This window comes from Oncorhynchus mykiss, unplaced genomic scaffold (genome assembly GCF_013265735.2).
Source record: "Oncorhynchus mykiss isolate Arlee unplaced genomic scaffold, USDA_OmykA_1.1 un_scaffold_621, whole genome shotgun sequence".
Taxonomy (NCBI): domain Eukaryota; kingdom Metazoa; phylum Chordata; class Actinopteri; order Salmoniformes; family Salmonidae; genus Oncorhynchus; species Oncorhynchus mykiss.
The window spans coordinates 1-66,265 of NW_023494068.1; the positions used below are offsets into that span (position 1 = coordinate 1).

The 66,265-nt window shown below is 42.9% G+C and overlaps 5 protein-coding genes across 6 annotated transcripts; all 5 read right to left on the reverse strand.

Annotated features, from left to right (window-relative positions):
• Positions 1-5,197: 5,197 nt before the first annotated feature.
• LOC118960380 lies at positions 5,198-6,493 on the reverse strand. The gene is made up of 4 exons (XM_036974513.1): positions 6,426-6,493; positions 6,296-6,332; positions 5,782-6,065; positions 5,198-5,534 (listed from the first exon to the last, which is right to left on the reverse strand). Exons 1-4 carry the CDS (start codon positions 6,476-6,478, stop codon positions 5,198-5,200), a joined length of 711 nt encoding a protein of 236 aa, XP_036830408.1. The 5' UTR covers positions 6,479-6,493.
• Positions 6,494-17,266: 10,773 nt separating this feature from the next.
• On the reverse strand, positions 17,267-34,001 carry LOC118936647. Of its 2 annotated transcripts, XM_036974509.1 has the most exons (8): positions 33,718-33,990; positions 33,313-33,370; positions 22,424-22,571; positions 22,292-22,328; positions 21,776-22,059; positions 17,984-21,527; positions 17,719-17,794; positions 17,267-17,455 (listed from the first exon to the last, which is right to left on the reverse strand). In XM_036974509.1, exons 1-8 carry the CDS (start codon positions 33,904-33,906, stop codon positions 17,304-17,306), a joined length of 4,488 nt encoding a protein of 1,495 aa, XP_036830404.1. In that variant the 5' UTR covers positions 33,907-33,990; the 3' UTR covers positions 17,267-17,303. The 2 variants fall into 2 exon arrangements, with proteins under 2 accessions (XP_036830404.1, XP_036830405.1); XM_036974510.1 differs by lacking the exons at positions 17,267-17,455; positions 17,719-17,794; positions 17,984-21,527 and having other exon boundaries at positions 21,541-22,059; positions 33,718-34,001.
• On the reverse strand, positions 27,745-30,155 carry LOC118960378. Its single transcript, XM_036974511.1, has 3 exons — positions 28,489-30,155; positions 28,224-28,299; positions 27,745-27,960 (listed from the first exon to the last, which is right to left on the reverse strand). Exons 1-3 carry the CDS (start codon positions 30,142-30,144, stop codon positions 27,809-27,811), a joined length of 1,884 nt encoding a protein of 627 aa, XP_036830406.1. The 5' UTR covers positions 30,145-30,155; the 3' UTR covers positions 27,745-27,808.
• A 16,934-nt stretch (positions 34,002-50,935) lies between the features above and the next one.
• On the reverse strand, positions 50,936-52,361 carry LOC118960379. The gene is made up of 3 exons (XM_036974512.1): positions 51,655-52,361; positions 51,390-51,465; positions 50,936-51,124 (listed from the first exon to the last, which is right to left on the reverse strand). The coding sequence occupies exons 1-3, from the start codon at positions 52,300-52,302 to the stop codon at positions 50,973-50,975; spliced, it is 876 nt and encodes a 291-aa protein (XP_036830407.1). The 5' UTR covers positions 52,303-52,361; the 3' UTR covers positions 50,936-50,972.
• A 3,003-nt stretch (positions 52,362-55,364) lies between these two features.
• Positions 55,365-57,859, reverse strand: LOC118960381. The gene is made up of 5 exons (XM_036974514.1): positions 56,890-57,859; positions 56,487-56,544; positions 56,095-56,242; positions 55,963-55,999; positions 55,365-55,730 (listed from the first exon to the last, which is right to left on the reverse strand). Exons 1-5 carry the CDS (start codon positions 57,076-57,078, stop codon positions 55,386-55,388), a joined length of 777 nt encoding a protein of 258 aa, XP_036830409.1. The 5' UTR covers positions 57,079-57,859; the 3' UTR covers positions 55,365-55,385.
• Positions 57,860-66,265: the final 8,406 nt, after the last annotated feature.

A 66,265-nucleotide genomic window follows, 5' to 3' on the forward strand; every position in this document is an offset into this window, starting at 1 on the left:
AGCTCTTGAGCACCGAGCCTGCCCAACCTTACCCGGTTGAATGGTCCCGGTCGCCCTGCCAGTGTGGCGATGGTGGAATAGCCCGCACTGGGCTATGCAGGCGAACCGGGGACACCTCGTGCGCAAGGCTGGTGCCATGTAAGCCGGCCCAAGGAGACGCACTGGAGACCAGATGCGTAGAGCCGGCTTCATGGCACTTGGCTCGATGCCCACTCTAGCCCGGCCGATACGCGGAGCTGGAATGTACCGCACCGGGCTATGCACCCGCACTTGGGGACACCGTGCGCTCACAGCATAACACGGTGCCTGCCCCTGGTCTCTCCCAGCCCAACCGGTAAACACAGGAAGTTGGCGCAGGTCTCCTACCTGGCTTCGCCACACTTCCTGTGTGCCCCCCCCCCCCCCCCCCAAGACATTTTTGGGGCTGACTCTCGGGCTTCCATCCACGCCGCCGTGCTGCCTCCTCATACCAGCGCCTCTCCGCCTTCGCCGCCTCCAGCTCTTCTTTGGGGCGGCGATATTCTCTAGGCTGTGCCCAGGGTCCTTTACCTTCCAATTCTTCCTCCCATGTCCATTCCTCTTTTCGCTGCTGTAGCTGTTGCCCGTTACCACGCCGCTTGGTCCTGTTGTGGTGGGTGATTCTGTAACGGTTCTCTTGCGGTGAAGGAGAGGCGGACAAAACGCAGCATGGTGATGATTCATGTTTGTTTAATAAGGAAAACTATACATGAATATACTACAAAACAATGAAATGTGAAAACCTAAACAGTCCTATCTGGTGCAAACACAGAGACAGGAACAATCACCCACAACACACACAGTGAAACCCAGGCTACCTAAATATGGTTCCCAATCAGAGACAATGACTAACACCTGCCTCTGATTGAGAACCATATCAGGCCAGACATAGAAATAGACAAACAAGACATCCAACATAGAATGCCCACTCAGATCACACCCTGACCAACCCAAAACATAGAAACATACAAAGCAAACTATGGTCAGGGTGTGACAGTGGGACATATCTGAAGTAGTATGTGTGTGTGCTCAATGAATCACAATGTGTGTGTGTGTGTGTGTGTGTGTGGGGTGGGGTGGGGGGGTGGGGGGGGCATGTTCTATACATTATTCAGGACAACATTACTTTGTTTAGCCTACACCGTGACTATGACTGCATAATAAACTAAACTAAATATACTATGTATTTTCTAATCAAATGTGTTAACAGGGCAACAATAAAGAAGACAAAGGCCATCAATTCAATGCAAATATTACTGTATTAAAGGAAAATGTTGTATTAAGCTTGCTTTGAAAACCGTTTGAATGGCTTGGATAGGCCTATGGAGATGGTGGAAAACATCCTGATTAGAAGGGGACGTTTTGCGAGGCTTCTCCTGTTGAGAGGTGGAGGGAAGACCCTCTGGGAGTCCAAACGTGGCAGGATGTGCCACTATGTTGGGCGACAGAAGAGAGAGAGTTGACATGCACTTTCATTTAGAAATGATGGTATATTGTATTCTTAGTTTCAACTCATTATTACTTTCACAAATAAATGAGAACCAGAATCTTGAGATTTGGAAACTATAAATCATTTTACATAAGAGATTACTATCGATAATATATAATGTACTGTATATAGGGTTTAATATTTTTGCAATAGCAGCTTTGTACACCAATATCTCAAACAGTAAATGTCCTGCTGTATGGACTTACACATGATCTCTTCAGCAGTAGTCTGGTCTTTGGATTCAGAATGGCGGGAATTCTTCTTGTTTCCCATCATGAATGGCTAAAACAAAAACATGTCAAAACAACTGTCACAGCAGAACAATCTCACGGTAATAACGATCACATCTTACACACCAGCACAACAAGATTTATAAATGGTTTTGGAATTAATGGATGGTTTTACATTTTCTCTAAATAACATTGTTTACTCACATTGACACAATTGTTAACTTAAATAAGTGTGATGTACCTTTAAGTTGAATTTCAGTCTGGCAAGCCTTTGTAGGAAAGACAGCTTCCCTCTGGTAGCCTTCACATCTTCAGCCATGAGAAGAGCTTCTGGCCTGGTGGCTTCGAAAGATGTTCTTGAGGCTGCTCTTGATGCCTCGTTACAACTGTGGAGAAGCTCCTTGCTCAATGACTTCACAAGAATCCTATTGAAAGTGGAGTCCTGAGTCGACACGGCCAGTTGGAGTATTTTCTCTGAGCCAAACTCCTTCAACAGATGTTTGTAGACGGTGCTGTATACTTTGTGACTCTTCAGGTTCTTGGGATAAGCTTGGGTCTCAGAGCAGCCTGACCATGCCACAGAAGGCAGCTATAACTTTTGGAATCAGGTCTTGTGACGTGCGTGTGACGTCAGTTGGGTACAGATCAGTTTGGGTTTGTATTTTTGACAGAAGTCTCACCACTAACATGCTGATGAGGCCGGTGAAGTCATCATCACCGACTAAGTTAACAGTGGATGGGTTGAAAGCGATGGCAACATCCGGGCTGGTTGAATTCTGATCACAAACAATGCTCTGAGGTACACCGAAACAACTGATGGTATCCCTTTCCTCAGCATCTATGTTGGCCTCAAAGCCTCTGTGCAGCATTGGAGGTCCACTTGTTGTCATGCTGATGGCGGAGAAAGATGGCAGATGGTAGGACTTACCACTCAGTAGACTGCCTATATCAGTTACAGTTCCGGTTGGAGATGACCCTCTGCCTTGTGCATCAGAAACCACAGAGTCCATGACCTGGCTTACCATTACTTTGGTAAACAGGCTGACTGTGTCACTAAATGCTGATGTAGAAAAAGAACATGAAATCCTATCTTCAGATACGCTAGCCGGCACACTAACTCCCTGAGCCAAACTCATTGAAGCTGTAGAGGGCACAAGGCTAGGAAGCAAGAGGCGCTTCACAGACTCCTCTGCAAAAAGCTGAACCAGCTTGTAAGCTGTGGGCTTCCCCACCGTCTTGTCATTCCTCTTCAGCTCAGTAAGGACTGTATCGGATGCACTCTTTCCAGCTGTCAGAACCAGAGGGGTCAAGTTGCTCTCAGAAATGATGCGGTTGACTTGAGTTGAGTAGATCACGTGAGAGAGCACCAATCCTACCCTGAGATATGAGCTCCTCCAGTCTTGCTATTGCAGCTGTTAGATCAGGGTGGAAAGCAACCTCCCCTTCTTCCTCTGGATGTACCTCCCTTTATGATGGTATCACTATTGCAGACATGCTTTCCCTGGCATCACACACCAATGTTTTTTGGCTTAGTAGATTTGCCCATTGTCGATGGACTGAGCATCTCACAATGGGCTGAGTAATACTCTCTGGTAAATCAGAAGAGATGGGAGTGCCAGGGAGTGAAAATTCCCACTCGACTTCTTTGATCTGGCAGATGAGGATGACAACGAGGAGGAAGAACGCCTGTGGCGCTTCGATAGATCAGTTCCTCCACCACATTCACTGCTTACCCTTTCAACATCCTTCAGCATCATTCCAACCACATTCTCTATTTGTGAAAGCGCAGTCACCGTTTGGTCAGATTTTGACAGCTCTTTCTGAATTAAAACCAGAATATGGCTGAGGGTCTTTTTGGCTTGAGCTGTTGTTGCTTTGACTTGATTTTGCCATGCAAAATAATTCCTCATCTTTGTCTTCACATTGTGGTAAATAGTATTTGCAGTTGTCCAGATCTTCTTCTCAGATACTTCCAAACCAGACTGTGAGCCTTTGGGTGTGGCCTCAGTGTACTCTGAGGTTTTCTCATCACTCTGTTGAAGCATAGAGTCTGCCTGCCATAGAGTAGTAGAAGACTCTGTGGGTGGGAAAAGGCTCTTCATGTCATTTGTAATTGATCCAACGATTTCCAAAAGCAGCTTATATCTGTATGCCTTAAGGAAATTGTTGATTTTGCTGGCAACATCTGAGAATCTGTCTGGCTGGAACTGACTTTGCTGGGAAAGCTACTGACTGATTTGATCAGTATTTTTCGCACTTCGTTTGGTAGCGTTCATCTGGAACTCCTCCACTGGAGAGTTCTCAATGACTGAGGCTGGAGTATCTCTTAATCCTTCCAACCATGAAGAACCAGACACAGGCATGTCTTCTAGATAAGACATGACACTGTCCAAAAAGCCACAGACTTCAAGGGAGTTGTAAGAGGAACCCTCTGCAACAGATGATGTGCATTCCAAATCTGCCACCTCTGACCTATACATGGTCACAATCTGGGACAAGACCTCTTTGGTGCAGGGCACCATGTTGGAATCACAGAGAGACAGTAATGGTGAGAGTTCTCACTTTGGCATTGACGGGATGAGAACCAAGTCCTTGTTGAGTTGACCACTTGCAGTATTGCCTCACTCTTACTGGTTTCAGGTTGCTTTGGTGTTTTCTCTCCTACAGAGTCAGTTGAATCACATCCATCAGATAAAGAAGATGAACTACGTTCTGATATAGGGGATTCACTCCGACATGGGGAAGGCAAGCTCAGGATTGAAACAGGCAGATCACTGGAGTCAGTATGCTCCAGAAGCACAGCACTGGAGTCAGCTTTTTCCATAAGTTCTTCCCCTTGGACTGGAGCTCCACCCATTCTGAGGAACAATGTCTCCAGCTTTGCCTGAAGTCTCTCGCAGAGTCTACGAGCTGCATGGAAGGGTTTTCCGCTTTGTCGTACAGTTGTCCCACTTGGGTATCTCTCTGGGTGCTTGTTGGCTGATCTAATTCAGCATACTGCACAATGTCCTTGACATCTTCAACAAAGTTATCAATTATTTGTGATGCCTCAGATTCTACTTTGGTCTGTATGAGCTCAGTGGCCGCAGAATCAAGGATCCTGTCAGATGGGCTAGATGCATTCATCAAGCTTGGAGTGGTACTAAACGAATGAGAAGGTTGAACCATACCAGAGATATCGCTCATTAACCTTCTCACAAGAATTTCACTCACAGCCTTTGAGGCTTTGGTCTTGAACTTCACACTAAACAGAGTGCCAAGATTTTGCATCATTGCTTTGCAAGATGTACATATTATGTTCAGCTCCTCTGGAACAGGAGAGTCTTCAACATCCAGGTGCTCCACTACAAGGTCACTGCCAGATGCCAACATTTTAACTTTCACAGCCACTTCTCGAAAACCTTAGCCAATTCCGGATCTTCTTTTTCCAATTCACCCACTATCTCTGCGATAACAGTCATCACTTCTTCTGTTGCAGTGGAATGCATGACTCTAATACAGAGGTAGAGCTCTGGTCCTCTGGGGTGGTGTGATCATCAAAACATTTCTGGACCATGTTGACCATTTGTTCAGCGGCCTGGGTACCAGAAGAAATAGGGGAGGACCGCCCTGAAATGGCTCTGCTGATGGTCGCAGAGAGGGCAGAGTTAAGCTGTTCGACCACCACCTTGATAAGACCAACAGTCAGCTCAGGTGGGCAAGAGGACAGGATATTATGATCAGACAGTTGCTCCTGGACACTTTTGATGATTCTGTCCTCTGTCATTCCCAGGAGGACTTTCACTGAGGTCTGGGAACTTTAAACGAACAAGCAAAGCATGATAATTCCTGTCTTAACTTGGCAAATCGGTCAAGCGTTGTAATTTTAGTATTCTAAATATCTACATGTCCTTTTGATCGCTTTACATGCTCATTCATTTGAATATGCTCAAAGGCTGATACATTACATTTTGTACTACATCAGATAGAGTAAATTGCATTGGCTAACACTGGGATAGATGATCTTGGTGAAATCCATACATGAAAACCTTGAGGGGAACATACCTCTTAGAAGAGGGTGTTAGGGACCTGAGATGTTGAGCCCCTGTGCCGCCCTTATACATTTTCTTCGCCAGATATCTAACTTCCTGGATGAGCTCCAGTCTTTCCTGATCAAAGGCAGCAAAGGATCTTGCACTGCCACCCCTCTTGGGTGAGTCAGTGTCGTCGTCAGCAAAGTCCTTTACCCCAAGTACGCGGGCCAGGGCTGGCAGCAGGATCTTCAGGGTGGTCTGTGCGATGAAGGTTACAATTGTCTTGCACAATTTGGCAAGCTGTTCCTTCGTCATCTGTTTTGAACAAACAGAACAAAAACAGTCTTTTCAATGGAACTGTGATGTAAAGTATTCTAGATCGAACAGAATGCATTTGATCAACATTGTTATTCTTGTCTGTGACTGAATTCAAGTTGATGAAGTCTGACAGAGAACATGAATAACAGAATATGACTTGATGGCTAATCTCTGAATTCAACAGATCATTGACACATCAAAGGTCAAAGGCAGGTAGGGAAACTTACAGGGTTTTTTAGTCCTTTGTAGATCACTTGCCACTGCCTAGACAATTAAAATAAGTGTTTTAGTTAGTGTTAGTTCCCACTGCACAATATTTCATAAATGTTGAACATTACAGAAAAACTTTTAACATACTCATCAGTAAGATTGCGCAGGAATGAGATGAGGATTGGGTAGGAGTATTCCATCTCATCCTTGTTGCCTGGGCCCGAATGTAGCCTGAACAGCTTTCTTCTCCAGGAGCTCAATTACAGATCCTCTATCCAGGTGTTTATTCCTGGAGACTAAAGATGTGATTGCCGTAGAGGAAGTAGAAACAAAATTAAAGAGAAATCAGAAGTTTTATCTCTTAATACTCTGATTTCATTGTTTAAGGGTTTTTAGAATAGGCCTATTTTAATAAAGCTATCTATGTGACCTTTCTTACTGATTACAGTAGACTACAGTTTCATTGAAAATGGATAGCACAACCTCACATCACAGACAGAATAGAGAAACAATGTAGTACTACAGAGGTAAATCTCTGACCTGCATCGTTGTCAGTGCCCAGCTTCCTTGACTTCTTGCCACTCCCTCTACTTTTTGCCTAGGATAGAACAGAACAGATTCCAGAGCTCAAATGATGGCAGACATGTAGCACAAGGGCCCGTATACATAAAGTTCATCAGAAAAGGTGTGGGCTCAACCTTGCCCAAATAATTGTATTCATTATGATCTCAAATGCAAAACTGATCCTAGATAAGCACTCCTACTCTGAGACAATTTATGAATAGGCTATGGGCCAGGTCAAAGCAGCTCTTAAAACACGTTTTGAAAACAGCTACTACGTATGTTGTTATCTGAGATATATAGATATCTATGGTATGACTGCTATCAGGTACAGAGTGTAACCCAGTAGGCCTATTATGTGCTCTGTCACTCCTGCCATCTTACCTTCCTTCCTTCTTGGCCTCCTCTTTGGGTGTGGCCACAGGTTCTTCCTCAACAACTTCCTTTCCTTCCCTCTGAGGATCACCATCCTCCCTCTGTGCTACCTGAAGGACAGACATTCCAATAAGTAATAATATGTCAATGTCAGAGTAGATCTGTGCAGAGGACATCATAAATAGAGCTACAGCCATATCAGCGCTAAGCTGGTGACTTTATAAAGAATGGTACATTTGCTTTACAATATGTTATAGCTTTTTACAAGAAATATCTGCTTATATTGCTTTACCCTTTTTTACTTTCCCCCAATATTGCATGAAGTAATTTAGCTTACCCTTTCTTCATCCATTCAAGCTATTTTATATCTCAAAAAGCATGTCCTTGTCTGTGTTGGTTACATTCAAGTTGAGTTCAGGTCGAGAGTGTGGACAATATTGCAGGCAGGGACTGTAATTTAGGGCTACATGATACGTCATGGAACGTTAGACCTTTATGACATCACAAATAGTATTTTTAGGAAGAGCGCGGGAAAGGTTACTTGCCCACTCAGTAGGACTAGCTAATATTGACAGAAATTTCCCCGTCAAACGTTTCGATTGCCTACCCCTACGCCTTCCATCGAACATGGTCCTGCCTTTGCAATATTGTCTCTCTTGTGGATTTACTTACGTATGACATGTAGGCTTACTGTGTCGGATCAAGTTGATTGATCTGTCCTAGTCAGCCTTAGGTTGAACCCAAAATCTTCTGGGAAATATTTGTTAATACTATTCATTTCAATATCGTTTTATTCTTTGATTTAGTCCCAATCCAATCCTATTGTTGGCTGCCAATCCCCACCAAATATGTCATTGTAGGACATACTGTAGCGGGAGAAAGTGAGATCTGCAACGCGGACGCGTTCGGTGGCTCCTTCAGTGCAGAGGCAAGCGCGTATGCCAGTGCCACTAAAGCCCGGGCTTGTGAGGCAGTAGTCTACAACGCTCACAGGCAACACCTTGTCATTTTATTAACTCACTAGAATTACCTTGTCTTCTTCATTCATTTCGATTGCACTTCCTTTCGTGGTGAAATTAGTTTTGATTACTATTAACTTTAATCTACAGAGTTTAAGTGTTTATGTTGCCCACGTCATCATGTGATGCTGTGAGCAAACAATTTATGCCCAGCCTTCCTAGATAGGCCTGGGCTGCATAACACTATGAATCTGGGAAAACATAACACTTAAAAAAAAGTTTTACAGTGCAAAAATAGCATAGGCCTACTTGTATACTATTCAAATCCACACTAAAGCCACACCTCTTCACACAGACGTACCCAGATTCTGTTGTTTTAGCTTTAACCTCTGTTAAATTCACTTCCCTGGTTAATCTGTCATCATGTTTCGTGTTCTCCATGGTTAATCTGTCTCTTTGTTTAGTGCACTTTAATATAGCCTGTTTTCTTATTTGAATGTTTGATTATATTGCTTTTTATCCTGCAGATTTTGTTGTGGATTTAAATTTACTTTGGGTGTCTTGAAAATCACTTAAAATAGCACTGTTGGGGATCACGTGACCCTTGGACGAGTTGGCCGCATGAACTAAGAGCTCCGCACAAGTAGTTTTCCAATTCCTAATCTTACCTCCACTCCAAGTTCAAACTCATTTAGCTTTAGTAAGAAAAGTCATGGCGGCGACACTACAGGTGACATTTTTACCCGGACTCGAGTATTAGCGACGGAAAAAGCCTCCAAGAAGAAGCTAGCTTCAGAAAAAACTAGCGCCATTAGCCAGGAGCAAGAGAACCCGCTCCCCCACGAGGCACAACGAATGCCAACCTCGCACTCTGTCGAAGACATCCTTTCTGAGTTGAGATCCCAACGTACAGAACTAAACACTAAACACGACATATAGCCGATATCCAGAGACCCACCCCCTAAAGGTCATTATAGCCGTCCAATTTATATTTATTTTCCTTTAACTGAGAGGGATGGGCTGTATAGCCTAACCTAGGCCTACTAATGTTTCAGCCTACTTTTAAGTTGCTATTATTACTTGGGGTTCCCTATGTCCCTCGGGGGAGGTATATGTAGGCTTGGCTATGATTTTATTTTTCTCCCCTCTTTTACTGTGGTCTGGACGAGGGCAACTATGTTATTTACTCAATGCGGGGTGGAGAGGATGAGGCATTTCTTTGGTGGGGAGAGGGAGACATTGTGCGTTGCTAACTGTTCCCGGTTTTTGTTTTATTCGGAACACAGAATTGAGACTGAGCGGGGGGGTAATAGATCCAACGGGATGTGTCGAGTTGTTTGGGAACTCAGCTGGGGTGTTCAGAGATTATTATTTTATGTACACCATTTATTTTCCTTTTATGTGAACGCAGCTGTAATTACTATCCATTTTTACCCAGCGATGACTTGCACTAAAGTTCGATTACTGCTCGATGACGATGACTAGTACCTTGAATCTATTGACATGGAACTGCCATGGTCTAGGGCATGCAATAAAACGAAAAAAGATACTATGTGCTCTAAAAAGGAAAAAGCAGACATCGCTATTACAAGAGACACACTTCTGTGATGCTGAACATGCCAAACTCCGCAGAGCTTGGGTGGGACAGGTGTATTTCTCATCTTTCAAATCAAACAGTAGAGGCACAGCCATACTTATCCATAAAAATGTTCCATTCATAATTGACAAAAACATATCTGATCCGGAGGGGAGATTTATTTTGATAACTGGGTCACTATATGGTCAACCAATTACTATATTAAACATATACGCCCCTAACACAGATACTCCTGCCTTCATGTCAAAAATTATAACCCTGTTCAATGAGCATTGTGTCTCCTTTGGCGTGGTGGCCGGAGATTTTTAATTGTACCCTTAACCCAACCCTAGACAAATCATCTCAAGTCCCCACCACAAATCCTAGATCTGCAAAGATGTTGAACTCTCTTACTAAAGAGATGGGACTGATAGATATCTGGAGAGAGACTAATAGCTCATCTATGGACTATACATACTACTCTAATGTCCATAACACCTACTCCCGTATAGATTACATTTTTATCCAAAGAGTTTCATAAATTCAGCCACTTGTACAATCGGACCCATAGCCATTCAGGACCCATTCAGATCACGCCTTTGTCCACTTCCGCTTTGACCTCTGCAAAAACATCCCGAGGTCAAAGAGCTGGAAATTCAACACCTCCATGCTATCAAACGAAGCGTTCCATACATTAGTAACTACATGGATAGACAACTACACACAAGACAATAAAGATTCTCCTGTTTCTCCGGCCACAATGTGGGACGCTGCTAAAGCCACACTAAGAGGTCATCTAATTGCATATGCTTCCTCTAAGAAAAAAGCAATGGAAGCACACAGGCTAGATCTTGAGAGGGAGCTGGAATGCTGTGAAAAAATACATAAACAATCACTAGACAGCACCTCCTGGAGTCATCTTAAAGCATCCAAAGCCAAACTGAATTTGGACTACACTCGGGAGATAAAAAAAAAAAGTTTTCTTTACTAAACAGAAATACCATGAGTATAGCAATAGGCCCAGTAGATTGCTTGCTTACCAATTAAAAAAGGAGCAGTCAGAGCGTACAATCATGGCTATCCGAACAGCAGAGGACGAGGTCACATATGACCCAAAAAAGATCAATTTAACTTTTCATTATTTTTACTGCAAACTATAAACCTCTGAGAGAAAACACACGGAGGCAGAACTCCACTCTTTCCTAGAGGGAATCTCGCTACCTAAACTATCAGAGACCGACCAAGAAGATCTCAACTCCCCCTTCACTCCTGAGGAGATCCTGGAGGCAATTACCTCCATGCCACCTAATAAGTCCCCAGGCCCAGATGGATTCCCCAGAGAGTTCTACAAAGCTCAGCCCTATCTTCATGCCAATGCTGGAGGATTTTTGCAAAAACGGAGTTCTCTCAGACTCAATGCACACAGCTCGCATTACAGTGTTGCTAAAAAAGACAAGGACCCCCTATCCTGCTCGTCCTTCCGGCCCATAAGCTTGTTGGATTTCGACTATAAAATAATTACCAAATTGCTCGCCAAAAGACTTAACACTCTTCTTCCCAAAATAATAAAAGTGGACCAAACTGTATTTATTAGAGACAGATACTCTTCTGATAACATTCGCCGTCTTTTTGATATTATTGATCAAGTAAACGCACAGAAGACCCCTGTCCTACTGGCTTCACTGGATGCTGAGAAGGCGTTTGACAGGATGGAGTGGAACTTTCTGTTTTCAGTCTTAGAAAAGTTCAATATGGGCCCAAATGTTATTAAATGGATCAAATCACTATACTCTCATCCAAATGCCATGGTGACTACTAATGGACTGAACTCTGACAGATTCCCTCTGGAACGGGGCACAAGACAAGGGTGCTCGCTGTCCCCGCTGCTCTACTTGTTGGGGCCGGAGCCTCTGGCAGAGCTGATAAGGAGCAATCCAAGTATTATGGGTGTTTCTGCAGGCGGCCTGCAGCACAAGATTTCGCTTTACGCGGATGATGTCTTGCTCTACATATCCAACCCTGAGAAATCCCTCCCTCTCATTTTAGACACAATTGCTCAGTATGGCAAGTTTTCAGGTTATACGATCAATTTTAACAAATCCACTGCCTGCCCTCTCAATATTACACTCACCAGCTCTATGAAGACACTTTGTCCTTTCCAATGGAAAACACAGGGGTTTCAATACCTCGGGATCTTCATAACACCAGATCTGAATAGCCTTTTTAAGGAAAATGATCTTCCACTCCTGGACCGAATCAAGAACGATCTCCAAACCTGGATCTCCCTCCCAATTAGCTTAGTAGGAAGAATTAATGTAATCCGTATGAACGTCCTCCCTAGACTGAACTACTTATTTCAGATGCTCCCATGCTATCTCCCAGTAGGTTCCTTTTTCAAAACAACTAACCAAAGCATCACCAAATTTATATGGGGCAATAAAAAACCTAGGATCAAGTTTTCCACTCTATCGAAACCTGAATCTAAGGGTGGTCTTGCCCTTCCCTCCCTTCAATTGTACTACTGGTCTGCCCAAATCCGCAACATGCTAACATGGATCACAAACAGACAAGAGTCAACGTGGATTCAGATAGAAGCCCAATCCTGTGGTTCATTGCCCTTAAGCTCAATTATATTCATTAATAACTTTAGTGAAGTGGGCAACATAGCCAAAACCTTTGTGATTTACAGCACCCTACTAGCGTGGAGGGACTGTAAGAAATACCTGGGCATTTCCTCCCAAATATGTTCTCACTCGCCTATAGTGGGCAACCCAGACTTGCCAAAAGCCCTGAGGGAGGCCAACTTTAATCTTTGGCATACTCTAGGAATCAGGACCTTTTCAGACCTATTTCATCAGAAAACCACTACACTGAAATCCTTTCAAGAGCTCTGCAGTGAATTCGATGTGCCAAGATCCCATTTTTTCAAATATCTTCAAATTAGACATGTAATTTCCTCATTTACCTCCAAGAGGAGGTTTAGAACTCAGTTGAATGAAGTTGAAACCCTTCTTGTCACAGCACAATCCATTAAAGGCAAAATATCTTACATCTATAGACTCCTTTCTGAGAAAGGAAGCTCCTCCTTTACTCCTTTGAAAATAATCTGGGAAAAGGACCTTGGTCTGACTATCAGTGATGAGTTATGGGTGGAGGTTTGCGACAGGGTATACTGTAAAAATGAAAGAATCTAATTACAAATTTTTGTACAAATTTTATTATACTCCTTTGAGACTCCAAAGAATGAAAACCGATATGTCTCCCAACTGTAAAAGATGTACCTCTGAAAGTGGAACCTATATGCATGTATTTTGGACCTGTAGGGAGATTGCCAGATTCTGGCAATCTGTACATACTGCTGCACAGAAAATACTAGAGGTACAGTTTGATATGACCCCGTGTATCTATCTTCTTAATGCCCAGCAGGACTTTGTTCTTGATCCTGACAGAGAAAATTTGCTTATGACTATTACATACTTTGCTAAGAAATGTATTCTTCTACTGTGGGCCTCAAATACCCCTCCTACATTTAAAATGTGGATTGACCAGATTGTTGACTTTCTTCCTCTTGAAAAGCTCACTTATGACCTCCACAAGAGACAGCCCAAGTTTGATAGACTCTGGTCTTCACTATTCAACTATATTTCAAACTGGACAGAGTGAACGGGGTGACTAGGGAAATGCGCAGATGCATGTTGTGTAAGGTACTGTAAAACCTAAAAACGAATTATTGGCCCGTCATCTCAGCGAATGCTTGAAATAGCTGATAAGAACCTTGATAGTGCTGCTGCAAGTGTTAAATGTTTTTTTTGTGTGTTTTTATTTTAATTTCGTTTTTGAGTACGTGTGCACCAAGGAAAATAAATGCTTTTATTTGACTTTATCATTCATTTTAATTGTATTTTTATTTTTTCATATGTATTATTATTTTTTGACTTTTTCTTTTTTTAAAGCCTGTGAATGTGGAATGTGTTTTGTTGGTTGATTGAAAAAAAAGAACTTCAATAAAACTTTAAATTGAAAAAAAAAAAAAATAGCACTGTTGTTCTAATCGTCAGATCGCAGGTATTCTGATCTTCACTGTCCATGGTGCTGAATCTGGCTGGGTAGATTAGTTTGAATGCTGAAAACTTGTTTGCCTACATTTAAAGGCCCTGTGAAGTCAAAATAATTTGATTTCATATTGTACAACAGCTGATGAAACTAACACTGTAAATGTGTTTTACAAAAATGTGATCGGGGTTGCTTCCTGATAGTTCTGGTTGAAAATACGGAGCATGTTCCTCTGCCCAGGCCTTGCTGACACTTGCGAGATCTTACACTGCCTGGATAGGTATTTTGTGTGTCAGCTAACCACATCATATGTTATAGCAATCTGTCAGTCGATGACACAATGGATGACTTGGCACACAACCATTGGTTGATGCATGCAACACCTGAGCAGGGACACATTCTTTTCACAGCACTTCAATGCAAAGTAATTTTCGTAGAAGGTTTGGAGAGCATTTTCACTAACCCTAACCCTTTTCCTAACCTTAACCTCAGTTTCCTAACCTGCTACGAAAAATTAACTTCGATATTGAAGTGCCATGAAATGAGAGTTTCTCACGTTCTAATCAGCAGGTTTGCATAGGCGAGAGTTTTGGCTTTCCATGGCGACATCACCATGTGTAAATTGGTTTATAGACCAACGACAAAGAGAGTGCCAATAACAGCTAGTTTTAATTTCCCCTCCACACTGACCACTCCCAGACAGTCCTAGCAAAATTATTGCTTGAGAAAGTTTTTTTTTGCAAAAAATACATTTTTGACCATTTTCATCGTAATCTATTACAGTAAGGTACTTAATTGTTACCCAGAAATGATTTGATATTGATATAAAAACGTCTGCTTTGGGCCTTAAAAAGATATGTGCACTACATACTCAGAAATCACATATATTGACATTTTAGAATGTATTTTATCAAGAAAGTAAGTTATACATGTCTTTTTTAATCTTACTCTTAGTTGCAAATAATTAATTTGGCTGTGGTTCATTTGATTTTCAGCACAACCCTGTTTGATAACGTATAGTATTATAGTGACTTCTTGTGGTAAAATGTCAAACTCACAACTAAAATCATTAAAATGGAGGTTTTCTTTACCCTGTCTTATCAAACAGTGCAACATTTGACTGATGAAATAGCATTCTTCTAAAATTCTTACACTTCTAGATGCAAAATACAAGTCACTATTCCAATACTGTTTGATTCTGCCATTTTTGAAATACATTTAACATTTCAGTTAAAAACCCTTTGGATAATATCAACATTAATTACTTAACATCTTAACACATACACACCATGTAAATATCAATAAACAGAGGAACACATGCTACAAATAGTTAGTGACTACCTACCAGTCAATTAAATTAGATTATTCAGAAAAATAACATTGTTATAAGAGACAAATTGCCTTTAGACAACATAAATGACTGCATCTGGACACAGGTCAAAACTACTCTGCCGAGCTCAAGTTACCAGCTATGTATGGTTTCAACACTTACATTTATTGAGTTATTGAAAAGTATCCTACAAACATTGTTCTAATGTGAAAGTGATCAGGTTTTCTGAAACAGGTGTGTTTGTATTGAAGAACCCTGAGATTGTGGACAGTAGGACTTGTGTGAACAGGTGTGAACAGACTGAAGATAATGATGTTTTCCTTTCTCTGTCTTTCGAAACTCAGGAACAGTTTGAATGTTTTTTTATTGTAATTTAAACAATGGTATGGATGATTAAGCTGGATCTTTCTCTCTGAATCAGGAGTGCACTTTCATTCTCCCAATTTTTCCAAAAACCCAATCTGAGCAACCTTTGCTATAAACCCTGTCTTTCCCATTGTTGTATCAAAAGTGGAAAATGATCAATTCGATAATCACACATAATGGGCATTTCACAGCCAAGACTTTTGATCCTTCCCATCAAGGCCATGTTGGCCAGTTTAACCTTCACCCGGTCCCTCTCTTCCGGAGTCCTCTTGGAGGTGCACTCCACAGTAGAGTCGGTCTCAAAGGAGATGGCTGGGACGTGAGTGAGCAGGTGGCCCCCAGCCTTCTCCTGGGCCATGGGCGTGAGAGTCTGCAGGACCAGCCCGTGCGTCGCTTGTTGATGTCGAAGGTAAAAGCTAAGAGGATACACACAAACATTGACCATATAATGTAATGTTGTTGCATGTAACTAACTAGCTTGACTTGCCACCGTGTAAAACATGTATGCTACCATATGTTACTAAAAAGAGCTGACAATATTATAAAATGTAATCCAGAAGTTTATGTTTGAATTCTGGTTCTCTCACAACACAAGTCACTCAGAAAAGCATCTGTAGGCAGAAGCATGCTACATGTACATTTGGCATTTGAAAAAACTACAGCTGTGCTATGCTACCGAATGCAAAATGTATCTGTATCATAAAAGTGTAGTGCAATATTCCCTTTTTTTGCCACACACACATACTCTCTCTCACTAGGGACAAATGTTTTGGCTACTTGTCCAGAGAGGTTTGAGCTTTAGAAGTGGATCTGCAGCAAAAGTAGACCTTTACTGCCATCTACAGGTCAAAGGTCAGACTGGCATTCAGTAAAATGTAAACATGGGCGATCCACAGAAAATGTGTGTGTTTCTGTTTGAGAAGTTAAACCAGTTAATTCCCTTATAACTGAGTGTCCTGCATCATGTATTATTTTATTGGTTGTAAATTAAATACGGTTTATTTTACAGTACATGTATTTTACACTGAATCATTGATATCTGGTTGAATGTTGGTTGTGGGACATAACTGAAAAGCATCTGTAGGCAGAAGCATGCTACATGTACATTTGGCATTTGAAAAAACTACAGCTGTGCTATGCTACCGAATGCAAAATGTATCTGTATCATAAAAGTGTAGTGCAATATTCCCTTTTCTTGCCACACACAGACACACACACACACACACACACTCTCTCTCACTAGGGACAAATGTTTCGGCTCCTTGTCCAGAGAGGTTTGAGCTTTAGAAGAGGATCTGCAGCAAAAGCAGACCTTTACTGCCATCTACAGGTCAAAGGTCAGACTGGCATTCAGTAAAATGTAAACATGGGCGATCCACAGAAAATGGAAATGTGTGTGTTTCTGTTTGAGAAGTTAAACCAGTTAATTCCCTTATAACTGAGTGTCCTGCATCATGTATTATTTTATTGGTTGTAAATTAAATACGGTTTATTTTACAGTACATGTATTTTACACTGAATCATTGATATCTGGTCGAATGTTGGTTGTGGGACATAACTGAAGTACTATGTGTGTGTGTTCAATGAATCACACTGTTTGTGTGTGTGTGGGTGGGGGTGCATGTTCTATACATTATTCAGGACAACATTACTTTGTTTAGCCTACACCGTGACTATGACTGCATAATAAACTAAACTAAATATACTATGTATTTTCTAATCAAATGTGTTAACAGGGCAACACAAAAGAAGACAAAGGCCATCAATTCAATGCAAATATTACTGTATTAAAGGAAATTGTTGTATTAAGCTTGCTTTGAAAACCGTTTGAATGGCTTGGATAGGCCTATGGAGATGGTGGAAAACATCCTGATTAGAAGGGGACGTTTGCGAGGCTTCTCCTGTTGAGAGGTGGAGGGAAGACCCTCTGGGAGTCCAAACGTGGCAGGATGTGCCACTATGTTGGGCGACAGAAGAGAGAGAGTTGACATGCACTTTCATTTAGAAATGATGGTATATTGTATTCTTAGTTTCAACTCATTATTACTTTCACAAATAAATGAGAACCAGAATCTTGAGATTTGGAAACTATAAATCATTTTACATAAGAGATTACTATCGATAATATATAATGTACTGTATATAGGGTTTAATATTTTTGCAATAGCAGCTTTGTACACCAATATCTCAAACAGTAAATGTCCTGCTGTATGGACTTACACATGATCTCTTCAGCAGTAGTCTGGTCTTTGGATTCAGAATGGCGGGAATTCTTCTTGTTTCCCATCATGAATGGCTAAAACAAAAACATGTCAAAACAACTGTCACAGCAGAACAATCTCACGGTAATAACGATCACATCTTACACACCAGCACAACAAGATTTATAAATGGTTTTGGAATTAATGGATGGTTTTACATTTTCTCTAAATAACATTGTTTACTCACATTGACACAATTGTTAACTTAAATAAGTGTGATGTACCTTTAAGTTGAATTTCAGTCTGGCAAGCCTTTGTAGGAAAGACAGCTTCCCTCTGGTAGCCTTCACATCTTCAGCCATGAGAAGAGCTTCTGGCCTGGTGGCTTCGAAAGATGTTCTTGAGGCTGCTCTTGATGCCTCGTTACAACTGTGGAGAAGCTCCTTGCTCAATGACTTCACAAGAATCCTATTGAAAGTGGAGTCCTGAGTCGACACGGCCAGTTGGAGTATTTTCTCTGAGCCAAACTCCTTCAACAGATGTTTGTAGACGGTGCTGTATACTTTGTGACTCTTCAGGTTCTTGGGATAAGCTTGGGTCTCAGAGCAGCCTGACCATGCACAGAAGGCAGCTATAACTTTTGGAATCAGGTCTTGTGACGTGCGTGTGACGTCAGTTGGGTACAGATCAGTTTGGGTTTGTATTTTTGACAGAAGTCTCACCACTAACATGCTGATGAGGCCGGTGAAGTCATCATCACCGACTAAGTTAACAGTGGATGGGGTTGAAAGCGAGGCAACATCCGGGCTGGTTGAATTCTGATCACAAACAATGCTCTGAGGTACACCGAAACAACTGATGGTATCCCTTTCCTCAGCATCTATGTTGGCCTCAAAGCCTTGTGCAGCATTGGAGGTCCCACTTGTTGTCATGCTGATGGCGGAGAAAGATGGCAGATGGTAGGACTTACCACTCAGTAGACTGCCTATATCAGTTACAGTTCCGGTTGGAGATGACCCTCTGCCTTGTGCATCAGAAACCACAGAGTCCATGACCTGGCTTACCATTACTTTGGTAAACAGGCTGACTGTGTCACTAAATGCTGATGTAGAAAAAGAACATGAAATCCTATCTTCAGATACGCTAGCCGGCACACTAACTCCCTGAGCCAAACTCATTGAAGCTGTAGAGGGCACAAGGCTAGGAAGCAAGAGGCGCTTCACAGACTCCTCTGCAAAAAGCTGAACCAGCTTGTAAGCTGTGGGCTTCCCCACCGTCTTGTCATTCCTCTTCAGCTCAGTAAGGACTGTATCGGATGCACTCTTTCCAGCTGTCAGAACCAGAGGGGTCAAGTTGCTCTCAGAAATGATGCGGTTGACTTGGTGAGTAAGATCACGTGAGAGAGCACCAATCCTACCCTGAGATATGAGCTCCTCCAGTCTTGCTATTGCAGCTGTTAGATCAGGGTGGAATGCAACCTCCCCTTCTTCCTCTGGATGTACCTCCTTTATGATGGTATCCACTATTGCAGACATGCTTTCCCTGGCATCACACACCAATGTTTTTGGCTTAGTAGATTTGCCCATGTCGATGACTGAGCATCTCACAATGGGCTGAGTAATACTCTCTGGTAAATCAGAAGAGATGGGAGTGCCAGGGAGTGAAAATTCCCACTCTGACTTCTTTGATCTGGCAGATGAGGATGACAACGAGGAGGAAGAACGCTGTGGCGCTTGATAGATCAGTTCCTCACCACATTCACTGCTTACCCTTTCAACATCCTTCAGCATCATTCCAACCACATTCTCTATTTGTGAAAGCGCAGTCACCGTTTGGTCAGATTTTGCCAGCTCTTTCTGAATTAAAACCAGAATATGGCTGAGGGTCTTTTTGGCTTGAGCCGTTGTTGCTTTGACTTGATTTTGCCATGTAAAATAATTCATCATCTTTGTCTTCACATTGTGGTAAATAGTCTTTGCAGTTGTCCAGATCTTCTTCTCAGATACTTCCAAACCAGACTGTGAGCCTTTGGGTGTGGCCTCAGTGTACTCTGAGGTTTTCTCATCACTCTGTTGAAGCATAGAGTCTGCCTGCCATAGAGTAGTAGAAGACTCTGTGGGTGGGAAAAGGCTCTTCATGTCATTTGTAATTGATCCAACGATTTCAAAAGCAGTTATATCTGTATGCCTTAAGGAAATTGTTGATTTTGCTGGCAACATCTGAGAATCTGTCTGGCTGGAACTGACTTTGCTGGGAAAGCTACTGACTGATTTGATCAGTATTTTTCGCACTTCGTTGGTAGCGTTCATCTGGAACTCCTCACTGGAGAGTTTCTCAATGACTGAGGCTGGAGTATCTCTTAATCCTTCCAACCATGAAGAACCAGACACAGGCATGTCTTCTAGATAAGACATGACACTGTCCAAAAAGCCACAGACTTCAAGGGAGTTGTAAGAGGAACCCTCTGCAACAGATGATGTGCATTCCAAATCTGCCACCTCTGACCTATACATGGTCACAATCTGGGACAAGACCTCTTTGGTGCAGGGCACCATGTTGGAATCACAGAGAGACAGTAATGGTTGAGAGTTCTCACTTTGGCATTTACGGAGAGAACCAAGTCCTGTTGAGTTGACCACTTGCAGTATTGCCTCACTCTTACTGGTTTCAGGTTGCTTTGGTGTTTTCTCTCCTACAGAGTCAGTTGAATCACATCCATCAGATAAAGAAGATGAACTACGTTCTGATATAGGGGATTCACTCCTACATGGGGAAGGCAAGCTCAGGATTGAAACAGGCAGATCACTGGAGTCAGTATGCTCCAGAAGCACAGCACTGGAGTCAGCTTTTTCCATAAGTTCTTCCCCTTGGACTGGAGCTCCACCCATTCTGAGGAACAATGTCTCCAGCTTTGCCTGAAGTCTCTCGCAGAGTCTACGAGCTGCATGGAAGGGTTTCCGCTTTGTCGTACAGTGTCCCACTTGGGTATCTCTCTGGGTGCTTGTTGGCTGATCTAATTCAGCATACTGCACAATGTCCTTGACATCTTCAACAAAGTTATCAATTATTTGTGATGCCTCAGATTCTACTTTGGTCTGTATGAGCTCAGTGGCCGCAGAATCAAGGATCCTGTCAGATGGGCTAGATGCATTCATCAAGCTTGGAGTGGTACTAAACGAATGAGAAGGTTGAACCATACCAGAGATATCGCTCATTAACCTTCTCACAAGAATTTCACTCACAGCCTTTGAGGCTTTGGTCTTGAACTTCACACTAAACAGAGTGCCAAGATTTTGCATCATTGCTTTGCAAGATGTACATATTATGTTCAGCTCCTCTGGAACAGGAGAGTCTTCAACATCCAGGTGCTCCACTACAAGGTCACTGCCAGATGCCAACATTTTAACTTTCACAGCCACTTCTCGAAAAACCTTAGCCAATTCCGGATCTTCTTTTTCCAATTCACCCACCATCTCTGTGATAACAGTCATCACTTCTTCTGTTGCAGGTGGAATGCATGACTCTAATACAGAGGTAGAGCTCTGGTCCTCTGGGGTGGTGTGATCATCAAAACATTTCTGGACCATGTTGACCATTTGTTCAGCGGCCTGGGTACCAGAAGAAATAGGGGAGGACCGCCCTGAAATGGCTCTGCTGATGGTCGCAGAGAGGGCAGAGTTAAGCTGTTCGACCACCACCTTGATAAGACCAACAGTCAGCTCAGGTGGGCAAGAGGACAGGATATTATGATCAGACAGTTGCTCCTGGACACTTTTGATGATTCTGTCCTCTGTCATTCCCAGGAGGACTTTCACTGAGGTCTGGGAACTTTAAAACGAACAAGCAAACCATGATCATTTCTGTCTTAACTTGGCAAATCGGTCAAGCGTTGTAATTTTAGTATTCTAAATATCTACATGTCCTTTTGATCGCTTTACATGCTCATTCATTTGAATATGCTCAAAGGCTGATACATTACATTTTGTACTACATCAGATAGAGTAAATTGCATTGGCTAACACTGGGATAGATGATCTCGGTGAAATCCATACATGAAAACCTTGAGGGGAACATACCTCTTAGAAGAGGGTGTTAGGGACCTGAGATGTTGAGCCCCTGTGCCGCCCTTATACATTTTCTTCGCCAGATATCTAACTTCCCGGATGAGCTCCAGTCTTTCCTGATCAAAGGCAGCAAAGGATCTTGCACTGCCACCCCTCTTGGGTGAGTCAGTGTCGTCGTCAGCAAAGTCCTTTACCCCAAGTACGCGGGCCAGGGCTGGCAGCAGGATCTGCAGGGTGGTCTGTGCGATGAAGGTTACAATTGTCTTGCACAATTTGGCAAGCTGTTCCTTCGTCATCTGTTTTGAACAAACAGAACAAAAACAGTCTTTTCAATGGAACTGTGATGTAAAGTATTCTAGATCGAACAGAATGCATTTGATCAACATTGTTATTCTTGTCTGTGACTGAATTCAAAGTTTGATGAAGTCTGACAGAGAACATGAATAACAGAATATGACTTGATGGCTAATCTCTGAATTCAACAGATCATTGACACATCAAAGGTCAAAGGCAGGTAGGGAAACTTACAGGGTTTTTTAGTCCTTTGTAGATCACTTGCCACTGCCTAGACAATTTAAAATAAGTGTTTTAGTTAGTGTTTAGTTCCCACTGCACAATATTTCATAAATGTTGAACATTACAGAAAAACTTTTAACATACTCATCAGTAAGATTGCGCAGGAATGAGATGAGGATTGGGTAGGAGTATTCCATCTCATCCTTGTTGCCTGGGCCGAATGTAGCCTGAACAGCTTTCTTCTCCAGGAGCTCAATTACAGATCCTCTATCCAGGTGTTTATTCCTGGAGACTAAAGATGTGATTGCCGTAGAGGAAGTAGAAACAAAATTAAAGAGAAATCAGAAGTTTTATCTCTTAATACTCTGATTTCATTGTTTTAGGGTTTTAGAATAGGCCTATTTGAATAAAGCTATCTATGTGACCTTTCTTACTGATTACAGTAGACTACAGTTTCATTGAAAATGGATAGCACAACCTCACATCACAGACAGAATAGAGAAACAATGTAGTACTACAGAGGTAAATCTCTGACCTGCATCGTTGTCAGTGCCCAGCTTCCTTGACTTCTTGCCACTCCTCTTACTTTTTGCCTAGGATAGAACAGAACAGATTCTAGATCTCAAATGATGGCAGACATGTAACACCAGGGCCCGTATACATAAAGTTCATCAGATAAGGTGTGGGCTCAACCTTGCCCAAATAATTGTATTCATTATGATCTCAAATGCAAAACTGATCCTAGATAAGCACTCCTACTCTGAGACAATTTATGAATAGGCTATGGGCCAGGTCAAAGCAGCTCTTAAAACACGTTTTGAAAACAGCTACTACGTATGTTGTTATCTGAGATATATAGATATCTATGGTATGACTGCTATCAGGTACAGAGTGTAACCCAGTAGGCCTATTATGTGCTCTGTCACTCCTGCCATCTTACCTTCCTTCCCTTCTTGGCCTCCTCTTTGGGTGTGGCCACCGGTTCTTCCTCAACAACTTCCTTTCCTTCCCTCTGAGGATCACCATCCTCCCTCTGTGCTACCTGAAGGACAGACATTCCAATAAGTAATAATATGTCAATGTCAGAGTAGATCTGTGCAGAGGACATCATAAATAGAGCTACAGCCATATCAGTGCTAAGCTGGTGACTTTATAAAGAATGGTACATTTGCTTTACAATATGTTATAGCTTTTTACAAGAAATATCCACTTATATTGCTTTACCCTTTTTTACTTTCCCCCAATATTGCATGAAGTAATTTAGCTTACCCTTTCTTCATCCATTCAAGCTATTTTATATCTCAAAAAGCATGTCCTTGTCTGTGTTGGTTACATTCAAGTTGAGTTCAGGTCGAGAGTGAGGACAATATTGCAAGCAGGGACTGTAATTTAGGGCTACATGCGACGTCATGGAACGTTAGACCTTTATGACATCACAAATAGTATTTTTAGGAAGAGCGCGGGAAAGGTTACTTGCCCACTCAGTAGGACTAGCTAATATTGACAGAAATTTCCCCGTCAAACGTTTTCGATTGCCTACCCCTACGCCTTCCATCGAACATGGTCCTGCCTTTGCAATATTGTCTCTCTTGTGGGTTTACTTACGTATGACATGTAGGCTTACTGTGTCGGATCAAGTTGATTGATCTGTCCTAGTCAGCCTTAGGTTGAACCCAAAATCTTCTGGGAAATATTTGTTAATAATATTCATTTCAATGTCGTTTTATTCTTTGATTTAGTCCCAATCCAATCCTATTGTTGGCTGCCAATCCCCACCAAATATGTCATTGTAGGACATACTGTAGCGGGAGAAAGTGAGAGCTGCAACGCGGACGCGTTCGGTGGCTCCTTCAGTGCAGAGGCTAGCGCGTATGCCAGTGCCACTAAAGCCCGGGCTTGTGAGGCAGTAGTCTACAACGCTGACAGGCAACACCTTGTCATTTTATTAACTCACTAGAATTACATTGTCTTCTTCATTCATTTCGATTGCACTTCCTTTCGTGGTGAAATTAGTTTAGATTACTATTAACTTTAATCTACAGAGTTTAAGTGTTTATGTTGCCCACGTCATCATGTGATGCTGTGAGCAAACAATTTATGCCCAGCCTTCCTAGATAGGCCTGGGCTGCATAACACTATGAATCTGGGAAAACATAACACTTAAAAAAAAGTTTTACAGTGCAAAAATAGCGTAGGCCTACTTGTGTACTATTCAAATCCACACTAAAGCCACACCTCTTCACACAGATTCTGTTGTTTTAGCTTTAACCTCTGTTAAATTCACTTCCCTGGTTAATCTGTCATCATGTTTCGTGTTCTCCATGGTTAATCTGTCTCTATGTTTAGTGCACTTTAATATAGCCTGTTTACTTATTTGAATGTTTGATAATATTGCTTTTTATCCTGCAGATTTTGTTGTGGATTTAAATTGACTTTGGGTGTCTTAAAAATCACTTAAAATAGCACTGTTGTTCTAATCGTCAGATCGCAGGTATTCTGATCTTCACTGTCCATGGTGCTGAATCTGGCTGGGTAGATTAGTTTGAATGCCGAAAACTTGTTTGCCTACATTTAAAGGCCCTGTGAAGTCAAAATAATTGTATTTCATATTGTACAACAGCTTATGAAACTAACACTGTAAATGTGTTTTACAAAAATGTGATCGGGGTTGCTTCCTGATAGTTCTGGTTGAAAATACGGAGCATGTTCCTCTGCCCAGGCCTTGCTGACACTTGCCAGATCTTACACTGCCTGGATAGGTATTTTGTGTGTCAGCTAACCACATCATATGTTATAGCAATCTGTCAGTCGATGACACAATGGATGACTTGGCACACAACCATTGGCTGATTCATGCAACACCTGAGCAGGGACACATTATTTTCACAGCACTTCAATGCAAAGTAATTTTCGTAGAAGGTTTGGAGAGCATTTTCACTAACCCTAACCCTTTTCCTAACCTTAACCTCAGTTTCCTAACCTGCTACGAAAAATTCACTTCGATATTGAAGTGCCATGAAAAGAGAGTTTCTCACCTTCTAATCAGCAGGTTTGCATGGGCGAGAGTTTTGGCTTTCCATGGCGACATCACCATGTGTAAATTGGTTTATAGACCAACGACAAAGAGAGTGCCAATAACAGCTAGTTTTAATTTCCCCTCCACACTGACCACTCCCAGACAGTCCTAGCAAAATTATTGCTTGAGAAAGTTTTTTTTTGCAAAAACTACATTTTTGACCATTTTCATCGTAATCTATTACAGTAAGGTACTTAATTGTTACCCAGAAATGATTTGATATTGATATAAAAACGTCTGCTTTGGGCCTTAAAAAGATATGTGCACTACATACTCAGAAATCACATATATTGACATTTTAGAATGTATTTTATCAAGAAAGTAAGTTATACATGTCTTTTTTAATCTTACTCTTAGTTGCAAATAATTAATTTGGCTGTGGTTCATTTGATTTTCAGCACAATCCTGTTTGATAACGTATAGTATTATAGTGACTTCTTGTGGTAAAATGTCAAACTCACAACTAAACTCATTAAAATTGAGGTTTTCTTTACCCTGTCTTATCAAACAGTGCAACATTTGACTGATGAAATAGCATTCTTCTAAAATTCTTACACTTCTAGATGCAAAATACAAGTCACTATTCCAATACTGTTTGACTCTGCCATTTTTGAAATACATTTAACTTTTCAGTTAAAAACCCTTTGGATAATATCAACATTAATTACTTAACATCTTAACACATACACACCATGTAAATATCAATAAACAGAGGAACACATGCTACAAATAGTTAGTGACTACCTACCAGTCAATTAAATTAGATTATTCAGAAAAATAACATTGTTATAAGAGACAAATTGCCTTTAGACAACATAAATGACTGCATCTGGACACAGGTCAAAACTACTCTGCCGAGCTCAAGTTACCAGCTATGTATGGTTTCAACACTTACATTTATTGAGTTATTGAAAAGTATCCTACAAACATTGTTCGAATGTGAAAGTGATCAGGTTTTCTGAAACAGGTGTGTTTGTATTGAAGAACCCTGAGATTGTGGACAGTAGGACTTGTGTGAACAGGTGTGAACAGACTGAAGATAATGATGTTTTCCTTTCTCTGTCTTTCGAAACTCAGGAACAGTTTGAATGTTTTTTTATTGTAATTTAAACAATGGTATGGATGATTAAGCTGGATCTTTCTCTCTGAATCAGGAGTGCACTTTCATTCTCCCAATTTTTCCAAAAGCCCAATCTGAGCAACCTTTGCTATAAACCCTGTCTTTCCCATTGTTGTTTCAAAAGTGGAAAATGATCAATTCGATAATCACACATAATGGGCATTTCACAGCCAAGACTTTTGATCCTTCCCATCAAGGCCATGTTGGCCAGTTTAACCGTCACCCGGTCCCTCTCTTCCGGAGTCCTCTTGGAGGTGCACTCCACAGTAGAGTCGGTCTCAAAGGAGATGGCTGGGACGTGAGTGAGCAGGTGGCCCCCAGCCTTCTCCTGGGCCATGGGCGTGGGAGTCTGCAGGACCAGCCCGTGCGTCGCTTGTTGATGTCGAAGGTAAAAGCTAAGAGGATACACACAAACATTGACCATATAATGTAATGTTGTTACATGTAACTAACTAGCTTGACTTGCCACCGTGTGAAACATGTATGCTACCATATGTTACTAAAAAGAGCTGACAATATTATAAAATGTAATCCAGGAGTTTATGTTTGAATTCTGGTTCTCTCACAACACAAGTCACTCAGAAAAGCATCTGTAGGCAGAAGCATGCTACATGTACATTTGGCATTTGAAAAAACTACAGCTGTGCTATGCTACCGAATGCAAAATGTATCTGTATCATAAAAGTGTAGTGCAATATTCCCTTTTCTTGCCACACACACACACACACACACACACACACACACACACACACACTCTCTCTCACTAGGGTCAAATGTTTTGGCTCCTTGTCCAGAGAGGTTTGAGCTTTAGAAGAGGATCTGCAGCAAAAGTAGACCTTTACTGGCATCTACAGGTCAAAGGTCAGACTGGCATTCAGTAAAACGTAAACATGGGCGATCCACAGAAAATGGAAATGTGTGTGTTTCTGTTTGAGAAGTTAAACCAGTTAATTCCCTTATAACTGAGTGTCCTGCATCATGTATTATTTTATTGGTTGTAAATTAAATACGGTTTATTTTACAGTACATGTATTTTACACTGAATCATTGATATCTGGTCGAATGTTGGTTGTGGGACATAACTGAAGTACTATGTGTGTGTGTTGAATGAATCACACTGTGTGTGTGGGTGGGGGGGTGGGAGGGTGCATGTTCTATACATTATTCAGGACAACATTACTTTGTTTAGCCTACACCGTGACTATGACTGCATAATAAACTAAACTAAATATACTATATATTTTCTAATCAAATGTGTTAACAGGGCAACACAAAAGAAGACAAACGCCATCAATTCAATGCAAATATTACTGTATTAAAGGAAATTGTTGTATTAAGCTTGCTTTGAAAACCGTTTGAATGGCTTGGATAGGCCTATGGAGATGGTGGAAAACATCCTGATTAGAAGGGGACGTTTGCGAGGCTTCTCCTGTTGAGAGGTGGAGGGAAGACCCTCTGGGAGTCCAAACGTGGCAGGATGTGCCACTATGTTGGGCGACAGAAGAGAGAGAGTTGACATGCACTTTCATTTAGAAATGATGGTATATTGTATTCTTAGTTTCAACTCATTATTACTTTCACAAATAAATGAGAACCAGAATCTTGAGATTTGGAAACTATAAATAATTTTACATAAGAGATTACTATCGATAATATATAATGTACTGTATATAGGGTTTAATATTTTTGCAATAGCAGCTTTGTACACCAATATCTCAAACAGTAAATGTCCTGCTGTATGGACTTACACATGATCTCTTCAGCAGTAGTCTGGTCTTTGGATTCAGAATGGCGGGAATTCTTCTTGTTTCCCATCATGAATGGCTAAAACAAAAACATGTCAAAACAACTGTCACAGCAGAACAATCTCACGGTAATAACGATCACATCTTACACACCAGCACAACAAGATTTATAAATGGTTTTGGAATTAATGGATGGTTTTACATTTTCTCTAAATAACATTGTTTACTCACATTGACACAATTGTTAACTTAAATAAGTGTGATGTACCTTTAAGTTGAATTTCAGTCTGGCAAGCCTTTGTAGGAAAGACAGCTTCCCTCTGGTAGCCTTCACATCTTCAGCCATGAGAAGAGCTTCTGGCCTGGTGGCTTCGAAAGATGTTCTTGAGGCTGCTCTTGATGCCTCGTTACAACTGTGGAGAAGCTCCTTGCTCAATGACTTCACAAGAATCCTATTGAAAGTGGAGTCCTGAGTCGACACGGCCAGTTGGAGTATTTTCTCTGAGCCAAACTCCTTCAACAGATGTTTGTAGACGGTGCTGTATACTTTGTGACTCTTCAGGTTCTTGGGATAAGCTTGGGTCTCAGAGCAGCCTGACCATGCACAGAAGGCAGCTATAACTTTTGGAATCAGGTCTTGTGACGTGCGTGTGACGTCAGTTGGGTACAGATCAGTTTGGGTTTGGATTTTTGACAGAAGTCTCACCACTAACATGCTGATGAGGCCGGTGAAGTCATCATCACCGACTAAGTTGTCAGTGGATGGGGTTGAAAGCGAGGCAACATCCGGGCTGGTTGAATTCTGATCACAAACAATGCTCTGAGGTACACCGAAACAACTTTCCTCAGCATCTATGTTGGCCTCAAAGCCTTGTGCAGCATTGGATGTCCCACTTGTTGTCATGCTGATGGCAGAGAAAGATGGCAGAGGGTAGGACTTACCACTCAGTAGACTGCCTATATCAGTTACAGTTCCGGTTGGAGATGACCCTCTGCTTTGTGCACCAGAAACCACAGAGTCCATGACCTGACTTACCATTACTTTGGTAAACAGGCTGACTGTGTCACTAAATGCTGATGTAGAAAAAGAACATGAAATCCTATCTTCAGATACGCTAGCCGGCACACTAACTCCCTGAGCCAAACTCATTGAAGCTGTAGAGGGCACAAGGCTAGGAAGCAAGAGGCGCTTCACAGACTCCTCTGCAAAAAGCTGAACCAGCTTGTAAGCTGTGGGCTTCCCCACCGTCTTGTCATTCCTCTTCAGCTCAGTAAGGACTGTATCGGATGCACTCTTTCCAGCCGCCACTGTCAGAACCAGAGGGGTCAAGTTGCTCTCAGAAATGATGCGGTTGACTTGGTGAGTAAGATCACGTGAGAGAGCACCAATCCTACCCTGAGATATGAGCTCCTCCAGTCTTGCTATTGCAGCTGTTAGATCAGGGTGGAATGCAACCTCCCCTTCTTCCTCTGGATGTACCTCCTTTATGATGGTATCCACTATTGCAGACATGCTTTCCCTGGCATCACACACCAATGTTTTTGGCTTAGTAGATTTGCCCATGTCGATGACTGAGCTTCTCACAATGGGCTGAGTAATACTCTCTGGTAAATCAGAAGAGATGGGAGTGCCAGGGAGTGAAAATTCCCACTCTGACTTCTTTGATCTGGCAGATGAGGATGACAACGAGGAGGAAGAACGCTGTGGCGCTTGATAGATCAGTTCCTCACCACATTCACTGCTTACCCTTTCAACATCCTTCAGCATCATTCCAACCACATTCTCTATTTGTGAAAGCGCAGTCACCGTTTGGTCAGATTTTGACAGCTCTTTCTGAATTAAAACCAGAATATGGCTGAGGGTCTTTTTGGCTTGAGCCGTTGTTGCTTTGACTTGATTTTGCCATGTAAAATAATTCATCATCTTTGTCTTCACATTGTGGTAAATAGTCTTTGCAGTTGTCCAGATCTTCTTCTCAGATACTTCCAAACCAGACTGTGAGCCTTTGGGTGTGGCCTCAGTGTACTCTGAGGTTTTCTCATCACTCTGTTGAAGCATAGAGTCTGCCTGCCATAGAGTAGTAGAAGACTCTGTGGGTGGGAAAAGGCTCTTCATGTCATTTGTAATTGATCCAACGATTTCAAAAGCAGTTATATCTGTATGCCTTAAGGAAATTGTTGATTTTGCTGGCAACATCTGAGAATCTGTCTGGCTGGAACTGACTTTGCTGGGAAAGCTACTGACTGATTTGATCAGTATTTTTCGCACTTCGTTGGTAGCGTTCATCTGGAACTCCTCACTGGAGAGTTTCTCAATGACTGAGGCTGGAGTATCTCTTAATCCTTCCAACCATGAAGAACCAGACACAGGCATGTCTTCTAGATAAGACATGACACTGTCCAAAAAGCCACAGACTTCAAGGGAGTTGTAAGAGGAACCCTCTGCAACAGATGATGTGCATTCCAAATCTGCCACCTCTGACCTATACATGGTCACAATCTGGGACAAGACCTCTTTGGTGCAGGGCACCATGTTGGAATCACAGAGAGACAGTAATGGTTGAGAGTTCTCACTTTGGCATTGACGGAGAGAACCAAGTCCTGTTGAGTTGACCACTTGCAGTATTGCCTCACTCTTACTGGTTTCAGGTTGCTTTGGTGTTTTCTCTCCTACAGAGTCAGTTGAATCACATCCATCAGATAAAGAAGATGAACTACGTTCTGATATAGGGGATTCACTCCTACATGGGGAAGGCAAGCTCAGGATTGAAACAGGCAGATCACTGGAGTCAGTATGCTCCAGAAGCACAGCACTGGAGTCAGCTTTTTCCATAAGTTCTTCCCCTTGGACTGGAGCTCCACCCATTCTGAGGAACAATGTCTCCAGCTTTGCCTGAAGTCTCTCGCAGAGTCTACGAGCTGCATGGAAGGGTTTCCGCTTTGTCGTACAGTGTCCCACTTGGGTATCTCTCTGGGTGCTTGTTGGCTGATCTAATTCAGCATACTGCACAATGTCCTTGACATCTTCAACAAAGTTATCAATTATTTGTGATGCCTCAGATTCTACTTTGGTCTGTATGAGCTCAGTGGCTGCAGAATCAAGGATCCTGTCAGATGGGCTAGATGCATTCATCAAGCTTGGAGTGGTACTAAACGAATGAGAAGGTTGAACCATACCAGAGATATCGCTCATTAACCTTCTCACAAGAATTTCACTCACAGCCTTTGAGGCTTTGGTCTTGAACTTCACACTAAACAGAGTGCCAAGATTTTGCATCATTGCTTTGCAAGATGTACATATTATGTTCAGCTCCTCTGGAACAGGAGAGTCTTCAACATCCAGGTGCTCCACTACAAGGTCACTGCCAGATGCCAACATTTTAACTTTCACAGCCACTTCTCGAAAAACCTTAGCCAATTCCAGATCTTCTTTTTCCAATTCACCCACCATCTCTGCGATAACAGTCATCACTTCTTCTGTTGCAGGTGGAATGCATGACTCTAATACAGAGGTAGAGCTCTGGTCCTCTGGGGTGGTGTGATCATCAAAACATTTCAGGACCATGTTGACCATTTGTTCAGCGGCCTGGGTACCAGAAGAAATAGGGGAGGACCGCCCTGAAATAGCTCTGCTGATGGTCGCAGAGAGGGCAGAGTTAAGCTGTTCGACCACCACCTTGATAAGACCAACAGTCAGCTCAGGTGGGCAAGAGGACAGGATATTATGATCAGACAGTTGCTCCTGGACACTTTTGATGATTCTGTCCTGTCATTCCCAGGAGGACTTTCACTGAGGTCTGGGAACTTTAAAACGAACAAGCAAAGCATGATAATTCCTGTCTTAACTTGGCAAATCGGTCAAGCGTTGTAATTTTAGTATTCTAAATATCTACATGTCCTTTTGATCGCTTTACATGCTCATTCATTTGAATATGCTCAAAGGCTGATACATTACATTTTGTACTACATCAGATAGAGTAAATTGCATTAGCTAACACTGGGATAGATGATCTCGGTGAAATCCATACATGAAAACCTTGAGGGGAACATACCTCTTAGAAGAGGGTGTTAGGGACCTGAGATGTTGAGCCCCTGTGCCGCCCTTATACATTTTTTTCGCCAGATATCTAACTTCCTGGATGAGCTCCAGTCTTTCCTGATCAAAGGCAGCAAAGGATCTTGCACTGCCACCCCTCTTGGGTGAGTCAGTGTCGTCGTCAGCAAAGTCCTTTACCCCAAGTACGCGGGCCAGGGCTGGCAGCAGGATCTGCAGGGTGGTCTGTGCGATGAAGGTTACAATTGTCTTGCACAATTTGGCAAGCTGTTCCTTCGTCATCTGTTTTGAACAAACAGAACAAAAACAGTCTTTTCAATGGAACTGTGATGTAAAGTATTCTAGATCGAACAGAATGCATTTGATCAACATTGTTATTCTTGTCTGTGACTGAATTCAAAGTTTGATGAAGTCTGACAGAGAACATGAATAACAGAATATGACTTGATGGCTAATCTCTGAATTCAACAGATCATTGACACATCAAAGGTCAAAGGCAGGTAGGGAAACTTACAGGGTTTTTTAGTCCTTTGTAGATCACTTGCCACTGCCTAGACAATTTAAAATAAGTGTTTTAGTTAGTGTTTAGTTCCCACTGCACAATATTTCATAAATGTTGAACATTACAGAAAAACCTTTAACATACTCATCAGTAAGATTGCGCAGGAATGAGATGAGGATTGGGTAGGAGTATTCCATCTCATCCTTGTTGCCTGGGCCGAATGCAGCCTTAACAGCTTTCTTCTCCAGGAGCTCAATTACAGATCCTCTATCCAGGTGTTTATTCCTGGAGACTAAAGATGTGATTGCCGTAGAGGAAGTAGAAACAAAATTAAAGAGAAATCAGACGTTTTATCTCTTAATACTCTGATTTCATTGTTTAAGGGTTTTAGAATAGGCCTATTTTAATAAAGCTATCTATGTGACCTTTCTTACTGATTACAGTAGACTACAGTTTCATTGAAAATGGATAGCACAACCTGCACATCACAGACAGAATAGAGAAACAATGTAGTACTACAGAGGTAAATCTCTGACCTGCATCATTGTCAGTGCCCAGCTTCCTTGACTTCTTGCCACTCCTCTTACTTTTTGCCTAGGATAGAACAGAACAGATTCCAGAGCTCAAATGATGGCAGACATGTAACACCAGGGCCCGTATACATAAAGTTCATCAGATAAGGTGTGGGCTCAACCTTGCCCAAATAATTGTATTCATTATGATCTCAAATGCAAAACTGATCCTAGATAAGCACTCCTACTCTGAGACAATTTATGAATAGGCTATGGGCCAGGTCAAAGCAGCTCTTAAAACACGTTTTGAAAACAGCTACTACGTATGTTGTTATCTGAGATATATAGATATCTATGGTATGACTGCTATCAGGTACAGAGTGTAACCCAGTAGGCCTATTATGTGCTCTGTCACTACTGCTATCTTACCTTCCTTCCCTTCTTGGCCTCCTCTTTGGGTGTGGCCACCGGTTCTTCCTCAACAACTTCCTTTCCTTCCCTCTGAGGATCACCATCCTCCCTCTGTGCTACCTGAAGGACAGACATTCCAATAAGTAATAATATGTCAATGTCAGAGTAGATCTGTGCAGAGGACATCATAAATAGAGCTACAGCCATATCAGCGCTAAGCTGGTGACTTTATAAAGAATGGTACATTTGCTTTACAATATGTTATAGCTTTTTACAAGAAATATCCGCTTATATTGCTGTACCCTTTTTTACTTTCCCCCAATATTGCATGAAGTAATTTAGCTTACCCTTTCTTCATCCATTCAAGCTATTTTATATCTCAAAAAGCATGTCCTTGTCTGTGTTGGTTACATTCAAGTTGAGTTCAGGTCGAGAGTGAGGACAATATTGCAAGCAGGGACTGTAATTTAGGGCTACATGCTACGTCATGGAACGTTAGACCTTTATGACATCACAAATAGTATTTTTAGGAAGAGCGCGGGAAAGGTTACTTGCCCACTCAGTAGGACTAGCTAATATTGACAGAAATTTCCCCGTCAAACGTTTTCGATTGCCTACCCCTACGCCTTCCATCGAACATGGTCCTGCCTTTGCAATATTGTCTCTCTTGTGGGTTTACTTACGTATGACATGTAGGCTTACTGTGTCGGATCAAGTTGATTGATCTGTCCTAGTCAGCCTTAGGTTGAACCCAAAATCAGCTGGGAAATATTTGTTAATAATATTCATTTCAATGTCGTTTTATTTTTTGATTTAGTCCCAATCCAATCCTATTGTTGGCTGCCAATCCCCACCAAATATGTCATTGTAGGACATACTGTAGCGGGAGAAAGTGAGATCTGCAACGCGGACGCGTTCGGTGGCTCCTTCAGTGCAGAGGCAAGCGCGTATGCCAGTGCCACTAAAGCCCGGGCTTGTGAGGCAGTAGTCTACAACGCTGACAGGCAACACCTTGTCATTTTATTAACTCACTAGAATTACATTGTCTTCTTCATTCATTTCGATTGCACTTCCTTTCGTGGTGAAATTAGTTTTGATTACTATTGTTAGTGTTCAAATACTGGAGAGTTGAGACCAAATCACGGACACTGGACAGAGTGGATTTCAGTTGTAACAAAAGACAGTTTTAATGAGTCAGAGATATCTTGTCCCGCAGTTTTACGTGCACGGACCTAGTTCACATAACTCGGCAAGGAGCCAGGTGAAAAAGAGGCCTATACAATGGTTACATACATTTTTATACATAGAATAAAGTAGGTGGAGTCTTGTCGTTTCGGTCTTCTTGACTGGTCGGAGGGTTGGAGGCGGGCCTTGCTCTAGCCAGAGCGGGCCCCATTGGTGCGACGGAATGTCTTTGTTTATATGAGCTATGTGTATGAATATTTATATAACAAATCCCCCTCTTCACGTCTATTAGACGTGAAAACTATAGCAGAAAGGTGGCGGTTGCAATCGTGGGTATACATAAGGTGGTGCTCCTAACCTTGTCTGGTTTGCATGGTGGGTCTGTAGGTGTAGTGCTACGTTTGGGACGGGAGTGATTGGAGGGAGTGATATCAGGAAAGGAGTTAGGGACATGTGTAGGGGTTGGTGTATGTGATGTGGCAGGGTGAAATAGTTGTTCAATTAACCATGTGAAAGTCCTAGGGTTACTCCAAATATCAGTAGGAATATCACAAATAAGGGACCAGATATCCCCAGCCTCACCCAGAGAGGGAGAAATTTCCCTCTAACTGGGCGAGGTTCCCTTCTCAGGGGAGGCGGAGTTTGATGCCGCATCACCTGAGGAAGGAGTGTCTTCATTTGGAATCGAATTTAGGCCGCTCAAATCAGCTCTGACTTCAGTCAGTGTTCTAGAAGGAATTGGGGCTGGGGTGCAATGTGTAAGGCGGTGCCAAGGTGTGCCTGATTTACCTTTGACCTGGACTGAGTGTGAAGTAACCTCCTTCACTTCGTACGGTCCAGTCCACCTGGGTTCCAGCCACTTTCTCTTGTGGACTGTAACCCTCACCCCGTCACCAACCTTTACCTTCAGTAGTGGCGTGTCCCCCGGCAGCTCCCCCTCCTGGACCTTGTGAACCTGGGTAGAGAGTGCTGCAGAGAGAACCGTCAGTTTTTTCACATAATTAGACATTACAATTTGTTGTACATCAAGGGCGGGCATATGACCTCCCTCCCTTGGTGGACCATGCATGACTCTACCAGTCATTATCCCATGAGGCACATACTTTAGCTATCTTAGCTTTTGCTTTTGGTTTGACGTTCCACCAGATTTTGGGATTGGGGCCTGTACTTAGATCCAAATCTGTGGGTTATGCCAAATCTTTCTTCCACCTGTCTCAGGTGTTTGTTAAATGTGAGCCATTTGTCAAATTTGATTTGTCTTGGGATGCCATACCTGGGTATTAGTTTGGTTTGTAGCCACTTAAAGACTGACCTAGCATCCTCCCCTTTTGTTATTATTGCCTCTACCCATTTGGAGAACCTATCTACTATGACTAGGAGATAGAGTTTGCCTTTAGATACATTTTCGGGGCCCATGTCGGTGTAGTCTATTCTAATATCCTGAAAACATGCATTAGGTATTACGTATGAGCCCATTGGTGTTTGATATGGTGTCTTTGGGTTGTGTCTGTCACAACCATTGCATTCGTCACAAAATAAATCATCGTCATAAAATAAGTCAGTCATATTTTTTATGTGAGGGTGCCACCAGATGTGCGAGGCCTTTTTGGAGGGTCTTTAGTTTGCCTTCGTGTGTGGGGCCATGTGTTTCTCATAAAAGTTCTGGGTCCATCAGTGTGGCCTGCTTCATGGGCATGGGCTGAGTCTGTATAGATATTCAGTCTTTCCTTTTCCTCTGATGAGGACCTGCGTCAATCCGATGATTTCAGCTAATTTGGCCGATGCTGGTTGAGGGATGATGGCTGATTGAAGGGTGACATCACGAGGTGAGCTGTTTTTTCAATAGCTTTTGCTACTGCAGCAACGTATCTGGAGCATGTTGACTGTCCTACCTCAATGTGGTCAAGTTTGAAGAGTAGTACATCAAGACCCTTCTCTCCCCCTCTTGTTTCTGGAATAGGACGGATGAGGTGAATCCTTCCCTTTCAGAAACATCCAAATGGAACTTGTTCTTGTAGTCAGGTGCAGTCAGAGCTGCTGCCGCTGATAGATCTGTTTTCAGGAGTGCTATGGCTGTTGATGCTTCAGCCGTCCAGGCCAGGGGTGCATGGAGGTTCCTTGATCGTAGGATGACCGGTGCTGCCACCCCCTCTGGGCCACACCCAATGGTACAACACCTGATAGGTGGGGTCAGGTGCATCATGTCTTCGTCCCAGTCTGCAGTGTAGAGGCAGTCATCAGTTTCTGTTGCATTGAGTGTGCAATGGATCTCAGCTTGGGGAGTCTTATATGGGTGCAGAGTGTAGATTTGAGCTTTCAGTTGGTTGAACTTAAACTGGATGTGAGGGGTGGCAGGCCCTGTGGGTAGGCATTTTAGCCAGTACACTTCTTGGGCTTCAGACAGTGTGGTCATCGGCAGGAGTGGCATCCTCATCATTCTTACTGGGTGATCAGGTGTTGAAGTGGGAGGGTTGGTTGTAATCTTGCTGCTCCTGCTGCATGTGGCTAGATTCTGGGTGGTTGTATGCTGGCTGTTGCTGATGCATGGGTGTGGGTCCTGGTTGCTGATGTTGCAGAGGTGGGTTTCCCCCACTTCCTCTTGCTCTCCATTGCTGTTGCTGCGGGGAGAGTGGTTTCATGCAATCTCTGGCAAAATGACCGGTAATTCCGCAGTTAAAACACTGGTAGTTACCCCTCTGTGTTGTCCAGTGTAGGGACCCCGTCGAGCCCATACTGGGTGTTGTTGTTGCAGGATATACTGCTGTGGGGGAGGGTATTGGGGTGGTTGGGCCCCCCTAGTGGCCGTGAGTGAGGCTGCCTGCTGTTGGATCATCTGAGCGACAGTCTGGGCCACTATTTGGGAGATGTCTGTTTTGGTTCCCGGCTCCTTCGTTTCTTCCGCCACCATCTGTTTCTTAGGTTTTTCTCCTTGTTGTGCTTCCTTCAATTGGAGTTTCAGGAGTTGTACCTGGAGGGACTGCACCTGGCTCTCAGCACCCCCTCTTTCCTTGTTGTGCTGGGTCACATGGTGGTGCACATGCGTATTGAATTGGGTCAGAGGAAGTGCAATCAACCCTACCGTTCCTCTGAGTTTGGTTTTAACATCTCCAGGACACCCGTTGACCACCATTTCCTTCCACATGCTGAGTGTGGTATCAGTGTGATCGAATGGTTCTTCGTGGACCGATCTCCATGTGGTCTTAGCCCTGTCCAGGTATGCTGCAGGTTGCTCACCTGGGTTGATTGTGAAGGAGGATAAGGTGGCATGGTTTCTTTCTGTAGGGTATGCTCTCCGTAGAACTTCCCATAATCTGGTATGGAAGTGGTCTATGGGCAGTGTTGGGGCCCGCCATCCAAGGTCAGCTGCTGTCATGAGGGCCTCCATGGTTCCGTGGTCGGTGGCTCTTGCTAGAAGTGCTTTCATGTCTCCTAGGCAGAGTTGCAGGCCTGACGTAAGTGTCTGCAGTTGAAGTAGCCACGCTGAAGCTCCTCCATGTAGGCTAGGCATCTGTCCCATCAGTGTTGTTAAATCAGTCATTTTCCAGGGCTGGTACTCCACAGTGTGTGCATCACCTGGTGTCGGTCGCAGGGGGTACTGTCCTGCCATCTCCTGCTCTCGCTCTCTTCTATCAGCAATTCTGGAGGACCGACGGAGTGTTTCGGACCCCATTGATTCGGTAACTTTGGTTACTGTTCCTCTCATTATGCCTTCCACACGGTAGGCTCCCTCTCTGTTGTTATCTTGGTTAGCTATTAGCTCCCTGAGTTCCTTAGCTCGAGCTATTGATGATTTCAGCAGCTCCTGCATCTTAGTCACGTTTGGAGCTCCCATCGGAGCTGGGGTGAGCACCATGTCAATTTCTTCTTCGTTTTCGATATCCATGTTCTGATGACAGTCCTCCCTATCCGTCTGATAGAAGTGGTTTGAATCTAATCTTGTTTGTAGGTGTCCTCTGGTTTCAGAGGTGAGAGAGTTCACAGAGGAGCATTGCGGCCTCCGTTCCTGGGGGAGGTCTCCTGCTCCTGGAATCCCAGTTTCGAACTGTTCACATACCATATGGCCAGCCGTTATCCCCAGGGTAATTTCCCCTTTTAACTCCCCTTGGTCTATTCTCAGAACTGGAGCCTGTATTGTGGGAGGTGCCCTGGGCAGGAATGGGTTGTGTGACGGGCTCCGGTGATTTTGTCCCTTTGAGTATGGCTGGGGCTGAACTGCCTCCATTGTCAATTGTGGATATAGTGAGGGAGAAACGGCCACAGGGGGAGCCGTGGGCAAGTTCTCAGGCGGAGCTTTAACATCCCCCGACGCCACAATAGCCACGCAAATCATGTCTGGTGTGTTTTTGGGTAGCACCCTCCTACTCTCCTGTATGGCCCATGTACCTATCTTGAGCTCCCCCTCCGCTCTCTCTCTCTCTCTTGTACCTACTTTTTTGAACCTGTGTATCTTGTTTCTCTCCGCCTCACTCGCTTTTGCATGCTCTACTGCGTCCTCTAATTCTGTCTGCATATCTTGGAGTTTCCCCCCTGTAGGTGGTCCTCCACTAAAATAACCTGCTTGTGTCCATCTTATCCGTAATCCTATCCACACTTTCTCCACTTTCCCAATCTGTTCTTTACCTCACGCTCTATCAATCATACTCTGATCTAAATATTCATTGAATTTTAGTTTGGGCGTGGTAGCTGCAGACATTTTATCTAGTTCGTCTGATAATGTGTATAATGCGTTATTTAGGTATATTCAATCCTTACTATGTGGTGTTTATTTCTATCGTTGTATGCTTAGATATACTGCTGTACTGGCAATGGCTTATCTCTTCTACCCCCACCCTCGCATACAAAGGGGGTTATCAGTATGTGACGCCCGCCACGTGTCTGTTTCTCTGGTATTTTATTTGAATTTGTTTAGGTATTTTCTAAAAATGATTCGGCGATTTCCTTTTGGAACAATATATCAGTGAATATATGCGGTTCTATAACAATTTTCAGAGTAATTCTAGCTCTTTAGGAAATATAGATAGAATTTCTAGACAACTAAGAGTTGTTCAGTGAATTATTTAAATACTTTCTGTAAACAATTCGGTAAATTCCTTTATGAACTTATATCAGTAAATTCGAACGATTCTATAGCAATTGTCAGAATAATTCTATATCTTTAGGAAATATGGATAGAATAGAAAAACCCAAAAATCAGTGTGTAGCTTTTAGCGTCTGTCAAACAAAGTCTGTACTAAGCTCGGCGGCTTATTTAAATAATTTCTAGAAACAATTCAGTAAGTTCCTTTATGAACTTATATCAGTAAATTCCAGCGATTCTATAGCAATTGTCAGAATAATTTTAAACTTTAGGCAATATCAACAGGAATGAAAAAAACGAAAATCAGTATTCCAGCCCGGCTGCTGTCAATCAAAATTGCACGGCCATTCGATACTAAGGTGGCTTTGTCTACCAGGACGTGTGCCTAATAGCCCAGTTACGTATCCCAACCTACTCCGCGACAAACGTTTCTTTCAATTTAATTTCCCCCATCTCCAAATCATGGAATGTCAACTCTGGTTCATATTATGTTTATTGTTTGATGTGCAATAGCCACCTCATTCCCGATCTCTGTCTTGTGGAACGCCAAACTTACATATCCTGTATCTACTCGACTACACCTCTTACAAAACCTATTAAATAATACACAGCTTTTTTAATAGGGCATTTTTCATGCAGATTCATTCAATCCAACCACACCTCCACAAGACCTATTCGATGTTATATGTATCAACAGGAGATTTTACTTGCAGATCCGGTTCATCCATAATTCAACTATAACCACACCTCCACAAGACCTTATTCGATAGTATAGAACGTATCAAAAATAGGAAATTTTTACTTGCAGATTCGGTTCATCTATAACCACACCTCCACAAGACCTTATTCGATAGTATAGAACATTTTTACTTGCAGATTCGGTTCATCTATCATTCATTCATTCGTATGAAATTCTCATTGAATTTCCAACATCCATAATTGTGTCCTTTACGTGTTAAAACACAGCCACTATTTAACGTCACCTCTATACACAACCCAATACATATATAATTAGGACAGTTTTCTATGCAGATTTCAGAACAAATAGGGTCCCTGGAGGAATTTAACACATTGGTCAATCACAATTCACACATTCCTATTAAAATAACTGAGTATAGGCCCATTAATAAGAATATATATATATTTTTACAAAACAAGATATCTTTAATCAATGTCTTAGGTTCTTATGTAAAAAATTTGGGCACCGATTCATACTCACGCCCAGTACTTTCTGATCAAAATTTGGTTTAGGCTATAATACAATATGCAGATTTCGATATAACGGGCTCTGCTCACCTTTATATAGAGCGCTCCGATCAGATTTCCTGAGGCAAGATGAATGGCTGGGGAAGTCACTCTTCCGTCTGATTTTTTAGCCGTGATCAGTCTCGTCCTCTCACACTAACTTATAATAGATCGAATTCAAGAACAACCATCCTCTGCTACCAATTTTGTTAGTGTTCAAATACTGGAGAGTTGAGACCAAATCACGGACGCTGGACAGAGTGGATTTCAGTTGTAACAAAAGACAGTTTTAATGAGTCAGAGATATCTTGTCCCGCAGTTTTACGTGCACGGACCTAGTTCACATAACTCGGCAAGGAGCCAGGTGAAAAAGAGGCCTATACAATGGTTACATACATTTTTATACATAGAATAAAGTAGGTGGAGTCTTGTCGTTTCGGTCTTCTTGACTGGTCGGAGGGTTGGAGGCGGGCCTTGCTCTAGCCAGAGCGGGCCCCATTGGTGCACAGCAAAAGTTCTTTGCTCTTGGGACCGGCCAGTTAGAGGGAGATGAGATGTGTGTTTATATAAGGAAGAGGGGGTCAGTCTTATGGCTGGGTGTATGTGTTCTTACGACGGAATGTCTTTGTTTATATGAGCTATGTGTATGAATATTTATATAACACTATTAACTTTAATCTACAGAGTTTAAGTGTTTATGTTGCCCACGTCATCATGTGATGCTGTGAGCAAACAATTTATGCCCATGTAACAGTATAAGTTTAAACCGTCCCCTCGCCCATACCCGGGCGCGAACCAGGGACCTTCTGCACACATCAAACAACTGACACCTACGAAGCGTCGTTACCCATCGCTCCACAAAATCCGCGTCCTTGCAGAGCAAGGGGAACTACTACTTCAAGGTCTCAGAGCAAGTGACGTCACTGATTGAAACGCTATTTAGCGCCCACGCTAACTAAGCTAGCCGTTTCACATCCGTTACACCCAGCCTTCCTAGATAGGCCTGGGCTGCATAACACTATGAATCTGGGAAAACATAACACTTAAAAAAAAGTTTTACAGTGCAAAAATAGCGTAGGCCTACTTGTGTACTATTCAAATCCACACTAAAGCCACACCTCTTCACACAGACGTACCCAGATTCTGTTGTTTTAGCTTTAACCTCTGTTAAATTCACTTCCCTGGTTAATCTGTCATCATGTTTCGTGTTCTCCATGGTTAATCTGTCTCTATGTTTAGTGCACTTTAATATAGCCTGTTTACTTATTTGAATGTTTGATTATATTTATTTTTATCCTGCAGATTTTGTTGTGGATTTAAATTGACTTTGGGTGTCTTGAAAATCACTTAAAATAGCACTGTTGGGGATCACGTGACCCTTGGATGAGATGGTCGCATGAACTAAGAGCTCCGCACAAGTAGTTTCCAATTCCTAATCTTACCTCCACTCCAAGTTCAAACTCATTTAGCTTTAGTAAGAAAAAGTCATGGCGGCGACACTACAGGTGACATTTTTACCCGGACTCGAGTATTAGCGACGGAAAAAGCCTCCAAGAAGAAGCTAGCTTCAGAAAAAACTAGCGCCATTAGCAAGGAGCAAGAGAACCCGCTCCCCCACGAGGCACAACGAATGCCAACCTCACACTCTGTCGAAGACATCCTTTCTGAGTTGAGATCCCAACGTACAGAACTAAACACTAAATTAGATACCATTAACTCTCAGCTCAGTGCGATAGGGGGCAAGGTGACAATCCTGGAAAACGCTTTGCCTGACATCAACAACAAGATAACCATAAACGCGGGGCGCCTGGACGAGGCAGAAGGGCGAATCCTATCCATGGAAAACTTATTGACAGATGCCATGGAAACAATAGCATATGCTAAAAAGAAAATCGAGCATCTGGAAGAGAAAACAGAGGACCTGGAAAACAGGGGGCGAAGGAATAATTGTGTTCTATTCAACCTGGGCGAAAAAGAAGAGGTAAACAACCACCGCGCCCAATCACCATACGTTTCCTGAGATTCACCGACAAGGAACGAGTCCTACAGGCGGCGAAAAACAACACCATCACAGTGGGAAACGCCAAACTCGCTTTACACCAGGACCTGTCAGCTGGAATACGCCGAAAGCGCCAAGAATTTGACGAAGTGAAGAAATACTCCATTGACCGAGGCATCTTCAGGGGATTCAAATACCCAAACGAGCTCAGGATTCTTCACCAAGGAGCCTTGCGACACTTCAAAACTCCCGAAGAGGCAAAACGTTTTTTGAAAGACAATCCTGGCCAATGAGAAACAGACCAATGACTAAATGCGATTAATGCCATTACTAAAGGAGGTAAGACGACATATAGCCGATATCCAGAGACCCACCCCCTAAAGGTCATTACCAAATTGCTCGCCAAAAGACTTAACACTCTTCTTCTCAAAATAATAAAAGCGGACCAAACTGGATTTATTAGAGACAGATACTCTTCTGATAAGATTCGCCGTCTTTTTGAAATTATTGATCAAGTAAACGCACAGAAGACCCCTGTCCTACTGGCTTCACTGGATGCTGAGAAGGCGTTTGACAGGATGGAGTGGAACTTTCTGTTTTCATTCTTAGAAAAGTTCAATATGGGCCCAAATTGTATTAAATGGATCAAATCACTATACTCTCATCCAAATGCCATGGTGACTACTAATGGACTGAACTCTGACAGATTCCCTCTGGAACGGGGCACAAGACAAGGGTGCTCGCTGTCCCCGCTGCTCTACTTGTTGGGGGCGGAGCCTCTGGCAGAGCTGATAAGGAGCAATCCAAGTATTATGGGTGTTTCTGCAGGCAGCCTGCAGCACAAGATTTCGCTTTACGCGGATGATGTCCTGCTCTACATATCCAACCCTGAGAAATCCCTCCCTCTCATTTTAGACACAATTGCTCAGTATGGCAAGTTTTCAGGTTATACGATCAATTTTAACAAATCCACTGCCTGACCTCTCAATATTACACTCACCAGCTCTATGAAGACACTTTGTCCTTTCCAATGGAAAACACAGGGGTTTCAATACCTCGGGATCTTCATAACACCAGATCTGAATAGCCTTTTTAAGGAAAATGATCTTCCACTCCTGGACCGAATCAAGAACGATCTCCAAACCTGGATCTCCCTCCCAATTAGCTTAGTAGGAAGAATTAATGTAATCCGTATGAACGTCCTCCCTAGGCTGAACTACTTATTTCAGATGCTCCCATGCTATCTCCCAGTTTCCTTTTTCAAAACAACTAACCAAAGCATCACCAAATTTATATGGGGCAATAAAAAACCTAGGATCAAGTTTTCCACTCTATCGAAACCTGAATCTAAGGGTGGTCTTGCCCTTCCCTCCCTTCAATTGTACTACTGGTCTGCCCAAATCCGCAACATGCTAACATGGATCACAAACAGACAAGAGTCAACGTGGATTCAGATAGAAGCCCAATCCTGTGGTTCATTGCCCTTAAGCTCAATTATATTCATTAATAACTTTAGTGAAGTGGGCAACATAGCCAAAACCTTTGTGATTTACAGCACCCTACTAGCGTGGAGGGACTGTAAGAAATACCTGGGCATTTCCTCCCAAATATGTTCTCACTCGCCTATAGTGGGCAACCCAGACTTGCCAAAAGCCCTGAGGGAGGCCAACTTTAATCTTTGGCATACTCTAGGAATCAGGACCTTTTCAGACCTATTTCATCAGAAAACCACTACACTGAAATCCTTTCAAGAGCTCTGCAGTGAATTCGATGTGCCAAGATCCCATTTTTTCAAATATCTTCCAAATTAGACATGTAATTTCCTCATTTACCTCCGAGAGGAGGTTTAGAACTCAGTTGAATGAAGTTGAAACCCTTCTTGTCACAGCACAATCCATTAAAGGCAAAATATCTTACATCTATAGACTCCTTTCTGAGAAAGGAAGCTCCTCCTTTACTCCTTTGAAAATAATCTGGAAAAGGACCTTGGTCTGACTATCAGTGATGAGTTATGGGCGGAGGTTTGCGACAGGGTATACTGCCCCTCTACCAGTGTAAAAATGAAATAATCTAATTACAAATTTTTGTACAAATTGTATTATACTCCTTTGAGACTCCATAGAATGAAAACAGATATGTCTCCTAACTGTAAAAGATGTACCTCTGAAAGTGGAACCTATATGCATGTATTTTGGAGCTGTAGGGAGATTGCCAGATTCTGGCAATCTACCTACTGCTGCACAGAAAATACTAGAGGTACAGTTTGATATGACCCCGTGTATCTATCTTCTTAATGCCCAGCAGGACTTTGTTCTTGATCCTGACAGAGAAAATTTGCTTATGACTATTACATACTTTGCTAAGAAATGTATTCTTCTATTGTGGGCCTCAAATACCCCTCCTACATTTAAAATGTGGATTGACCAGATTGTTGACTTTCTTCCTCTTGAAAAGCTCACTTATGACCTCCACAAGAGACAGCCCAAGTTTGATATACTCTGGTCTTCACTATTCAACTATATTTCAAACTGGACAGAGTGAACGGGGTGACTAGGGAAATGCGCAGATACATGTTGTGTAAGGTACTGTAAAACCTAAAAACGAATTATTGGCCCGTCGTCTCAGCGAATGCTTGAAATAGCTGATAAGAACCTTGATAGTGCTGCTGCAAGTGTTAAATGTTTTTTTTGTGTGTTTTTATTTTAATTTCGTTTTTGAGTACGTGTGCACCAAGGAAAATAAATGCTTTTATTTGACTTTATCATTCATTTTAATTGTATTTTTATTTTTTCATGTATTATTATTTTTTGACTTTTTCTTTTTTTAAGCCTGTGAATGTGGAATGTGTTTTGTTGGTTGATTGAAAAAAAAAGAACTTCAATAAAACTTTAAATTGAAAAAAAAAAAAAAATAGCACTGTTGTTCTAATCGTCAGATCGCAGGTATTCTGATCTTCACTGTCCATGGTGCTGAATCTGGCTGGGTAGATTAGTTTGAATGCTGAAAACTTGTTTGCCTACATTTAAAGGCCCTGTGAAGTCAAAATAATTGTATTTCATATTGTACAACAGCTGATGAAACTAACACTGTAAATGTGTTTTACAAAAATGTGATCGGGGTTGCTTCCTGATAGTTCTGGTTGAAAATACGGAGCATGTTCCTCTGCCCAGGCCTTGCTGACACTTGCCAGATCTTACACTGCCTGGATAGGTATTTTGTGTGTCAGCTAACCACATCATATGTTATAACAATCTGTCAGTCGATGACACAATGGATGACTTGGCACACAACACCTGAGCAGGGACACATTCTTTTCACAGCACTTCAATGCAAAGTAATTTTCGTAGAAGGTTTGGAGAGCATTTTCACTAACCCTTTTCCTAACCTTAACCTCAGTTTCCTAACCTGCTACGAAAAATTCACTTCAATATTGAAGTGCCATGAAAAAAGAGTTTCTCACATCTATACAGCACCTTCTAATCAGCAGGTTTGCATGGGCCAGAATTTTGGCTTTCCATGGCGACATCACCATGTGTAAATTGGTTTATAGACCAACGACAATGAGAGTGCCAATAACAGCTAGTTTTAATTTCCCCTCCACACTGACCACTCCCAGACAGTCCTAGCAAAATTATTGCTTGAGAAAGTTTTTTTTGCATTATAGTGACTTCTTGTGGTAAAATGTCAAACTCACAACTAAACTCATTAAAATGGAGGTTTTCTTTACCCTGTCTTATCAAACAGTGCAACATTTGACTGATGAAATAGCATTCTTCTAAAATTCTTACACTTCTAGATGCAAAATACAAGTCACTATTCCAATACTTTTTGATTCCGCCATTTTTGAAATACCATTTACAAATATGAGCGTAAATGTAACATTAAACTTTTCAGTTAAAAACCCTTTGGATAATATCAACATTAATTACTTAACATCTTAACACATACACACCATGTAAATATCAATAAACAGAGGAACACATGCTACAAATAGTTAGTGACTACCTACCAGTCAATTAAATTAGATTATTCAGAAAAATAACATTGTTATAAGAGACAAATTGCCTTTAGACAACATAAATGACTGCATCTGGACACAGGTCAAAACTACTCTGCCGAGCTCAAGTTACCAGCTATGTATGGTTTCAACACTTACATTTATTGAGTTATTGAAAAGTATCCTACAAACATTGTTCGAATGTGAAAGTGATCAGGTTTTCTGAAACAGGTGTGTTTGTATTGAAGAACCCTGAGATTGTGGACAGTAGGACTTGTGTGAACAGGTGTGAACAGACTGAAGATAATGATGTTTTCCTTTCTCTGTCTTTCGAAACTCAGGAACAGTTTGAATGTTTTTTTATTGTAATTTAAACAATGGTATGGATGATTAAGCTGGATCTTTCTCTCTGAATCAGGAGTGCACTTTCATTCTCCCAATTTTCCCAAAAGCCCAATCTGAGCAACCTTTGCTATAAACCCTGTCTTTCCCATTGTTGTTTCAAAAGTGGAAAATTATCAATTCGATAATCACACATAATGGGCATTTCACAGCCAAGACTTTTGATCCTTCCCATCAAGGCCATGTTGGCCAGTTTAACCTTCACCCGTTCCCTCTCTTCCGGAGTCCTCTTGGAGGTGCACTCCACAGTAGAGTCGGTCTCAAAGGAGATGGCTGGGACGTGAGTGAGCAGGTGGCCCCCAGCCTTCTCCTGGGCCATGGGCGTGGGAGTCTGCAGGACCAGCCCGTGCGTCGCTTGCTGATGTCAAAGGTAAAAGCTAAGAGGATACACACAAACATTGACCATATAATGTAATGTTGTTACATGTAACTAACTAGCTTGACTTGCCACCGTGTGAAACATGTATGCTACCATATGTTACTAAAAAGAGCTGACAATATTATAAAATGTAATCCAGGAGTTTATGTTTGAATTCTGGTTCTCTCACAACACAAGTCACTCAGAAAAGCATCTGTAGGCAGAAGCATGCTACATGTACATTTGGCATTTGAAAAAACTACAGCTGTGCTATGCTACCGAATGCAAAATGTATCTGTATCATAAAAGTGTAGTGCAATATTCCCTTTTTTGCCACACACACATACTCTCTCTCACTAGGGACAAATGTTTTGGCTACTTGTCCAGAGAGGTTTGAGCTTTAGAAGTGGATCTGCAGCAAAAGTAGACCTTTATTGTCATCTACAGGTCAAAGGTCAGACTGGCATTCAGTAAAATGTAAACATGGGCGATCCACAGAAAATGTGTGTGTTTCTGTTTGAGAAGTTAAACCAGTTAATTCCCTTATAACTGAGTGTCCTGCATCATGTATTATTTTATTGGTTGTAAATTAAATACGGTTTATTTTACAGTACATGTATTTTACACTGAATCATTGATATCTGGTTGAATGTTGGTTGTGGTTGTAACGGTGTAACTGGCGCCTCTGGGCTGAGGGGCTCTGGCCCCTCTGGGCTGAGGGGCTCTGGCGGCCCCTGTCTGACTTGCGGCACTGGCGGCCCCTGGCGGCCTCTGGCAGACTGGCGGCCCCTGGCAGACTGGCGGCCCCTGGCGGCCTCTGGCAGACTGGCGGCCCCTGGAAGACTGGCGGCCCCTGGCGGCCCCTGGCAGACTGGCGGCACCTGGCTGACTGGCGGCACCTGGCAGACTGGCGGCACTGGCGGCCCCTGGCAGACTGGCGGCACTGGCGGCCCCTGGCAGACTGGCGGCCCCTGGCAGACTGGCGGCACTGGCGGCCCCTGGCAGACTGGCGGCACTGGCGGCCCCTGGCAGACTGGCGGCACTGGCGGCCCCTGGCAGACTGGCGGCCCCTGGCAGACTGGCGGCACTGGCGGCCCCTGGCAGACTGGCGGCACTGGCGGCCCCTGGCAGACTGGCGGCACTGGCGGCCCCTGGCAGACTGGCGGCCCCTGGCAGACTGGCGGCCCCTGGCAGACTGGCGGCACTGGCGGCCCCTGGCAGACTGGCGGCACTGGCGGCCCCTGGCAGACTGGCGGCACTGGCTGCCCCTTGCAGACTGGCGGCACTGGCTGCCCCTTGCAGACTGGCGGCACTGGCGGCTCCTTGCAGACTGGCGGCTCAGGCGGCGCTGGGCAGACAGGTGGCTCAGGCGGCGCTGGGCAGACAGGTGGCTCAGGCGGCGCTGGGCAGACGGGTGGCTCAGGCGGCGCTGGGCAGACGGGTGGCTCCGGCAACGCTGGACTGAGTAGCTCTTGTAGCGCCGAACAGGCGGGAGACTCCGGCTGCGCTGGAGAGGAGGAAGGCTCTGGCAGCGCTGGAGAGGAGGGAGACTCCGACAGTGCTGGAGAGGAGGAAGGCTCCGGCAGCGCTGGACAGGCGGGAGCCCCTGTAAGGATGAGCCGGAGAGACAGCCTGGTGCAGGGGGCTGCCACCGGAGGGCTGGTGCGTGGAGGTGGTGACAGATAGACCGGACCGTGCAGGCGCACTGGAGCTCTTGAGCACCGAGCCTGCCCAACCTTACCCGGTTGAATGGTCCCGGTCGCCCTGCCAGTGCGGCGAGGTGGAATAGCCCGCACTGGGCTATGCAGGCGAACCGGGGACACCGTGCGCAAGGCTGGTGCCATGTAAGCCGGCCCAAGGAGACGCACTGGAGACCAGATGCGTAGAGCCGGCTTCATGGCACTTGGCTCGATGCCCACTCTAGCCCGGCCGATACGCGGAGCTGGAATGTACCGCACCGGGCTATGCACCCGCACTGGGGACACCGTGCGCTTCACAGCATAACACGGTGCCTGCCCGGTCTCTCCAGCCCAACCGGTAAACACAGGAAGTTGGCGCAGGTCTCCTACCTGGCTTCGCCACACTTCCTGTGTGCCCCCCCCCCCCCCAAGACATTTTTGGGGCTGACTCTCGGGCTTCCATCCACGCCGCCGTGCTGCCTCCTCATACCAGCGCCTCTCCGCCTTCGCCGCCTCCAGCTCTTCTTTGGGGCGGCGATATTCTCTAGGCTGTGCCCAGGGTCCTTTACCTTCCAATTCTTCCTCCCATGTCCATTCCTCTTTTCGCTGCTGTAGCTGTTGCCCGTTACCACGCCGCTTGGTCCTGTTGTGGTGGGTGATTCTGTAACGGTTCTCTTGCGGTGAAGGAGAGGCGGACCAAAACGCAGCATGGTGATGATTCATGTTTGTTTAATTAAGGAAAACTATACATGAATAAACTACAAAACAATGAAATGTGAAAACCTAAACAGTCCTATCTGGTGCAAACACAGAGACAGGAACAATCACCCACAAACACACAGTGAAACCCAGGCTACCTAAATATGGTTCCCAATCAGAGACAATGACTAACACCTGCCTCTGATTGAGAACCATATCAGGCCAGACATAGAAATAGACAAACAAGACATCCAACATAAAATGCCCACTCAGATCACACCCTGACCAACCAAAACATAGAAACATACAAAGCAAACTATGGTCAGGGTGTGACAGTGGGACATATCTGAAGTAGTATGTGTGTGTGCTCAATGAATCACACTGTGTGTGTGTGTGTGTGTGTGTGTGTGTGTGTGTGTGTGTGGGTGGGGGGGGGGGGGGGGGGTGCATGTTCTATACATTATTCAGGACAACATTAGTTTGTTTAGCCTACACCGTGACTATGACTGCATAATAAACTAAACTAAATATACTATGTATTTTCTAATCAAATGTGTTAACAGGGCAACACAAAAGAAGACAAAGGCCATCAATTCAATGCAAATATTACTGTATTAAAGGAAATTGTTGTATTAAGCTTGCTTTGAAAACCGTTTGAATGGCTTGGATAGGCCTATGGAGATGGTGGAAAACATCCTGATTAGAAGGGGACGTTTGCGAGGCTTCTCCTGTTGAGAGGTGGAGGGAAGACCCTCTGGGAGTCCAAACGTGGCAGGATGTGCCACTATGTTGGGCGACAGAAGAGAGAGAGAGTTGACATGTACTTTCATTTAGAAATGATGATATATTGTATTCTTAGTTTCAACTCATTATTACTTTCACAAATAAATGAGAACCAGAATCTTGAGATTTGGAAACTATAAATAATTTTACATAAGAGATTACTATCGATAATATATAATGTACTGTATATAGGGTTTAATATTTTTGCAATAGCAGCTTTGTACACCAATATCTCAAACAGTAAATGTCCTGCTGTATGGACTTACACATGATCTCTTCAGCAGTAGTCTGGTCTTTGGATTCAGAATGGCGGGAATTCTTCTTGTTTCCCATCATGAATGGCTAAAACAAAAACATGTCAAAACAACTGTCACAGCAGAACAATCTCACGGTAATAACGATCACATCTTACACACCAGCACAACAAGATTTATAAATGGTTTTGGAATTAATGGATGGTTTTACATTTTCTCTAAATAACATTGTTTACTCACATTGACACAATTGTTAACTTAAATAAGTGTGATGTACCTTTAAGTTGAATTTCAGTCTGGCAAGCCTTTGTAGGAAAGACAGCTTCCCTCTGGTAGCCTTCACATCTTCAGCCATGAGAAGAGCTTCTGGCCTGGTGGCTTCGAAAGATGTTCTTGAGGCTGCTCTTGATGCCTCGTTACAACTGTGGAGAAGCTCCTTGCTCAATGACTTCACAAGAATCCTATTGAAAGTGGAGTCCTGAGTCGACACGGCCAGTTGGAGTATTTTCTCTGAGCCAAACTCCTTCAACAGATGTTTGTAGACGGTGCTGTATACTTTGTGACTCTTCAGGTTCTTGGGATAAGCTTGGGTCTCAGAGCAGCCTGACCATGCACAGAAGGCAGCTATAACTTTTGGAATCAGGTCTTGTGACGTGCGTGTGACGTCAGTTGGGTACAGATCAGTTTGGGTTTGTATTTTTGACAGAAGTCTCACCACTAACATGCTGATGAGGCCGGTGAAGTCATCATCACCGACTAAGTTAACAGTGGATGGGGTTGAAAGCGAGGCAACATCCGGGCTGGTTGAATTCTGATCACAAACAATGCTCTGAGGTACACCGAAACAACTGATGGTATCCCTTTCCTCAGCATCTATGTTGTCCTCAAAGCCTCGTGCAGCATTGGAGGTCCCACTTGTTGTCATGCTGATGGCGGAGAAAGATGGCAGAGGGTAGGACTTACCACTCAGTAGACTGCCTATATCAGTTACAGTTCCGGTTGGAGATGACCCTCTGCTTTGTGCATCAGAAACCACAGAGTCCATGACCTGGCTTACCATTACTTTGGTAAACAGGCTGACTGTGTCACTAAATGCTGATGTAGAAAAAGAACATGAAATCCTATCTTCAGATACGCTAGCCGGCACACTAACTCCCTGAGCCAAACTCATTGAAGCTGTAGAGGGCACAAGGCTAGGAAGCAAGAGGCGCTTCACAGACTCCTCTGCAAAAAGCTGAACCAGCTTGTAAGCTGTGGGCTTCCCCACCGTCTTGTCATTCCTCTTCAGCTCAGTAAGGACTGTATCGGATGCACTCTTTCCAGCTGTCAGAACCAGAGGGGTCAAGTTGCTCTCAGAAATGATGCGGTTGACTTGGTGAGTAAGATCACGTGAGAGAGCACCAATCCTACCCTGAGATATGAGCTCCTCCAGTCTTGCTATTGCAGCTGTTAGATCAGGGTGGAATGCAACCTCCCCTTCTTCCTCTGGATGTACCTCCTTTATGATGGTATCCACTATTGCAGACATGCTTTCCCTGGCATCACACACCAATGTTTTTGGCTTAGTAGATTTGCCCTTGTCGATGACTGAGCATCTCACAATGGGCTGAGTAATACTCTCTGGTAAATCAGAAGAGATGGGAGTGCCAGGGAGTGAAAATTCCCACTCTGACTTCTTTGATCTGGCAGTTGAGGATGACAACGAGGAGGAAGAACGCTGTGGCGCTTGATAGATCAGTTCCTCACCACATTCACTGCTTACCCTTTCAACATCCTTCAGCATCATTCCAACCACATTCTCTATTTGTGAAAGCGCAGTCACCGTTTGGTCAGATTTTGACAGCTCTTTCTGAATTAAAACCAGAATATGGCTGAGGGTCTTTTTGGCTTGAGCTGTTGTTGCTTTGACTTGATTTTGCCATGCAAAATAATTCCTCATCTTTGTCTTCACATTGTGGTAAATAGTCTTTGCAGTTGTCCAGATCTTCTTCTCAGATACTTCCAAACCAGACTGTGAGCCTTTGGGTGTGGCCTCAGTGTACTCTGAGGTTTTCTCATCACTCTGTTGAAGCATAGAGTCTGCCTGCCATAGAGTAGTAGAAGACTCTGTGGGTGGGAAAAGGCTCTTCATGTCATTTGTAATTGATCCAACGATTTCAAAAGCAGTTATATCTGTATGCCTTAAGGAAATTGTTGATTTTGCTGGCAACATCTGAGAATCTGTCTGGCTGGAACTGACTTTGCTGGGAAAGCTACTGACTGATTTGATCAGTATTTTTCGCACTTCGTTGGTAGCGTTCATCTGGAACTCCTCACTGGAGAGTTTCTCAATGACTGAGGCTGGAGTATCTCTTAATCCTTCCAACCATGAAGAACCAGACACAGGCATGTCTTCTAGATAAGACATGACACTGTCCAAAAAGCCACAGACTTCAAGGGAGTTGTAAGAGGAACCCTCTGCAACAGATGATGTGCATTCCAAATCTGCCACCTCTGACCTATACATGGTCACAATCTGGGACAAGACCTCTTTGGTGCAGGGCACCATGTTGGAATCACAGAGAGACAGTAATGGTTGAGAGTTCTCACTTTGGCATTGACGGAGAGAACCAAGTCCTGTTGAGTTGACCACTTGCAGTATTGCCTCACTCTTACTGGTTTCAGGTTGCTTTGGTGTTTTCTCTCCTACAGAGTCAGTTGAATCACATCCATCAGATAAAGAAGATGAACTACGTTCTGATATAGGGGATTCACTCCTACATGGGGAAGGCAAGCTCAGGATTGAAACAGGCAGATCACTGGAGTCAGTATGCTCCAGAAGCACAGCACTGGAGTCAGCTTTTTCCATAAGTTCTTCCCCTTGGACTGGAGCTCCACCCATTCTGAGGAACAATGTCTCCAGCTTTGCCTGAAGTCTCTCGCAGAGTCTACGAGCTGCATGGAAGGGTTTCCGCTTTGTCGTACAGTGTCCCACTTGGGTATCTCTCTGGGTGCTTGTTGGCTGATCTAATTCAGCATACTGCACAATGTCCTTGACATCTTCAACAAAGTTATCAATTATTTGTGATGCCTCAGATTCTACTTTGGTCTGTATGAGCTCAGTGGCCGCAGAATCAAGGATCCTGTCAGATGGGCTAGATGCATTCATCAAGCTTGGAGTGGTACTAAACGAATGAGAAGGTTGAACCATACCAGAGATATCGCTCATTAACCTTCTCACAAGAATTTCACTCACAGCCTTTGAGGCTTTGGTCTTGAACTTCACACTAAACAGAGTGCCAAGATTTTGCATCATTGCTTTGCAAGATGTACATATTATGTTCAGCTCCTCTGGAACAGGAGAGTCTTCAACATCCAGGTGCTCCACTACAAGGTCACTGCCAGATGCCAACATTTTAACTTTCACAGCCACTTCTCGAAAAACCTTAGCCAATTCCGGATCTTCTTTTTCCAATTCACCCACCATCTCTGCGATAACAGTCATCACTTCTTCTGTTGCAGGTGGAATGCATGACTCTAATACAGAGGTAGAGCTCTGGTCCTCTGGGGTGGTGTGATCATCAAAACATTTCTGGACCATGTTGACCATTTGTTCAGCGGCCTGGGTACCAGAAGAAATAGGGGAGGATCGCCCTGAAATGGCTCTGCTGATGGTCGCAGAGAGGGCAGAGTTAAGCTGTTCGACCACCACCTTGATAAGACCAACAGTCAGCTCAGGTGGGCAAGAGGACAGGATATTATGATCAGACAGTTGCTCCTGGACACTTTTGATGATTCTGTCCTCTGTCATTCCCAGGAGGACTTTCACTGAAGTCTGGGAACTTTAAAACGAACAAGCAAAGCATGATAATTCCTGTCTTAACTTGGCAAATCGGTCAAGCGTTGTAATTTTAGTATTCTAAATATCTACATGTCCTTTTGATCGCTTTACATGCTCATTCATTTGAATATGCTCAAAGGCTGATACATGACATTTTGTACTACATCAGATAGAGTAAATTGCATTGGCTAACACTGGGATAGATGATCTTGGTGAAATCCATACATGAAAACCTTGAGGGGAACATACCTCTTAGAAGAGGGTGTTAGGGACCTGAGATGTTGAGCCCCTGTGCCGCCCTTATACATTTTCTTCGCCAGATATCTAACTTCCTGGATGAGCTCCAGTCTTTCCTGATCAAAGGCAGCAAAGGATCTTGCACTGCCACCCCTCTTGGGTGAGTCAGTGTCGTCGTCAGCAAAGTCCTTTACCCCAAGTACGCGGGCCAGGGCTGGCAGCAGGATCTGCAGGGTGGTCTGTGCGATGAAGGTTACAATTGTCTTGCACAATTTGGCAAGCTGTTCCTTCGTCATCTGTTTTGAACAAACAGAACAAAAACAGTCTTTTCAATGGAACTGTGATGTAAAGTATTCTAGATCGAACAGAATGCATTTGATCAACATTGTTATTCTTGTCTGTGACTGAATTCAAAGTTTGATGAAGTCTGACAGAGAACATGAATAACAGAATATGACTTGATGGCTAATCTCTGAATTCAACAGATCATTGACACATCAAAGGTCAAAGGCAGGTAGGGAAACTTACAGGGTTTTTTAGTCCTTTGTAGATCACTTGCCACTGCCTAGACAATTTAAAATAAGTGTTTTAGTTAGTGTTTAGTTCCCACTGCACAATATTTCATAAATGTTGAACATTACAGAAAAACCTTTAACATACTCATCAGTAAGATTGCGCAGGAATGAGATGAGGATTGGGTAGGAGTATTCCATCTCATCCTTGTTGCCTGGGCCGAATGCAGCCTTAACAGCTTTCTTCTCCAGGAGCTCAATTACAGATCCTCTATCCAGGTGTTTATTCCTGGAGACTAAAGATGTGATTGCCGTAGAGGAAGTAGAAACAAAATTAAAGAGAAATCAGACGTTTTATCTCTTAATACTCTGATTTCATTGTTTAAGGGTTTTAGAATAGGCCTATTTTAATAAAGCTATTTATGTGACCTTTCTTACTGATTACAGAAGACTACAGTTTCATTGAAAATGGATAGCACAACCTGCACATCACAGACAGAATAGAGAAACAATGTAGTACTACAGAGGTAAATCTCTGACCTGCATCGTTGTCAGTGCCCAGCTTCCTTGACTTCTTGCCACTCCTCTTACTTTTTGCCTAGGATAGAACAGAACAGATTCTAGATCTCAAATGATGGCAGACATGTAACACCAGGGCCCGTATACATAAAGTTCATCAGATAAGGAGTGGGCTCAACCTTGCCCAAATAATTGTATTCATTAGGATCTCAAATGCAAAACTGATCCTAGATAAGCACTCCTACTCTGAGACAATTTATGAATAGGCTATGGGCCAGGTCAAAGCAGCTCTTAAAACACGTTTTGAAAACAGCTACTACGTATGTTGTTATCTGAGATATAGATATCTATGGTATGACTGCTATCAGGTACAGAGTGTAACCCAGTAGGCCTATTATGTGCTCTGTCACTCCTGCCATCTTACCTTCCTTCCTTTCTTGGCCTCCTCTTTGGGCGTGGCCACCGGTTCTTCCTCAACAACTTCCTTTCCTTCCCTCTGAGGATCACCATCCTCCCTCTGTGCTACCTGAAGGACAGACATTCCAATAAGTAATAATATGTCAATGTCAGAGTAGATCTGTGCAGAGGACATCATAAATAGAGCTACAGCCATATCAGCGCTAAGCTGGTGACTTTATAAAGAATGGTACATTTGCTTTACAATATGTTATAGCTTTTTACAAGAAATATCCGCTTATATTGCTTTACCCTTTTTTACTTTCCCCCAATATTGCATGAAGTAATTTAGCATACCCTTTCTTCATCCATTCAAGCTATTTTATATCTCAAAAAGCATTTCCTTGTCTGTGTTGGTTACATTCAAGTTGAGTTCAGGTCGAGAGTGAGGACAATATTGCAAGCAGGGACTGTAATTTAGGGCTACATGCTACGTCATGGAACGTTAGACCTTTATGACATCACAAATAGTATTTTTAGGAAGAGCGCGGGAAAGGTTACTTGCCCACTCAGTAGGACTAGCTAATATTGACAGAAATTTCCCCGTCAAACGTTTTCGATTGCCTACCCCTACGCCTTCCATCGAACATGGTCCTGCCTTTGCAATATTGTCTCTCTTGTGGATTTACTTACGTATGACATGTAGGCTTACTGTGTCGGATCAAGTTGATTGATCTGTCCTAGTCAGCCTTAGGTTGAACCCAAAATCTGCTGGGAAATATTTGTTAATAATATTCATTTCAATGTCGTTTTATTCTTTGATTTAGTCCCAATCCAATCCTATTGTTGGCTGCCAATCCCCACCAAATATGTCATTGTAGGACATACTGTAGCGGGAGAAAGTGAGAGCTGCAACGCGGACGCGTTCGGTGGCTCCTTCAGTGCAGATGCAAGCGCGTATGCCAGTGCCACTAAAGCCCGGGCTTGTGAGGCAGTAGTCTACAACGCTGACAGGCAACACCTTGTCATTTTATTAACTCACTATAATTACATTGTCTTCTTCATTCATTTCGATTGCACTTCCTTTCGTGGTGAAATTAGTTTTGATTACTATTAACTTTAATCTACAGAGTTTAAGTGTTTATGTTGCCCACGTCATCATGTGATGCTGTGAGCAAACAATTTATGGCCAGCCTTCCTAGATAGGCCTGGGTTGCATAACACTATGAATCTGGGAAAACATAACACTTAAAAAAAAGTTTTACAGTGCAAAAATAGCGTAGGCCTACTTGTGTACTATTCAAATCCACACTAAAGCCACACCTCTTCACACAGACGTACCCAGATTCTGTTGTTTTAGCTTTAACCTCTGTTAAATTCACTTCCCTGGTTAATCTGTCATCATGTTTCGTGTTCTCCATGGTTAATCTGTCTCTATGTTTAGTGCACTTTAATATAGCCTGTTTACTTATTTGAATGTTTGATTATATTTATTTTTATCCTGCAGATTTTGTTGTGGATTTAAATTGACTTTGGGTGTCTTGAAAATCACTTAAAATAGCACTGTTGGGGATCACGTGACCCTTGGACGAGATGGTCGCATGAACTAAGAGCTCCGCACAAGTAGTTTCCAATTCCTAATCTTACCTCCACTCCAAGTTCAAACTCATTTAGCTTTAGTAAGAAAAAGTCATGGCGGCGACACTACAGGTGACATTTTTACCCGGACTCGAGTATTAGCGACGGAAAAAGCCTCCAAGAAGAAGCTAGCTTCAGAAAAAACTAGCGCCATTAGCCAGGAGCAAGAGAACCCGCTCCCCCACGAGGCACAACGAATGCCAACCTCGCACTCTGTCGAAGACATCCATTCTGAGTTGAGATCCCAACGTACAGAACTAAACACTAAATTAGATGCCATTAACTCTCAGCTCAGTGCGATAGGGGGCAAGGTGACAATCCTGGAAAACGCTTTGCCTGACATCAACAACAAGATAACCATAAACGCGGGGCGCCTGGACGAGGCAGAGGGGCGAATCCTATCCATGGAAAACTTATTGACAGATGCCATGGAAACAATAGCATATGCTAAAAAGAAAATCGAGCATCTGGAAGAGAAAACAGAGGACCTGGAAAACAGGGGGCGAAGGAATAATTGTGTTCTATTCAATCTGGGCGAAAAAGAAGAGGGAAAAATGCCACTGATCCGCTACCTGCAAGACAAACTTCCCGAGTGGCTCCACATGTCCACCGACAGGCCCATAGAACTCGAGAGAGCTCACCGAGCACTGAGGCCCCCACCAGCAGCCAGACAACCACCGCGCCCAATCACCATACGTTTCCTGAGATTCACCGACAAGGAACGAGTCCTACAGGCGGCGAAAAACAACACCATCACAGTGGGAAACGCCAAACTCGCTTTACACCAGGACCTGTCAGCTGGAATACGCCGAAAGCGCCGAGAATTTGACGAAGTGAAGAAATACTCCATTGACCGAGGCATCTTCAGGGGATTCAAATACCCAAACGAGCTCAGGATTCTTCACCAAGGAGCCTTGCGACACTTCAAAACTCCCGAAGAGGCAAAACGTTTTTTGAAAGACAATCCTGGCCAATGAGAAACAGACCAATGACTAAATGCGATTAATGCCATTACTAAAGGAGGTAAGACGACATATAGCCGATATCCAGAGACCCACCCCCTAAAGCTCATTATAGCCGTCCAATTTATATTTATTTTCCTTTAACTGAGAGTGATGGGCTTTATAGCCTAACCTAGGCCTACTAATGTTTCAGCCTACTTTTATTTCCCTGTTTTTTTGTTGTTGTTGCTATTATTACTTGGGGTTCCCTATGTCCCTCGGGGGAGGTATATGTAGGCTTGGCTATTGATTTTTATTTTTCTCCCCTCTTTTACTGTGGTCTGGACGAGGGCAACTATGTTATTTGCTCAATGCGGGGTGGAGAGGATGAGGCATTTCTTTGGTGGGGAGACGTTGTGCGTTGCTAACTGTTCCCGGTTTTTGTTTTATTCGGAACATAGAATTGAGACTGAGCGAGGGGGTAACAGATCCAACGGGATGTGTCGAGTTGTTTGGGAACTCGGCTGGGGTGTCCAGAGATTATTATTTTATGTACACCATTTATTTTCCTTTTATGTGAACGCAGCTGTAATTACTATCCATTTTTACCCAGCGATGACTTGCACTAAAGTTCGATTACTGCTCGATGACGATGACTAGTACCTTGAATCTATTGACATGGAACTGCCATGGTCTAGGGCATGCAATAAAACGAAAAAAGATACTATGTGCTCTAAAAAAGGAAAAAGCAGACATCGCTATTACAAGAGACACACTTCTGTGATGCTGAACATGCCAAACTCCGCAGAGCTTGGGTGGGACAGGTGTATTTCTCATCTTTCAAATCAAACAGTAGAGGCACAGCCATACTTATCCATAAAAATGTTCCATTCATAATTGACAAAAACATATCTGACCCGGAGGGGAGATTTATTTTGATAACTGGGTCACTATATGGTCAACCAATTACTATATTAAACATATACGCCCCTAACACAGATACTCCTGCCTTCATGTCAAAAATTATAACCCTGTTCAATGAGCATTGTGTCTCCTTTGGCGTGGTGGCCGGAGATTTTAATTGTACCCTTAACCCAACCCTAGACAAATCATCTCAAGTCCCCACCACAAATCCTAGATCTGCAACTCTCTTACTAAAGAGATGGGACTGATAGATATCTGGAGAGAGACTAATAGCTCATCTATGGACTATACATACTACTCTAATGTCCATAACACCTACTCCCGTATAGATTACATTTTTATCCCAAAGAGTTTCATAAATTCAGCCACTTGTACAATCGGACCCATAGCACTTTCAGATCACGCCTTTGTCCACTTCCGCTTTGACCTCTGCAGAAACATCCCGAGGTCAAAGAGCTGGAAATTCAACACCTCCATGCTATCAAACATACATTGGTAACTACATGGATAGACAACTACACACAAGACAATAAAGATTCTCCTGTTTCTCCGGCCACAATGTGGGACGCTGCTAAAGCCACACTAAGAGGTCATCTAATTGCATATGCTTCCGCTAAGAAAAAAGCAATGGAAGCACACAGGCTAGATCTTGAGAGGGAGCTGGAATGCTGTGAAAAAATACATAAACAATCCCTAGACAGCACCTCCTGGAGTCATCTTAAAGCATCCAAAGCCAAATTGAATTTGGACTACACTCGGGAGATAAAAAAAAAAGTTTTCTTTACTAAACAGAAATACCATGAGTATAGCAATAGGCCCAGTAGATTGCTTGCTTACCAATTAAAAAAGGAGCAGTCAGAGCGTACAATCATGGCTATCCGAACAGCAGAGGACGAGGTCACATATGACCCAAAAAAGATCCATTTAACTTTTCATGATTTTTACTGCAAACTATATACCTCTGAGAGAAAACACACGGAGGCAGAACTCCACTCTTTCCTAGAGGGAATCTCGCTGCCTAAACTATCAGAGACCGACCAAGAAGATCTCAACTCCCCCTTCACTCCTGAGGAGATCCTGGAGGCAATTACCTCCATGCCACCTAATAAGTCCCCAGGCCCAGATGGATTCCCCAGAGAGTTCTACAAAGCTTTTTGGCCCCAGCTCAGCCCTATCTTCATGCCAATGCTGGAGGATTTTTGCAAAAAACGGAGTTCTCCCAGACTCAATGCACACAGCTCGCATTACAGTGTTGCTAAAAAAAGACAAGGACCCCCTATCCTGCTCGTCCTTCCGGCCCATAAGCTTGTTGGATTTCGACTATAAAATAATTACCAAATTGCTCGCCAAAAGACTTAACACTCTTCTTCCCAAAATAATAAAAGCGGACCAAACTGGATTTATTAGAGACAGATACTCTTCTGATAACATTCGCCGTCTTTTTGATATTATTGATCAAGTAAACGCACAGAAGACCCCTGTCCTACTGGCTTCACTGGATGCTGAGAAGGCGTTTGACAGGATGGAGTGGAGCTTTCTGTTTTCAGTCTTAGAAAAGTTCAATATGGGCCCAAATTTTATTAAATGGATCAAATCACTATACTCTCATCCAAATGCCATGGTGACTACTAATGGACTGAACTCTGACAGATTCCCTCTGGAACGGGGCACAAGACAAGGGTGCTCGCTGTCCCCGCTGCTCTACTTGTTGGGGCCGGAGCCTCTGGCAGAGCTGATAAGGAGCAATCCAAGTATTATGGGTGTTTCTGCAGGCGGCCTGCAGCACAAGATTTCGCTTTACGCGGATGATGTCTTGCTCTAAATATCCAACCCTGAGAAATCCCTCCCTCTCATTTTAGACACAATTGCTCAGTATGGCAAGTTTTCAGGTTATAAGATCAATTTTAACAAATCCACTGCCTGCCCTCTCAATATTACACTCACCAGCTCTATGAAGACACTTTGTCCTTTCCAATGGAAAACACAGGGGTTTCAATACCTCGGGATCTTCATAACACCAGATCTGAATAGCCTTTTTAAGGAAAATGATCTTCCACTCCTGGACCGAATCAAGAACGATCTCCAAACCTGGATCTCCCTCCCAATTAGCTTAGTAGGAAGAATGAATGTAATCCGTATGAACGTCCTCCCTAGACTGAACTACTTATTTAAGATGCTCCCATGCCATCTCCCAGTAGGTTCCTTTTTCAAAACAACTAACCAAAGCATCACCAAATTTATATGGGGCAATAAAAAACCTAGGATCAAGTTTTCCACTCTATCGAAACCTGAATCTAAGGGTGGTCTTGCCCTTCCCTCCCTTCAATTGTACTACTGGTCTGCCCAAATCCGCAACATGCTAACATGGATCACAAACAGACAAGAGTCAACGTGGATTCAGATAGAAGCCCAATCCTGTGGTTCATTGCCCTTAAGCTCAATTATATTCATTAATAACTTTAGTGAAGTGGGCAACATAGCCAAAACCTTTGTGATTTACAGCACCCTACTAGCGTGGAGGGACTGTAAGAAATACCTGGGCATTTCCTCCCAAATATGTTCTCACTCGCCTATAGTGGGCAACCCAGACTTGCCAAAAGCCCTGAGGGAGGCCAACTTTAATCTTTGGCATACTCTAGGAATCAGGACCTTTTCAGACCTATTTCATCAGAAAACCACTACACTGAAATCCTTTCAAGAGCTCTGCAGTGAATTCGATGTGCCAAGGTCCCATTTTTTCAAATATCTTCCAAATTAGACATGTAATTTCCTCATTTACCTCCAAGATGAGGTTTAGAACTCAGTTGAATGAAGTTGAAACCCTTCTTGTCACAGCACAATCCATTAAAGGCAAAATATCTTACATCTATAGACTCCTTTCTGAGAAAGGAAGCTCCTCCTTTACTCCTTTGAAAATAATCTGGGAAAAGGACCTTGGTCTGACTATCAGTGATGAGTTATGGGCGGAGGTTTGCGACAGGGTATACTGCTCCTCTACCAGTGTAAAAATGAAATAATCTTTGTACAAATTTTATTTTACTCCTTTGAGACTCCATAGAATGAAAACAGATATGTCTCCTAACTGTAAAAGATGTACCTCTGAAAGTGGAACCTATATGCATGTATTTTGGAGCTGTAGGGAGATTGCCAGATTCTGGCAATCTACATACTGCTGCACAGAAAATACTAGAGGTACAGTTTGATATGACCCCGTGTATCTATCTTCCTAATGCCCAGCAGGACTTTGTTCTTGATCCTGACAGAGAAAATTTGCTTATGACTATTACATACTTTGCTAAGAAATGTATTCTTCTATTGTGGGCCTCAAATACCCCTCCTACATTTAAAATGTGGATTGACCAGATTGTTGACTTTCTTCCTCTTGAAAAGCTCACTTATGACCTCCACAAGAGACAGCCCAAGTTTGATAGACTCTGGTCTTCACTATTCAACTATATTTCAAACTGGACAGAGTGAACGGGGTGACTAAGGGAAATGCGCAGATGCATGTTGTGTAAGGTACTGTAAAACCTAAAAACGAATTATTGGCCCGTCGTCTCAGCGAATGCTTGAAATAGCTGATAAGAACCTTGATAGTGCTGCTGCAAGTGTTAAATGTTTTTTTTGTGTGTTTTTATTTTAATTTCGTTTTTGAGTACGTGTGCACCAATGAAAATAATGCTTTTATTTGACTTTATCATTCATTTTAATTGTATTTTTATTTTTTCATGTATTATTAATTTTTGACTTTTTCTTTTTTTAAAGCCTGTGAATGTGGAATGTGTTTTGTTGGTTGATTGAAAAACAAGAACTTTAATAAAACTTTAAATTGAAAAAAAATAAAAAAAATAGCACTGTTGTTCTAATCGTCAGATCGCAGGTATTCTGATCTTCACTGTCCATGGTGCTGAATCTGGCTGGGTAGATTAGTTTGAATGCTGAAAACTTGTTTGCCTACATTTAAAGGCCCTGTGAAGTCAAAATAATTGTATTTCATATTGTACAACAGCTGATGAAACTAACACTGTAAATGTGTTTTACAAAAATGTGATCGGGGTTGCTTCCTGATAGTTCTGGTTGAAAATACAGAGCATGTTCCTCTGCCCAGGCCTTGCTGACACTTGCCAGATCTTACACTGCCTGGATAGGTATTTTGTGTGTCAGCTAACCACATCATATGTTATAGCAATCTGTCAGTCGATGACACAATGGATGACTTGGCACACAACCATTGGTTGACGCACGCAACACCTGAGCAGGGACACATTCTTTTCACAGCACTTCAATGCAAAGTAATTTTCGTAGAAGGTTTGGAGAGCATTTTCACTAACCCTAACCCTTTTCCTAACCTTAACCTCAGTTTCCTAACCTGCTACGAAAAATTCACTTCGATATTGAAGTGCCATGAAAAGAGAGTTTCTCACATCTATACAGCACCTTCTAATCAGCAGGTTTGCATGGGCGAGAGTTTTGGCTTTCCATGGCGACATCACCATGTGTAAATTGGTTTATAGACCAACGACAAAGAGAGTGCCAATAACAGCTAGTTTTAATTTCCCCTCCACACTGACCACTCCCAGACAGTCCTAGCAAAAATTATTGCTTGAGAAAGTTTTTTTTGCATTATAGTGACCTCTTGTGGTAAAATGTCAAACTCACAACTAAACTCATTAAAATTGAGGTTTTCTTTACCCTGTCTTATCAAACAGTGCAACATTTGACTGATGAAATAGCATTCTTCTAAAATTCTTACACTTCTAGATGCAAAATACAAGTCACTATTCAATACTTTTTGATTCCGCCATTTTTGAAATACATTTAACTTTTCAGTTAAAAACCCTTTGGATAATATCAACATTAATTACTTAACATCTTAACACATACACACCATGTAAATATCAATAAACAGAGGAACACATGCTACAAATAGTTAGTGACTACCTACCAGTCAATTAAATTAGATTATTCAGAAAAATAACATTGTTATAAGAGACAAATTGCCTTTAGACAACATAAATGACTGTATCTGGACACAGGTCAAAACTACTCTGCCGAGCTCAAGTTACCAGCTATGTATGGTTTCAACACTTACATTTATTGAGTTATTGAAAAGTATCCTACAAACATTGTTCGAATGTGAAAGTGATCAGGTTTTCTGAAACAGGTGTGTTTGTATTGAAGAACCCTGAGATTGTGGACAGTAGGACTTGTGTGAACAGGTGTGAACAGACTGAAGATAATGAATGTTTTCCTTTCTCTGTCTTTCGAAACTCAGGAACAGTTTGAATGTTTTTTTATTGTAATTTAAACAATGGTATGGATGATTAAGCTGGATCTTTCTCTCTGAATCAGGAGTGCACTTTCATTCTCCCAATCTGAGCAACCTTTGCTATAAACCCTGTCTTTCCCATTGTTGTATCAAAAGTGGAAAATTATCAATTCGATAATCACACATAATGGGCATTTCACAGCCAAGACTTTTGATCCTTCCCATCAAGGCCATGTTGGCCAGTTTAACCTTCACCCGGTCCCCCTCTTCCGGAGTCCTCTTGGAGGTGCACTCCACAGTAGAGTCGGTCTCAAAGGAGATGGCTGGGACGTGAGTGAGCAGGTGGCCCCCAGCCTTCTCCTGGGCATGGGCGTGAGAGTCTGCAGGACCAGCCCGTGCGTCGCTTGTTGATGTCGAAGGTAAAAGCTAAGAGGATACACACAAACATTGACCATATACTGTAATGTTGTTGCATGTAACTAACTAGCTTGACTTGCCACCGTGTGAAACATGTATGCTACCCATATGTTACTAAAAAGAGCTGACAATATTATAAAATGTAATCCAGAAGTTTATGTTTGAATTCTGGTTCTCTCACAACACAAGTCACTCAGAAAAGCATCTGTAGGCAG

Bases quoted from the DNA above. Each gene is read 5' to 3' on its own strand.
- LOC118960380 (XM_036974513.1), bottom strand. From the start codon at position 6,478: ATGGAATACTCCTACCCAATCCTCATCTCATTCCTGCGCAATCTTACT. The intron at 6,333-6,425 runs GTATGTTAAAAG...TTAATTGTCTAG, and splicing joins CTGCGCAATCTTACTGATGA to GCAGTGGCAAGTGATCTACA. The intron at 6,066-6,295 runs GTAAGTTTCCCT...TGTTCAAAACAG, and splicing joins ACAAAGGACTAAAAAACCCT to ATGACGAAGGAACAGCTTGC.
- LOC118960379 (XM_036974512.1), bottom strand. From the start codon at position 52,302: ATGACAACAAGTGGGACCTCCAATGCTGCACGAGGCTTTGAGGACAAC. The intron at 51,466-51,654 runs GTACATCACACT...TTTTTGTTTTAG, and splicing joins GACTGAAATTCAACTTAAAG to CCATTCATGATGGGAAACAA. The intron at 51,125-51,389 runs GTAAGTCCATAC...CGCCCAACATAG, and splicing joins TACTGCTGAAGAGATCATGT to TGGCACATCCTGCCACGTTT.
- LOC118960381 (XM_036974514.1), bottom strand. From the start codon at position 57,078: ATGGCTGTAGCTCTATTTATGATGTCCTCTGCACAGATCTACTCTGAC. The intron at 56,243-56,486 runs GTCAGAGATTTA...TCACATCTTTAG, and splicing joins GGGCACTGACAACGATGCAG to TCTCCAGGAATAAACACCTG. The intron at 56,000-56,094 runs GTATGTTAAAGG...TAAATTGTCTAG, and splicing joins CTGCGCAATCTTACTGATGA to GCAGTGGCAAGTGATCTACA.
- LOC118960378 (XM_036974511.1), bottom strand. From the start codon at position 30,144: ATGATGAATTATTTTACATGGCAAAATCAAGTCAAAGCAACAACGGCT. The intron at 28,300-28,488 runs GTACATCACACT...TTTTTGTTTTAG, and splicing joins GACTGAAATTCAACTTAAAG to CCATTCATGATGGGAAACAA. The intron at 27,961-28,223 runs GTAAGTCCATAC...CGCCCAACATAG, and splicing joins TACTGCTGAAGAGATCATGT to TGGCACATCCTGCCACGTTT.
- LOC118936647 (XM_036974509.1), bottom strand. From the start codon at position 33,906: ATGGCTGTAGCTCTATTTATGATGTCCTCTGCACAGATCTACTCTGAC. The intron at 17,795-17,983 runs GTACATCACACT...TTTTTGTTTTAG, and splicing joins GACTGAAATTCAACTTAAAG to CCATTCATGATGGGAAACAA. The intron at 17,456-17,718 runs GTAAGTCCATAC...CGCCCAACATAG, and splicing joins TACTGCTGAAGAGATCATGT to TGGCACATCCTGCCACGTTT.